Source organism: Xyrauchen texanus, chromosome 2, assembly GCF_025860055.1.
Source record: "Xyrauchen texanus isolate HMW12.3.18 chromosome 2, RBS_HiC_50CHRs, whole genome shotgun sequence".
Lineage (NCBI taxonomy): Eukaryota > Metazoa > Chordata > Actinopteri > Cypriniformes > Catostomidae > Xyrauchen > Xyrauchen texanus.
This window is the reverse complement of record NC_068277.1, coordinates 43,070,619-43,142,707: the sequence shown is the minus strand read 5'-3', so window position 1 is coordinate 43,142,707 and position 72,089 is coordinate 43,070,619. Positions and strand designations below refer to the sequence as shown.

Genomic DNA, 72,089 nt, shown 5'->3' with positions numbered 1-72,089 from the left:
GAACTGCCAGACAACTCATCGAAGGTGACCTTCCCTCCCTCCAGGACATATATAACAGGCGGTGTGTGAAAAAAGCTCGGAGGATCATCAGAGACTCCAGCCACCCGAGCCATAGGCTGCTCTCACTGCTACCATCAGGCAGGTGTTATCACAGCATCAGGACCGCACCAGACGACTTCATGACAGCTTCTTTCCCCAATAAGACTTTTGAACTTTTGATCGCTCATGATACATATATCAGCAAAGCACTTTATTAGCCTCAGACTGGACTCACATTTTATACTTCTCTTAACACACTGGAAACTGACTATCAACTGACAGCTGAATGTCAACACAACACTTTGTTTATTTCCACTGATTACAGTGTATTTTATTGTATACAGTCTTCTTATTTTGTGTATACTGTATATTGTATATTATTAGGTGTTGTGTAACAAAAAGTGTAAACTGTGTTATGTGTAAATCAGATGTTTATTGTAATTGTCATAGTGATATGTTGCTTGGATCTCCTCCCAAGACTTTCACCCACAGTTGCACTTGTGTATATGCTTGAGTGACAATAAAGGGATTTGATTTTACATGAACTTTGGCTGCATCGAAAACATAGACAGCTGCCTTGCTGCCTAATCAGTTAATGGTTAACAGCAACATTTAAAAAAAATCATGGAACTCTTAAGGAAACTGGTCTGTGAACAGTTTAAAAAGCACCTTATTTCATCCTACCTCCTTATACTGTATAGCCTCAAGTCAAAATTTTCCCATTTTTTTCCCATGTTGTGCTCGGTGCTGCAGCCAGAGTGAGAGATGAGACGAGGTGGTCTTAACCCACGCAGCACACGCTGAACTCAGCGGACAACATGTTGGAAATGCACTATAAACTATATATATTTGTCAACATAATTGTTTACAATAAAGGCTTTTATGACTATAAACTGTAAAAACTTTAAATAACTGTACTGAAAAACCTATTCACTTAAATACATCTTGATGCAAGTTAACCATGCAGTAACAGGCATGCAATATTTTCCTCATGTAATCTAGACGGTTTAGTGTTTAATAGAGTTAAGTCACCCACTCACGATAAACATATTATTTATATCTTTCAGGAAAAAAATTATGTAGTAATCCAGAAATCACTTTATTTTCTATATAGTCACACAGCACTGATGCAATGAAAAATCAATACGCGTCTCCCAATGAAGTCACACACACACACACACACACACACAAGTGGAATTGTCAACTGTCTGTTCATTCCAAAATTCGACACAATTCGTCTTAGGCTATGTTCAGAAAAATATACTGACATAATACTCTGCAGTATATAGTGTGTATATATACTCTCTACTCTGTTTACATAGAATACTTGGATGATCTACTGCAGGGGTGCCCAATACGTCGATTGCGATCTACCAGTCGATCGCAAAGGCAATGCTGGTAGATCGCACGAAATTTAAATGTGCTTTCGTTAAATTTTAATAAAAAAAAATAAAAAATATATATATATATATATAATGTCTTTCCTACTTTTAGTTTATGTCTGACTTGCACTTGACGAGTAAATTTTGACCAGGCGAGATTTTTGTTTATTCAGTTGCCATGACAACTAGGTTCAGGCCTTCCAAGGGCTTCTGAGAACAGAGCACGAAATTACGAAGCTAGCAGTGTTTGAGACTAGCTACCAGCAGCTACTGCCCGGATAATGCAAAACTGTCTGATTTCATTCAGCGCAAATCATCAGAATAAGGTAAATGCCCTGGCTATTGTAATCTATTATGTTGTAGGTGTTTTGGGTTTAGTGTTAAAACTGAATGATATTAACATTGAACATTATTACATATATATATATATTTTTTTAATTAATTACAAGATTAATTCCATGTAGGGATACATGCAGTAGTCCCAACAAGCATTTAAAAAAAATTAAACTGTGTTTTTTTTAGTTGGTAGATCTTATTGAGTTGGCCATTTAAAAGTAGATCATCATGCAACAAAGTGTGGGCACCCCTGATCTACTGCATATGCCAAAATAAGCAGTATGTAGCATTGCACCTTAGATAAAATACTGTATACCACAATAAAAAAATTGTACAATTTGACCTTCCATTTCTAGTGTGGAAAAAAGTATTTATTATATTAATACTTAGTCGTTTTATTTATTTATTTTTCAGTTCATTATTTTGTCTGACTGCCAAATGTTATGACATTTGAACACAAAACTGGATAAAAACTAAAATCCACAATAACCATTTACAAGATAATCACTGGATTCCACTAATTAAATTAAACATGCAACATGATGTCACGTGAACATCGTTGTGATGTCATGTGGCAATATGTGTGTAGCGCCCCCTACCCTTAACCATTTAATAGGCGGAGCACCCGAGTTCCTATGGTGTGTCTCTAGACTTTAAAAATAAAAATCCACTCCAGTATCCTATTAACTACTGTGAAAAAATTTAATGAATAACTCTTAAATTCCCTTTTGGATGCACTATGATTACCCCTAAAGAAAGAAGACTTCAATCAATACAAAAGGTAAGTATCAAGAAATAACAATTATACTTATTAATCACAAATAAAACTAAACAAAATAAATTAATTGTCTGTCTTTTTTTTTTTCAGGTACAAAAAATAATAAATGTGTCCCTTTAACAATACAAATGACTCTAGTTTATTATAAATTTGGGATATTACTAGATCCTTTCAGAAAAGAATACAATAAAGTAAAAATAAAATGCAAAAATGAAATGAACGTACACATTATTTCAAATGAACTATTAAAAATGTATTACTATTACATTTTGCTAAATGAATAGATGAAATAAATTTTTCACAATATATCAGTGCACTTGGACTTTCAAATAAAGAATACATTTCAAATAAACACTCGTTTCAGTAGGATTTTTCAAACTTATTATAGCTTAACTCTTCCAAAATGAAAATATAAATCTCCACTGAATTATATTAATAATCAACAGTTATTTGTGGGCCCACACACACTCACACTTTCACCCGTTGAAGGCCTGTTAGTGGCATGTGAGCGTTGTGGCCTTAAAAACACACAAATGGCCTCTTCACTCAAAAGAACACACCAAATAAAATAAATGTTACCTGAGCTCCTCTTTGGAATACAAATGAACCCAAACGATCCTCCACGAACTCCACGTAGATCAGCAATTTGTCCGTAACCACACTCAGCACTCCGCTGAATTAACGGCAAATGTTCTTCCTCTCAACGTCTGTAGTCTACTCAACTCCAATGACATTTTAATGTCACTAATGACGTTATGAGTCACTTACTCACACAAATTAACATAAAACTCCGGACTAAATCTCACATTACGTCCGATACTCTTCAATGCACACTGCTCTCTCTCATGTGGATCTCTGACGAACTCACACAGCTTTGTGTTACCTTATGAGATGAACGTCTAGGTTACGTATGTAACCTCCATTCCCCGACGTAGGGAACGAGACGTTGTGTCTGAGAAGCGACACTAGGGGTCTCTCTTGAGCGCCGATATATGCCATGTCGTCTCCTCCTTTGGAGACTCAAGTCGCTGCGTGCCACTCACATCCCCGGCAAGCTCAATGTGATAAAAAGAACGTAAAAAAGACGTTCAATGCCGCTGTGTTTTGCTCTTTTTTAGAGGAAATTACTCTTTTAGAATAACTCTTTCGAGTTGTCTGCGTTGTAGAAGCGCCCAGGAGCAACAATGCACAGTCGTGCAAGGAAGGAGAAAGCCGCTGTTATGCGCCGTCGGATCCAACAGCATGCAGAGTGTCAGAGGATTAAACAGGAACTGGTGTGTAACTCGCAGTAGCCTGCATGCACGACCATCATCTCCGAATACATTTTCTGAATGAACTCCCGTATTTGACCGCTTAAATGCCCGTATGTCCGGGGGCGGGGTATGCAAATACCGTCTGCCAACTTCTCTTTTCATAGATCAGAGGCATATTTCGGCGCTCAAGAGAGACCCCTAGTGTCGCTTCTCCGACACAACGTGGAGAGAGCGACAGAAGGGGAACTTAAACACACTGGGTTAGTGGTTACAAAATTTTAAACTTTCTTTCTAAAACAAGAAACAAAACCCAAAATAAACCTTATTCATTAAATTCACATTATTTATGTTAATATTATCCCCATCTTAGATTAATCTGTATAACATGCTATTTTCTTCCTTCTAAAAACAAATAATAGGCAGTATACAGTAGGTACTGTGCAATATTTAAGAGGTAGTAAGCTAGTATCCATATTGAACTTAAGTTTTGTTGAGACCCTTAAAAGTAAGCAAGATATCTTTGAGCACACCTCTATGGCCCCTTTCCTGGTATTAAGATGCGTTTCGGGTGATCCGATCACATATGGTCAGGTGAGACACATCGCTGTTAACACCTGGTTGTTTAAATACATCTCCTGTGACTTGAGATTGGATTTAGAGGGGACGGTCTCTGTTTCAAGACGACATCAATCACAATGTTATTGTGTTACTGCATGATATTAAAGTGCAACAAAGTGCAAAGTTATCCTTGATTATAGTGGATTACCTGTATTAAAGGATCTTCGAGTGCTCCTGCTTCCCATCTGTGTTTATAGCAGACACATGCATATCTCTGAAGCTCCCATTATTGTGTATGTATCCGCTTTTTAAAATGTTCTGAACAAACTTATTTACTTTTAAAGCTGCTTGTAAGTGGCAAAGTTTAAACTCCTGTTTTAGCGCAATGGTTTATTGACAGGTGAGGGGTGGCACTTCTCTGGTGATGGGACGCATACAGGATTGATTAGCATTTGCACCTCAAATGCGATGTGGTCACATGCTTTTTTGAACACATTTGTATGTGGTTTTTGTGATCCAATCGCAAAACCTTTAGACCTTGTTTAGACCTGTATTTAGGGCTGACCATATTTGATTGGATCACCCAAAATGCATCTTAATACCAGGTGGGCAATTCTGGCCAGAATAAGATGTAAAGTGAACCAGATTTTATGCCGATGGTCAACAGACGATGGATGCAAAAGTAAGCTAATCTAATATAAGAAACTTTTCCATCTTTCTCACATCTTGGACAATTAACTGGCCAAGCTATAATTGATGGGAAGAGAACAGAAAATATGTGTATTTATAGCCAATCCGAAAGCACTGATTATTGAATCAGATAGATGAAAGCAGCCTGTAGATCATTAAACAACTTGATAGCACGTAGAGGAAGTGCCTTGTTTGTCTCTGTTAATTTACAGTCAGTTCACTGAGGAGAGGGGGCAGAGAAAAATATCTTGGGTGATGTACAGTAATAGCCTAACAGATTGTTTCATTCTAGGGAGTGGGGGTTTGCTGATAGCAGGTTAGGATTCTGGTGTGAGAGTGTGTGAGTGGACCATAGAGAGCGATAGAGAGGGAGCCCAGGCTCTTTGCCTACAATGCAGGTCATTAGAGGCAGGTTGGTTTGGCCAACTCCTGCGTCATAGCTCACTAGCCTCAGATGGCAGAGAGCTGGCCAAGCTGTTCAGCTGGCAAAGAATCAGCCAGGACCAGGTGAGTTGGCTCCCTCCTCTCTATCACTATCCTACTCATCACAACACTTCAGAATTGTATTTATTTCTTGCCAGTGTTTTATTTTTAAATTAACATGAGTGATTCGAGAGAACTACATAGCTCCCATTAATATCAGCAAAGATCAGTGAAAGTGAACTTTTTTTATTATATATTCCATTTACAAACAATTTGAATCACATTTAAGCTTTTTAAAAATGTGGGGTGACAAATTAATAATAAAAAAGTACACTTATAATTTCATTTAATGTTATGAACTTGTATGTGAAATCACATTACCATACCTACATTTATTATTATTTTTTTTTTAATAAAGCTTATTCAACTGTGATCAAGTTGTACTATAGCTCAACAGATGGAGTATTGAGCTTGCAACAAGAAGTTGACACTTGAGCTGAAATTTTCATAGAAGCACCACAAAATGGCGTGGTTGCTTCAGCAATTGCATTTTTCATCTCACATTTGCTTTCTATGACACTATTGGTTTGGCTTAAGTTGAAGGTTTAGAGTAGGGAGGTCGGTTTTGCTGATTTAATACTTGATAGAGCATTAACCTTCAGAACTTCATCTGTTTTTCATCTCACCTTTGCTTTTTATGACAGGTTTAGATTTAAGGCTTAAGGTAGGGAGGTAGGTTTTGTTAATTCAAACTCCAATGAAAACAAAACATATTTACTTTACTGATTTCAAAAACTATCAATTTTAACGGTTGTATTACAGACTCAAATACAGTTGCACACTTAATCCAGTGTGATCAATTGGCATGATAGCTAACCTGATAGATTGTTGGACTTTGGACTCTGAAGACCGTGGTTCGAGAACAGTCAAGCACGCAAGATGACACGTGTGATGAGAGTTTCATAGAAGCGTCACAAGGTGACTTGGTTCAGAAAATGCAAAAACTATCAGTTTGGTTTAGGTGTAATGGTAATAGTAAGGATGCCAGTTTTGTGTCTACCTCTCATTTCATTACAGATCACTATTAGTTAGGTTAATGTAAAAGTTTAGGATAGGAAGGTAAATCTAATATTAACCTTGTCTGATTATGACACCATTTCACATGCTTTTGGTGGCACATTTCACTTGGAAACAACAGCCAAACTTGTAATAAGGCACAATTTTGTATTTTTTTGCACAAATTTTGCCATGGTCATAGAATTTTCGTCCACAAGGGTCCAAGCTGTGAAACTCGATAGAGCATTAACCTTCATTTGTGTCTCACAGTGGACATTTTGGGTCCTATTTTAAGTGTACAAGCGCTAAACGCAGTGCAATGCCTTAACTCATAAGCACAGTCAATGGGCATGGCCATGAAGTATTGGTATTTTTGTGCAGGCATTCTTGAAGTCTAGGCGCAAGTGGGTTTGACAAATAGATTACGCGAGGCGCTAATAAAGTCAATGGAGTTTTTTTCTCCGGCACCATCTCTGTCCTATTATACAGTTCATTCCCTGTCCAGCACCAGCAATATAAACAAAGAAGTTGGTAGTGTAAATGGACTGTATGTAATGAATTGGAAGAATAAAAATAAGGATTTACATTATTTTGTGCATCTTTGTTAAATGAGACTCATGTTCAATTACATACATTACACACAAAATTTGCGTGCCTACACATACATTAGCGCAAACGCTCCCAACCATGCCCATTTGCTTTTTGCGCTGACACAAAAATTGCGCTTAGAATTAGCACTGTCACGAAAATTAGATAGGATGTTAGCACGTAGTGATGCGCTTTGCACACTCATGAAAACAGAGCCCTTCACATCTGATTGACATGATAGGGAACAATATAATTTAGCAAAAATATCGTCATAGTCACGTAATATTCATGAGATCAGGTTGACTATATTAAATTTTTTCGCTAATCATATTCACAGGTCATAGCGTACATTTCTCTAAGAGTTGAATGATGTGGGCGTTTCACACTGTTCCTGTACAAATTAAGCTTTGCTTCTAGCTTTCTTAAAGGTGAAGTGTACAATTTCCCCACCAATAGTGCCACCTAATTGAGCCAGAAAAAACAACATTGACTCAATCAGTTGTGTGAGTTTGGGACAGGATCACCAGTTTGTCCAAACAATAGAATATATGTGTGTTAACTTTTTTGAAAAAGTAATAATTGTATTTAATTTGTTTGAATCCAATAGTGGCACAGAAATGTCACACTGCATCTTTAACTTTAATTTTATAGAAGTATCATCAGAGCTCTCACACATCAATTCATCATTCCTCCCTTTTATTATCTTTTCAGCTTCACAGAGTGAGCTAGAGGAATATCAATATGCTCTGTAGCCTATGTGTTATACTTTTAGATTGTGTGACTGAACGGGCCCCTAAGGCTTCAGGGGCATTTCATCCACCTACATCCTCTTTTTATTTTTTTTTGTCTTGTCAGTTGTCAGAGTCTATGATACTGAGAGAGCAAACATGTTTGGGTAATGCAGGAAATGTGTAAAGTCGGGGATTTGAGATAGGTGTCTCGCAGCAGAGCTCTGTTTCATGTGCTTTACTGTGAGAATATGTGCAGAGTTAAGGGAAGTTAAAACACAGAACATCAAATTACCTGTCATACCTGCTTGTTTGTGCTGTTGTGCACTCTGCAGACTGCCAGTACACATTCTCATCAATTAGCCTCTATCTTTTCACACTGCCAGTTTTTCCCAGAGCAGTTTATAAACAAGGCATGAGGCTTTGCAAGCAGTCCTGCTGAGGTCCTCGAGGCACTACTGGTACACTGAGAACATGTACTCAAAGCTGGGAAACAGAAGCATATCAAAAGCATAATCTACTCTTTGCTTTGGATGTGTTGTTCCTCCATGAGTGACCCCCCAGCTTTCTCTTAAGAGTCAATAATGGATTATCCTTTGAAAACAGTACAAGGACATCACATATCTGAGCAAAAGGACCATGTAATGTGCAGACAAAATTCAAAGGGGTGTCACAGAAAAAGGACTGATAGTTTGCTTGGAGGATTAAGCTCTCCTGGCTCTCGTTGCATTCTGCCGCCACTTTCATCTGCTATCCATTGGCATTGCTTGCATGTCACAGTTGGTGAGCCCAATGAGTGCCATATAATATCTGCAAGAGACATTAATGATGTTCAGAGCATACGCCAGCTGAGCACCTTGATTTGACACAGCTGGGCGCATGTGTAATCTGAAGGAAAAATTGAACGCGACATGAAAGAACATGTAACGTGTCTAAATAGTGCATAGACATGAAGGGACAAGATAGGGGCTCTCTTTAGAGTGCTACTACACAGGTGAAAAACAAATAAACCCTCTTTTCACACTGTGTTCTGATGGCAGGGAAACAATTGGGAAAGTGTTGTGTTTAGGAGCATATTGTGAACAGATAACAAAACCTGACTGCTTTATTATTAAAGGTCTGGAAATATTGAAAACATTAGGTTTAGCTGATCTTTGAAGTAAAAGACAGACAAATGGATAATTTACATCGCAGTGACATTTGGATAACCACTCTGTTGTAAAGAAATTGGTGAAATTGATTAAGCAAGTAAACAGATAAACAAACCCTTAGTGATCATATCTATTTTCCTTGTTAGGTCTTAGTGAAGCTCTCTTGGCACCTGGTATTGACAAATGGCCAAATGACCAATGTCTTTAATGTGTTTCCAGTGACCACTTGGGTTCTCCGAGTTTCTCTGATTTCAAGCCTTCATACATTTATACAAGATATATAATTTTGTTACTACATGTTGCATGTAGTATATTTCAGAATATTCAGTATTATATGCATGTTACAATATGTATGAATACGTCAGAAAAAAGTAAAACATTAAAAATAAATAAAATAAATAAGAAACATCACACAGAGTGGCCCCCGGAAATGGTTAAACCAGACAGGATATTGGGATGCTGCTTCTAATTGTCTTAATTTGCCAAGTAAAGTGAGTAACATGAGAAAAAAGCTTTCAGGCATATTTTTTAGATATATAAACAAAGCAAAAATGTATATTTCTGACTTCGGATCCATGATTGCAGTGGCTTTGTTCATCTTTCTCTGCTTCTTCAGAATGCGGCAACTGACGCACTTCCCAGTTATTTGTCATTCCGGTGTTTTTCTATTTATTTAGGATTGAACTATGAAAAATTAATTGCATGACACACAGCACTACAAAGTGACTGATTGTAAGCAACTCTTTTTAACAATTTATCTGAATGAGAAGTTGTAACCAAAAGTTAGGAATATTAACAGTTTGAGTATGTACGAGGTCAGGATGTACTGACGTTAATCAAAGATGTACATTCATGATTGTTTACATCTGTCATGTGTCTCCTAGAATGGTGGGAGTTTGGCTTGACTGCCAATATGATCCTCAGTTGTTTCTTCAATGTATGAAGACCTTTGTTTACTGATAAAATATCTAACTACATCTTAGAGTTTAATAGCATTTTGGTGCTGATGTGGGAATGGTAGCAAAAGGTTTAATCAATTTAATTACTTGTGACTGAATACCTTTTTAATCTATTTTACATGCTTATTACAGTGAGTAGCACATTGGCATTCAAGACTGCATGCTGGCTAGACCCAGACCGAATAGTTGGTGTGCATAATGAATACAGTGGCAATTATCATTATGTGCTGCAGATAAAAGTGATGTGCCTGGAATCCAGAGCAAACTCGTATACCCTTGGTTTTATGTAATCTACCATTAGTTGAGATGATTTTTGAACCATATTCCATGATTGAGAGTCCATTGAGAATAATATTTGAGCATGTGAAAAGTTCCACAGAGGTTTTTGATTTTAATTGGACCTGTCATGATCTAGTTTATGCTGAGCCGTGATGACATAAGTACATGAGATCAGTTAGATTGGTGTTTTTGATGCAGAGCAATGTTCTCACATACCCTTTCATTTCTTTTTTCTCTTGCATGCAAATAAGCCTCTGTAGCAGCAGTTCTTGTGAGACATTTTAACAATTAATATCAAATACAAGAGAGGGTTTATGTAAATCAATATGGACTGCATGATTTAAGTCTTCTCTCTTCTCTAAAGGTCACATGTTGATTTTTGATAAAAGGGAGAACAAAGCCCTCTTTACAACAGTACATGTTAACGCCTTTAACCTAAATGCTTGGAGAGAGCAAACTCACTGTGTTGTGCATTCTTTGTAGAGGTGTGCTATCAAATTTGTTTGACTGCCAAGACAGCAGAGCTGATCTCCTGTCAGAGGATTCTGTGTTTTTTTTGTTTTTTTTTGCTCATCATATTCTCTTTTAGAGTTCTGCAGTTCACTACACTGGATTTCAAACTTTATAAATCTTGGATGATTCATCCTTGTCTTGGACCATTTGACAGATTTTTTTGAGGGCTAAGTTTTTTCTTATAGTGACTACAAGTGACTGGTAACTTTAAAAGGCACTGCAACATAATACATAAGTCAAATTGTTATGAAAAACAGTTCATTTTATTTTTGTGAGTAATTCAAATTCAATAAATACAAACTGTCTACTAAAGAAAACAGCTTATCTTAGTGGAAAATGTAACATCAGAAGTATATCTATGTAAGTTTATCTGCTTAAAGTCTGTTTTCCCCCCTCTAGAACCTCAATGTGGTGCCATACTGAATGGTGCAGCACATCTGCAGCAAAATCTTTATTTTGGCTAGCTGAACTTAAATATTGCTAGTAGAGCTTTGATCTAGCCTTCAAAGATTACTTTCCTAAAGCTATTTGCACAGGCATGGAGCTGTGACATTGGAAATGGATGCTCAAGCACTTTTGAGGTAAGAAAATCTCTGACAATCTAATACTCATGTTTAACACATTTGGGATGTTTAAGTTAGTATTAACCCTTTCCAGCCGGAGTGTTCAAATTTGGGAACAATTTTTCCCATGGTTCCAGTTGCAATATCTTCACCGTTCAATCACCGATTTTATTTCTGAAAACTGCCAGATACTCATAACAATATAATCGTCATCCTCCATTTGCCTCGGCAGAGCAGGAGAAGATGCCCCGGGAGATTACCTCCAGTGTTGGATTTACTGCTTCAAATTGAAAACTGAGGTGATCTTTTGAGGTAAGACAAGTTATTTAACATGTGTTGTCAATATTGTCTATTGAAAGTCAAAACATTTTAGTTATGAAGCATTTATTTGTAGGAGTAACACTAGTTATTTCTTGAAAAAATGACATGTATGTCACCGTTCATCAGACAGGCAGCTAGCCTCAATTTTTAAGTAATTTCTGTGAAAGTTGCTAAATAAATATTAGCTAGCAATACTATGTGCATTTTAGCTAAATATCAATAACTTTTTTGGCCAATTTTGTCGCTTGTGGACGATAGCCAAATCTTTTAGTTACGAAGCATTTATTTGTAGTAGTGCTAGCTAGTTTTTTTCTGGATAAAAACGTGGTGTAATATCTGAGCAGAGGGAGCCCTCATCTGAATACTAAACTCTCTCAAAACTCTCAAGTTTCCTGCCACATCAGTTCCTACCATGTCACTTCCTGATTTTTTTATATAAGCCATGCACACTCACTTCACAGTATTGCCAGTTTACCTGCCTTACCAAGCATCTACCTGTTATTATCTTGTTCTGCTTCTTGTTATGATCTTCTGCCTGTTCATTAGATTTACGTTCTTGGAGTACACCTTTTTTTGGATTGATTACCTGTTGTCAACATCTGCCTGTATTACCGACTACGTTTGTGATTGCTGAGTTGGATGTGTTCATTAAACTCTTCTGCAAAATGGATTCTAACCCAACATCCGGTCTGAGTTCAGTACATGCGGCACGTTACACCTCTTCTTTTTATATAAAAGTTATTTTTTTGGGCAGTTTCTGTGAAACTTGCTAAATAAATATTCACTAGCAATACTATATCCATTTTAAACTAAATATCAATAACTTTTTTACCAATTTTGTCACTTGTTAAAAATCTGCCTGAAGTAATGTGAGGTTGAGAGCAGACATTTCAGTGTACAGATTTGTGAAGAACACACCAATTGTTGTACTTTGTTTTGTTGTAGAGATGAATAGAGACTATGGCTCCCTCCTCTGCACACTCAAGAGGAGGAGGAAGCTGACTGCTGATGAGCTTAGGTTCATAGCAAAGGAGGACATGGCTCATGAGTGCATGAGCAGACAGGAGGAAGATCTGCTGGACCAGGAACTACTGCATGAAGACTCGGAACACGAGGAGATGGAGGATGAGATGGAACCTGATCCCTAGCCAAGACCATCAACTGGGTATGTATGAATGTGTATGTATTGTTTGTTTCTATTTCTAATATGACTGATACTCACAGTAACACTAAAACTGTTACTCTTATTATTTTGGGCATGGCTAGCCATTCTCACAAAGGCCCCAAGTCAGCCAGAAAGCATAACAGCTTCCCTGACTCTGTTTCTTATACCTCGTACTCTGACTTTTGTTGCCATCGATTCACAGGCAACAAAACCTCTCCAATTTAAGCCACGCCATCCATTCGGTATTGACTTAAGTAGCGTGCATCAGGCTGTGTGGTCAACCTCCAATATTATGTTGTGAGAAATTTACTTTTTCATGCTGTTTTTTACTCAGGCTGTAGTTGCTGAGATATGCAGCTTTACAACCCATCAGGGGTGGGAGCTCATACTTAACTGTCCATCATATTCCAGCTACCAAGGTGCTTGGATGGAGATGACCCCTGATGAATTTGACAAATTTCTTGTGTTGCTCATTTACATGGGGTTTTCAATTCTCACTGATTCCCATCGTCACTGGGGAACCAAGTCACTTCAGGGCTTGTGGGCGAGGGTATTTATGTTGCGTGACTGCTACAAGGCTCTTTTAGCAACTCTACATGTTGTAGACCCTTCCACAGAGGATGATCAGGATCGCCTTAGGAAGTTGCGTTATCTTATGGGCCACCTCAAACAATAATGCCAGCAGCTCTTTCAGCCTGACCAAAATATCGCAATAGATGAACGTATGGTCAAGTCTAAAGCTCAGTCAGAATTTAAACAATACATGAAGGGCAAGCATACTCGTGGGGTTTTAAATTATGGGTAATTGCAACATCAGACTCGGGGTATACTCTCAAATTTTATGTTTACACAGGTTGTCGTGATAAGCATGTCACTGACTTGTCCCAAAATATAGTTGAATCGTTACTGCAGCCATTCAAAGACCAGGGCCACAATGTTTGGTTTGACAACTTTTACACTCCCCCAGCTCTTATGGTTAAGTTGTTAGAAATGGGAACTAATGCCTGTGGGACATGCAGGGTGAATCTTAAATTGTTTCCTGCAGAATTTAAAGACATCAAAAGATGAGAATGAAGACAGCTTTTGGGGATATGAGGTGGTGTAGGATTTAGGGTAATATACTTGCTATTCAGTGGAAGGACACGCATGCAGTTACATGCCTCTCCAATTTCCACAATGTGAATAGCTCAACTGAAATTACTAAAATCTGTCTGCTATATTTTACATTGCCCACAAAATTATGTATATTTCATACACTCTAATTTTCCCTCTAGCTCGTAAATAAAATGGTTGAAAATGCAGTTGTCTGATTAAGTATGGTGGCCGGAGAAGATTTTTGAAAATTCATAAATTTATTCTCGAATTTAAAGTCCATTAATGACATCACAGGTGGGTGCCTCATGTAATAAGCATGCAATGTGTTAATGTACTCTTTGGAAAGAGACAATTAATAGGCATTTTTAAAGCAGTTGTTGTGTCACATCACTGAAAATTATTGCTTATACCTTGCTTTACACATCCAAAATTATGTGTGGAATTGCGCATGAAAATAATCAGCTGTATTGCATTAGTTTGATGAATGTGAAATTTTGAAGCCATGTTTTAAATTGGCGTGACTGCCAGTCTAAATGAGTTAAAAATCGCAAGGACTGTGACTGAAGTGACACTAGCGATAGGAGTAATCTGTCTTCAAAGAATACCCAATGGAAGGACATTCTGTCAAGCACTTTTGTCTGTGTAACAGCATCTGTATGCACAGCAGTCTGGTCTGTTTACCTGAGAGTCTTGTTTTTATTCTCAAAGGCATAACTCTATTTTCCCCTGTTTCCCCATAACATTGATTATGTTAAAGAAGTTAACACATCTTTAGGTTCAAAAATATATATTATGATTAAATTATACATTAAAATACCATGTCAGTGATTTATTTTAGAGTCCATAGAATGAATGTTATATTTGGTTTGGGGGCCTGCCTCTAGCATTGAGAATCCTTAAGTCATTTTCCACCAAATGATGTTTGAAAGTTTATTATGTCCACACTGATTTCATAGAAAAATCTGCATCAGGAGGTTGAATGTTTTGTATATGCTTTCTGTAGGATTATCCATGAACGAAGCCATCAAATGAATGCAACACCACATTCCACAGATCAGAGAGATCCCCCACCAAGCCATTAGAGAGTCATAAAAACAAATCCATGGCACCTAAATTGCTGAAGGAGTCTCTCACATCCCTGCTTAATCTCAAACTAGGGTTTGTAATGACAGAGCTGACCAATAAGAAAACCTTTCTTTGTTCCACAAACTTAAACCCTCTGTATGATCAAATGGCCAATTAATACTTTGGGACCTTAATGCATAAATCCGCGGCCATATCAGGAAACGGACACTCATGAAGACAGTCACAACATAGACCTAACACGGTGACATTTGTTCCTCCCCCGGGACACCTCCTCTCCCCATCTGCACATTCCAAAGACATTCTCTCTTAGCTCAGCAGAGACTGCATGGACCCACACTATATACAAAATCTAGCCTTGCTAGATTATCCTGAAAATGACTTTATGACCTATGATCACTTTTATAACTGACAAATGAATGATTATAGCCTGATGTACCTTTTATAATATGTGTAGTGATTTGTAATTACTTATAACTGACAAATCGATGATTATAATATTTAATCGTGTATGATTTAATCTCATTCTAATAAGAATGGTAGCTATTCAAGGCTTAACTTGATAATATACCCCGACAATCAGGTTTCTCATAACTTGAAATGTATTATCCATGTTGTAAAACCAATTAATTAACCAGTTTGATTTGTAACCAGGGATTTTCATGTTTTGTTACTTACACGTGTAATATTCATAAAAGCATGTCACATTTAGTATGTAAATGCTTGCTTGTTTACGTAGAGAATGTTGATGACAATGAATGTCATGTCTTTTGCACTGTTTTCAAGATATACAAGTTGTTTAAACATTCACTATTTTGATTGGGAAGAATGTAAGGATTCTCCACACAAAGGACTGTAAAATTGCTTTATTTCAAATAGAGACAACCCACGGGCCCTCTGAGAGGCGAGGTGAAAGATGTGCCTAACGGATGGATCATATTGAAATACCAGGAATGAACATGGATGACAAGAGTAGCCTGCGGATATGTGGATGCGGGTGAGAGATGGTGACCAGATTCAGGGGACTACGTATCCAACAAGATAAGAGCGAGATGTGGAGGTAAAGGCCAACAGCAACCTTGCACTGCAACATCAGATCAGACAAGAGAGACCAAAATCCAGGTCAAAGACCACAGCACAGACAGACACATCGTTTCTGAGGGAAGGCAATTAGGTGAGGAGGAAGACCCTATAGAGGAGAGTGAACTGCTTTGTGTGCACCAAGGAGAAGCTTCCACCTGTCCAGAAAGACCAGAGCCAAGAAGAGCCGGAAATCCATCACCAGCTAGGAGGGATAAGATCAAGTTGCCAAAGGCCAGAGAGAAAATAGTATGGCAAAAACTGAATGCAGACCTTAGTGAAATATTAGAACGATCACTGTGAGGGGGTGTGGAGGCTAGGCTCAACCTCTTTGGAGAAATTCTCTATCAGGAGTGGATCATCAGGTTCTGCATGATTACCACCAATAAAATCTCTGCGCCAAGACAAAAAGGGAGGCTAGAAAAGAGATTGAGCAAATGGTACAACAGCGACAAGAACTCTGAATGAACTGGAGGAAGGCAACATCAGGTGAGAAAGAAGGTCTCAAAGTGCTGTGGGAGGATATCAAGCAGAGGCTAACCAGCCTGCAGAGGGTTGAGAGCATTCAAAAGCTCAGGAAGAGAAGGAGCGAGCCAACTTCTACAAGAACCCCTTCAAGCATACCAGGCAGCTGTTGGAGGAAGCAAAGACTGGGAAGCTGGAAATTACCAGGGGGGGTTGGAAGAAAACATCAGAAGCAAACCAGCAAGAATGAACCATTAGGTTCGCTAGGGTACATGACTCATCCAGCCCTACCTGTATCCCAGTTTAACAACCCCCCTCCCCCTTTCCAAGCTTAATTAAGTCAGAGGGGTTGTAAGAAAGGTCAGATCATCAGCAGTCCCAGGCCCCAATGGGATACTCTACAGGCTCTATAATAACTGCCCAGCAGTATTGAAGCTGCTCTGAACACTTATGCTAGCTGCCTGGAAAAAACAATGCATCACAATGGAGAGGTGAAGAGCAGTGGCGGTATTCATCCCAAAGGAAAAGGACTGCAGATAGAGATCAGCCAATTCAGGGAGCTGGAGCAGCACAGACAGGACATGAGTAGAGGTCACCCTCCACCAGTGTCATAACATCTAAGTTGTCAGAGAATGTGGGGGCAATGCGAGCGCCACACCAATGGTTCCATTGAGAGGAAAAGGCTGAAGTACTCAGATCTCACCGCTGAGTTCAAGGAGACTGGCTGGAGAACCATCATCTACCTGGAAGAAGTAGGATGCCACAACTTTGTTGGAACATCAACGGTTCGCCTCTTGAGGGATATGGGACTAACTGGAGAGAAACAGTGGAAGGCCTTGAAAGACCTGGTTAAAGAGGCTGAGAAGAGCAGTTTTTGGCTCTGGGATAGGAGAAAGGTTTACACCTAAATGGAGGTCAAGCTACAGGGGGTGGCAGGGAGATGCGGTGTGTGATGGGAGAGGGGTGGCACTCATCTGGCTGCTCCCCAAACACGTCTCGAACGGCTCTCCTCGCTGGCTATCCCAGGCCAATCGGAGTCCCTTGGCGCTGTGGTATCATTATGTTTATGGGGATTCTGACGTAGAGGCATTCGTTCATAATCCCACAGATGGTAGCTTTGCACCAGTGGCTCCTCAGCCAAGCACATGCACCAAATGTCTGAACCTGCGGTTCCTCTCATGCTGAGAAGGATTACTAATGCAACAACACCTCATCAGAAGGGGAAATCTAACCTGTCTCATGATGGTCTAAACACAGCTCATGTTCCCTATTAGAGGGTGAACAATTCAACACTTGGTGAATTCTGCTTCACAATGAAAGGAGCAGATATTGAAGGATCAAAAAGTGACGTTGCTATTAACTCTTAAAACCCAAAAAGCCAGAAGGATCGTGAGGCCCCCACTTTCACGGTCTGTATTCATACTGAAAATCAAGATCAAGCGAGCTTTTGGCCTTCTGCTGCACGGTAGGTTTCTGTTCTCCCTGAGCTTGCCTTAGGACAACTGTTTTACATTTACATTTACATTTATGCATTTGGCAGACGCTTTTATCCAAAGCGACTTACAGTGCACTTATTACAGGGACAATCCCCCCGGAGCAACCTGGAGTTAAGTGTCTTGCTCAAGGACACAATGGTGGTGGCTGTGGGGATCAAACCAACGACCTTCTGATTAACAGTTATGTGCTTTAGTCCACTATGCCACCACCACTCCACCATTTGACAGGTGTACCGCCCCAGTTAAACTCCCCACCTGCCATTGTCCCTGGGGCAGTTCGTGCCCTTGCTGCGAGGGCCGCCCAGTGCTTGATGCCAGAAGCGAGAGCCCGCTGGGGGCTCTCCTCCCTGCCTCACTGGGTAATTGAGGAAACGATACGATTTTTTGGAAACACTTGAGTGTTAATATAATGTCAATATACTCCTAACCATAATGGTACAAACTAGTGTTATTTCTCTTACTTTTGTGCAATGTAGTGTATACCTTGCGGCCGATCAAAAGGGATGTAAATTTAACCCTCTGGGGTCTGAGGATGTTTTGGGCCCTGGAGAAGTTTTGACATGCCTTGACATTTGTGCTTTTTAGTTGCTTAAAAACACATTAATGGCTAAAGTCTGATAACACTGTATTCAGCACACACTGGGCTACAATAATATGTGAGCAACATGTGTGTACATGTTTGTATTTTTGAGAAAATAACGTTTATGCATGGTTTTTAAAAAAAAAAAAAATTTAAGTCATTGAAATAAGGCTATATAACACATAGTAAACATTAGTTTGTCCACAAGCCTTTTGAAAACTGGATCTTGTAGCCTAGAGTTTTTGCTACAAAATGATGTGAAAACCATCCTGATCACTCATTCATACAAAACAATATAGTAATTGAACTTTTGTACGACACTTTTATTGTTAGAATAGTGCTATAATGAATATTTATTGTAATTCACACCTGAGGAGACAAAAGACCCCTCCCCTGGGCCTATCAATGAGGAATGTGACAGAAAGAGAATGAATGTGAGGAGACTTAATGATCAAAATCAAGTTTTAAGTTAAAAGAAGTCATCTGACTATACATTTTCTTTACTTAATTTTATACCTACACTACCGTTTAAAAGTTTTAGAAGAAGTCTCTTCTGCTCACCAAGACTGCATTTATTTGATCCAAAATACAGTAAAAACATTGTTTGAACTCTTTTTACAATTTAAAAGAACTGTTTTCTATTTGAATATATTGTAAAATGCAATTTGTGATCAAAGCTGAATTTTCAGCATCATTACTGCAGTCTTCAGTGTCACATGATCCTTCAGAAATCATTATAAGATGGTGATTTTCGAATATGGGCATATTTAACGTGCATTTTACTCATTTAACCTTAACACATATTTGCAATAACAAGCTTTGTTGATGATAATGAAGCAGCATAAATACTAGTTAAAATATAATCTAAACATTATTTTTATATCATATTACATATCATATGTATATCATACAGCATACAATTTAAATACCTGCCTTAGCCGAAATAGCATTTAAATGTCACTAAAACTTGCTTATAAGGACATATTTCAAATTTCAATACCCTGAATCCTGGCTGGCAAGTCTGGAAACAGTCCCACAAGTAAAATATGAACATGTTTATATAAAATAGCTTGTCAACTAATGAAAACTAAATGACTTACTCGAAAATTATATCCTCGGCTGGATCAAGTCTCTCTTCAAAATACAAACGTTCATCAGAGTCCCGCTCTTCTTGTGAGGAAAATTGTAACTCTTCGTCACTATCCAGGAGTTTCCTGGAAACGTTTTCAAGTTTTAAAAACATTGTTGTTAAGGCACAGTCGGGGACTTTTACCATTTAATTTGATCGTCTCAGCACATTAGCATATGAATAACACCCACTTTGCTTTTGGGTGTGATCACATTAGAGATAATTAGCTGAGCCAGTAGAAACTGTACATCGCTTTATTTTATACAGATTACATTGCAGAAGAATATTTGGTTTAAATTTTAATTGTTTTATTTAAAAGTAGACATTTTAAGCTTTCTTTAGACATATGTTTCATGTTTGTTTGATATGTTTCATGTTTGTTTGATAAGTATTCGCAGAGTTTCAGTTCATTTTTGTGACGTGTTTCTTTATTTTACAAAACCACAAGTTCCCCTTCTGTCGCTCTCTCCACGTTGTGTCGGAGAAGCGACACTAGGGGTCTCTCTTGAGCGCCGATATTCACCTCTGATCTTATTGAAAAGGGCCAATGGGAGTTGGCAGTCGGTATTTGCATACCCGCTCCGGACATACGGGTATTTAAGCGGGGCAAATACGGGAGTTCATTCAGAAAATTTCTTCGAGCCGATGGTCTGTCTGCAGTTTGCTGCGAGTTACACGCCACTTAAACGTTCCTGTTTTCCTCTGACGATCTGCATGCTGTTGGATCTTTACGGCGCACAACAGCGGCTTTCTCCTTCTCAGTGCACGGCGTGCATTGTTGCCCCTGAGCTTCGACAGCGCAGACACGTACACACACACACTGTGTATTAAAAGAGTTTTTACTAAAAGAGTAATTTTCTCTAAAAGAGCAAACACAGCGGCGTTGAACGTCCTTTTAAGGACGCGTCTTTTTCAAGATGCCTTTCTGCCCCTGTGTCGTTCCTGGATGCGGTAGAGTGCTCTCTGCTTCAGACGGCCACAGGCGCTGTCTCGTGTGTTTGGGCCGCGATCACACCGAGGCGGCGTTTGTGGATGGTTCATGTTCTCACTGCGAGAACATGACCATGACCACGTTGCGGTCGCGGCTCGCTTTCAACAGAAAGCAAGCCACCCCAGCTGCACCCCGCATTGCTCCTTCTTCCCACAGGATTAAGGACGGTGCGGTTGGCGCTGGGGGCGATTTGGGGGCGGCAGCGGGTGCAGTTTCGCCGGGTAGCCCCTCGCGAACCTCCCATTCCCCGACATGCTTGCTGGTCTCCGTCCACGCTCGCGGCGATAGCACGGCCCGGCTGTCTATCCTCCCGAGTCCGAAGCAGATGAGCTCGCCGCTGCATCGGAGAGTGCGGTGTCTGATGCCGAGGACTCCCCTGGACTGCTGCCTTCGGGCCAGCAGGCCCAGGCTGAGGCCGACGCTCAGATGTCCGACATGCTTGCCCGGGCCGCCTTGAGCGTGGGGTTGGACTGGAACCCTCCATCCTCCCCACAGCCTTCTCGGTTAGATGATTGGTTCCTGGGGGGCAGCGCGCGTTCAGCGACCTCGCATCCCCCGGTCCCTTTCTTCCCGGAGGTGCATGATGAGCTGACGTCTACGTGGAGAGCCCCGCTCTCCACTCGTCTAGGTGCCACCCGCTCCACTCTCTCCACCCTCGACGGCGGAGAGCGCTACGGGTACGACGTGATTCCCCAGGTTGATAGGGCAGTTGCGCACCATCTATGCCCCAGTAGCCCTACCTCCTGGCGGGGTCGCCCCGTACTCCCATCCAAGCCCTGTAGGACAACATCCTCGCTTAACGCGAAGGCCTACACTATGGCTGGACGCGCTGCCTCCGCCCTGCATGCGATGGCCCTCCTGCAAGTCCACCAGGCCAAAGCTCTCAGAAACATGCACGGGGGTGGACCTGATCCTGATGTGCTGCAGGAACTGCGCTGAGCAACCGACCTCGCCCTGAGAGCGACGAAGGCCACAGCGCAGGCACTCGGACAGACGATTGCCACCCTAGTGGTCCAGGAACGCCATCTTTGGCTCAACCTGGTCAAGATGCGTGAGGCTGACAAAAAACGCTTCCTGGACGCACCTGTCTCCCAGATTGGCCTTTTCGGTGACACCGTCGAGGACTTCGCCCAACAGTTCTCCGCGGTGAAGAAGCAGACGGAGGCCATTTCGCACATCATGCCCTGCCGCAGACCTGCCGCTACGGGCCCTGCCCCGTCTGCCTGCCGAGGGCGTCCCCCTGCGAGGAAACCAGCTCCTGCTCCGCCTCAACCCGGGCCCAGCTCTCAGCCCCAGCGTCGAGCACTCCGCAGGCGGCGCGCGCCCCTGTCTCACGAACCCCCTCCAGGACCCGGAAGGCTCCCAAGCGTTCCTGAGACAGCCGACCCAGAGCCGAAGACGTTAGCTCCGGAGGTGGTAAGACCGCTCCGTCCCCGGTGGAGGGCCGGGAGGAGAATCCTTTGTTTTTTCATTTGCCACACCCCCTGACGGGGGCTGTGGTACCCACATTCTCAATAAAAGAGCTATTTCCTTTGCCTCTGGGTCACCTGACCCGCAAATGCCGTTTTCACGGCAATGTACTTTCAGATCACAACAGTCCCGGTACACCGGACGCCGCGTTCCCGCCTTCCGCCTGCCCACGACTGTCCCCCGGCCAGCCGGTTCAGACGAGCCCAGAGGACGCCAACATCAGACCTCCACCTCAGTCAAGAACCCGCCCCCTGCCGGGCGCGCGGAGCAAGGTAAGTGTTTTGAGTCTATTCTCAGCACCTCAGCCTCAGGCCGCAACGAAGCCGCCCGACGCTGCATTACCTGTTCCGCCCCGCTGCGAGGCCCTGCCGGGTACGTCCAAAATACTCGTCCCTTTGGTGCCCCTAGCGCAGAGCTGGGAAGCGTGGCTTTCGCTTCCCAACGCATCACGCTGGCTGCACCGGACCATTCGACTCGGTTACGCAATTCAGGAGTTTCAGTACAGCCAGGAGTTTCATTACAAAGTCCTCCCCTTCGGCCTGTCTCTGTCCCCTCGCGTCTTCACGAAAGTCGCAGAGGTGGCCCTTGCCCCGCTACGAGTAGCCGGCATCCGCATTCTCAACTACCTCAACGACTGGCTCATCCTATGCACACACAGAGACCAGGTGCTCCGGCACCTCAGCCGCTTGGGGCTTCAGGTCAACTGGGAAAAGAGCAAGCTCACTCCGGTTCAGAGCATCTCTTTTCTCGGGTTGGAGTTAGACTCAGTCTCAATGACAGCACGTCTCACGAGCGAGCGTGCTCAGTCGGTGCTGGACTGCCTCGCTTCCTTCAAGCCAGGCACAGTGGTCCCTCTAAAACTTTTCCAGAGGCTCCTGGGGCATATGGCGTCCTCCGCGGCGGTCGCGCCGCTGGGGTTGATGCATATGAGACCACTCCAGCAGTGGCTCCACACTCGAGTCCCGAGACAAGCATGGCACCACAGCACGCATCGGGTAAAGATCACCCCCGCCTGCCTCAAAACACTCCGACCCTGGACAGACCTCTGCTTTTTACGTGCAGGAGTGCCCCTGCAGCAGGTGTCCTGACGCGTTCTGGTCACAACCGACGCCTCCCGGTCCGGGTGGGGTGCCGTGTTGGCACATCAATTGCCTGGAGTTGCTGACCGTCCTTCTTGCTCTCAGGAAGTTCCTCCTGTTAGTTCGGGACAAACATGTCCTCGTGAGATCGGACAGCACCACGGTGGTGGCGTACATAAATCACCAAGGCGGTGTACGCTCCCGCCACATGTCACAACTCGCCCGCCGTCTCCTCCTATGGAGCCAGCAAGTCGTTGCGTGCCACTCACATCCCCGGCAAGCTCAACGTCGTAGCGGATCGCTTGCGCCCAGCGCCCTTTTCCTGACGTCAAGGTAAAGTAGTGCGCCTTCTTCCCAGGGCACCCCACTCCGAGTCGGGCCCCTGGTCGATTCCTCCCCAGCCCTCCGGGTCCGCGGTTCAGCGGAGGAACTCGCCGACCCAAGCCACTGCGGGTACCCTGATGGCCACCCCGTACTGGTATAGGGGCTCCACAGGTAAAATAAGAAGGCCTCCTGTTCGGACTCCCCCTGTGTGTAATTCCTCGATTTCCGGCTCCTCAGAAAAATCCTGAATGAACTCCCGTATTTGCCCCGCTTAAATACCCGTATGTCCGGGGGCGGGGTATGCAAATACCGACTGCCAACTCCCATTGGCCCTTTTCAATAAGATCAGAGGTGAATATCGGCGCTCAAGAGAGACCCCTAGTGTCGCTTCTCCGACACAACGTGTCGTTCCCTCCCTCGGGGAACGGAGGTTACATACGTAACCAAACGGTTTTGTTGTTATTGTGAATGTACACAAATAAAAGTAGACCCTTTATAGTCTCTAATGATGACTTAAACTTACCCGTATGCCCCAAAATGACAGATCATTTTATGTTGTTTCCGCTGTAATGACGAAAATATCCAGCAGGATGGGCCGGTGCGTCTGTCGATCCCAGAGGGTTAAAAGTGTAATGTGGGTGATTTTTGGGGCTTGTTAGGAATTAATCACATTTTGGTTAGACTTTAGGTGAATAAACATTTGGTAGAAACACACAGAGTTGTCATCTGACCAGGTTTGTATTCCAGCAATAAGTCTGAATATCAGAAAAGCTATAGTAACGAACTAGAACCATCCTTTAGAAAAGTCAGCCTGTTGAAAGGCACATGCTGGTTGCAATGGACACAGACATTTCCACCATAACCCTGGCTTTATCCTAGCTGGCTGAAGCAGGTTGGGATGAATTGACAGCCCTCCCTCTCTCCCTCCCTTTACTCTTCTCAAGCTCCATTTTCACTGACACCTGCCAGATAGGTGAGTTCTTCCCCATCTCTCCTCTTCAGCTCTCTCCACAATCAGCTAAGGAAGAAGCACTTTTCAAATCTCCTTGAGAAAATATTATTCTATCTTTCTGTCAGAGAGGTATCGCTCTTGAAATGCCTCAGCTGAATGCATTTGCCGCTCATATGTCAGCAAGTATTAAAAAACAGTGTTGAAATAATTGATCCTGTCCCATAGGGAGGGCCATTATATTCCCTGTGCCCACATGTAGCATTGACAGCCACTCCAGGAAGTGTATACATGCACACATAGTGTGACACAAATACACACAAACAAACACTTATATTAAGGCATAAACACACACCCACTTGCTCTTAAAACACAATCGTATGCCCCAAAACCCACACACTCATAGACCCTGGCATTGTTCTGCATGTGTTCCAGTTGTTGTGCAGCGTTTCTGTATGCAATGCAACTGCAGAATGGGTGTATTCACTGTTTTTCCTTGGCATTGCAACCATCTCTGGTAATGCTGAAAAAAATCTACCCAGGAGTAACATGTAGTATAAATGGAAATCAGGCCCGGATCGGGAAGCCTCTCCCGGAAGGGGGGCAGACAATGTAGAAGGATGGTTATTTACCTTGCATTAGGCCTAGCATAATGTAAAACACTGTGACTGGAGGCTAGTGCATGTTCAGTTGATAGAGGAGTGAGTTATTGAAGAGAGAATAATAAACATTTTGGATCAGTGGGTTACAGGAATAACTTAGCATAAGCAAATGGGCCTGCAAAATAATGAAGACATATGCTGCAGCAGAATAGTTTAAAACAAACAATGTAAATGTATATCTATTATGCATGGCTAAATGTGTTAAACACATTTCAGTCTCTGACATTTTCTCAAAAACAAATAGTAATTTTTCTACAAGAAACCAAGCAATCTGGCCTACTATACTAAACAAATATCTTATGGATTGTTGTTATGCATGTTTTTTTTATTTTTTTATTATTCTCTCACCAGATGGAGGATCATTGTGGGACTAGCCCATATGCATAATTATCTTTTCTTCTCCTCTGCCTAAAATAGAATACTGGAAAACAAGATGTTTCCTGCTAATGATGATTTTTTTTTTTAATCTGTCAATGAGCAGTGTATAATGTGATCTCAGTCTGCTTTATAAGAAAAGGGAGAGGGAACACTCTTTACTAATGTGGATGGCAACACATAGAAGAATTGATTTGAGGGCTGGTGCACACTCGCAGGTAGTTACAAATCTAAGATCATGTTGTAGCTTCATTCCCTGTTAGCTCACTCAGCACTTTGAACACTGAGGAGAAGATAGGCCCGCTTTGATCTCAAGGCACTCAACTGATACTTCATCAATATCTGCCATTTTGTAAACTTGGAATGGAGAGATTGGAAAGGTTGAACTTTGACTAAAATCCAATTTGATTTTCTTTTTTAAGAAGCCCATTAAAATGGAGATCATGCTCTCTTTTAGGAGTGAAAAGAACAGCAATTTTGCTACGCAGCATTGCTTATATCTTAGATACCTGCAAATGCTACCACTGAAATTCTTTTTACACAAAGTTAAATTGATTTCCTTTTGGGAGAGGCTGGATAAAGACTGACCTTTGTAGGATTTTAGGCCTGTCAGACAAAATCTAGATGCAAGCCTGTGGTACAGCAGAGCTCAGAAAGTCAAATTGTGCTATCTCTGCCTTGGAGTTGTGAATTCTAGTGTGAATTGTTTGTGCTCATTCTTCCTGTCATAAATACATTTGAAAAGACATGAATATGGTATAACACCACATAGACATTACATATTTCAATTCTGGAAGGGCAGAGTAAATGGGGAAGGCAGCCAGTGACGGTTGTAATCTGTTAAATCCTCTGGTCAGCAACTCCCTGACTCATTTGCTGTGAAAGGGTTTCACTGATCCCTTACAGTGACAGAAGGCTGTATTATCATGGTGGACACATGTCTACAAAGGCTACTGCATAAGCCCACACACACACATTTCAAACACAATATTATATACTGTATGTACATGTTGAAATTATCATTCAAATAGATAAAAAAATGCTCTAAATGTATTTGTAATTGTTATTTCATGTTAACTAATGTTATTTACTAATGTTAACAAATGGAACCTTACTGTAGTGTTAACAAATCAATTGAAAATGAAGTTAAAGCCTAAACTCATTGTGACTTCAGTTGATTTCAATTGTTTTTTTAGGATTAGTCAGGGAAAGGCCCAATTATTCTTCATATGAAATCGAAGAACGAACAGGTGTGACATCATTAAGAACAAAATCTGGCCAAAAAGACGTGTTTTTGTGTTCGTTTCGTTGGTTCGTAACCGCTCACCTGGGCGAACCTTTAGGAAAACTTCTGACTGTTTAACACCTTCTGTTGTTCAGTCAGTCAAAATCAGTCAACAAGAACACACAGTTGTGCAGAGATATTAGTACAATCTGTACGATTGTTCATGTAAAGTAATTTTCCAAGACCACGTCATGCGATTTTTTTTTAGTTTTTTAGTTTTTGTTTTGTTTAATTAGATTAACAAAAGGAATCAAAACTACTCAAATTCTCTCAAGTGCCCATTCACTCATGTGCAGTGAAAGCCATTTATACATCTGCCCAAAGTAAGCTTATCATCATTATTTTGTCTTTATTCTGCACATTTATACACTGATCTTTGCAGCAGAATCAGTGCCATCATAAATTACAATAACAGAGTGTAATAGGCACATATTATGGTCACGTGTTAGTGCATTAACACCATAAATTCAATATTTAAACAAGACACATTAAAAATGTTCTACTGCATCTAGACTTCTTTAAATCATCATTGAGTGGTTAAAACTTCTTTTTTACTGTTCTCATGTGAATTTTTCTCATAGAATGAGGCATAAAGTCAATGATAACACATTTTAATTTTTACATGAAGCATCCTCATATTTAAATGCTCCTCTAAGCATTTCCCGCAGTGGTGAGGCGAGTGTCTGAATGTTCGCAAACAGTATACTGTTTCTCGGCTGATTAGAACTTATTTTTACCCTAAACAAAGAATGAAAAGGAACTTATACAGAATTATATTGAGGCCTTAACTTTACACACACTGCTGTTTGTGTGAGGGAGTTCCCCCTGCACCCACTCATCTGGTGAGCTGTCTCACTGCTTATGTGCCTATGACACATAAGGGTGCTATCACACTTGGTTTGATTGCTTGGACCAAAACCCGAGTTTGTTTCCTCCCCCTCCCCCGCCCGTCTCTGTTCACATAATATTTTTTGGGTCCAAACCATGGACCGATTATGTCATCAACGTGAGTACAAGTTTACCACTGTATCTAGGTAACTACTCCAGAATATGTCACTGTGTTAAGTGAAGTATTCAAGTTTGTCTCTTTGGATTTACCACAAAAACTTGCCATGCACAGAACAACAATCGTGTCTCTCGCAGATGCATTGAATATGCAATGATGTGAAGAATATTAGCGTTTGTCTGCCGTAAGCCCAAGGATGCGTTGCAAGAGATGTGAAGAATGTGAGCTGCTCTATGAAGGCTGTGTATTTCGACACAAGCAGGTAGGAGAAATACATTTTACCATAATAATTACGATCGAGAGCCTGCAAAGATGCAAATTAAAAAAACAAGTGGTTCACTTCTGTGATTTGATATGATTGTGTTCATATCAGCAGCGAACTGTTCTGGAGTTCACATGAATCGTACCCCAGACCACCTTTTCAAGTGGACCGGGTGTGGTTTGCTGTGCACACTGAGTTCATTATCCAAACAAACTGAACTTTGACGTCATTCGACCCTGGGTGCGCACCAAAAGTGCTAGTGTGAAAGCAACGTAAAAGTCAGTGAACTCTCATAACTGGTTTGCCTTTATTTTTTCTCTTTTAGAAATTCACACAAATTACCTGTCACACAACTGGATTCCATTGATACAGATCCCATTATTTTACCTTGACACCTTGAAGTCACAGTGTCTTTACAAATGACCAAACACTTTTACACTTGAAGCAACTAGTAGTTAAATATATCTCTCTGGAACAATTGTGAAATAACAAAAAGTCTGGGCTGACCCCGCATACTGCAGGATTGATCCTATAGTAATCAGCAATGTACAGTAGATACTTTTCTATTAGTAGCACAACACATATATGGTCACTCACATTTTAATATTTATTGCAAAGGAAGACGTTTGTAACAACTGGCGAGTAAATTATCATCTAACAGACCACTATGACAAAAGCACAACAACTGGGTCAACCATGCCCCTTAATTTCCTTAGTTTGTTGAAATAAATAAGGGTCCATTAGGACAACCAGAGGCTAAATGGTTCTCTTAAATGACATCTCAGTAAAACAACTCACAATTCTTGTATTAGCAAGTAAGTCATTAACCACACTCTTTTAGAACTATTCTTTGGAACAAGCAGTCGTAAAATTATTCTCTCATTTAATTTTGCATCAACTGTTGTTCTTTCAAATTCTTGTAATACTATAAACCTTAACTGACATGGCCTATAATGTATATGACCATCTGCCTACACAAATAAAGCCTGTAAAACCATTCTGTTAATTAAAACTGCTGCTTCTAGTTTCTTATTGCCAGTAAGTGGTCTATGATTTAAGAGACAATGTCTTTCCTGCACTCAAACACACATATGTGAATGTAGGTCTAGTCGATAAAACAATATCAATATACAATTTTAGACATCAATGAAAATAAATTTGAGTAAATTCCGATATTTAGCCTATGTTCTACATTTAGACAATCGGATCAGGTATGTCTTGCTAATAATGCTAGCAGTTCGGTAAAAATATACACACAGCTAGATAACTTAATATCAATCATGGAATCAGCCTGTCATGAAGTATTAGACTGGTAATCTGGCATACCAGGCATTTTCCCGGTGGGCCGATGCACTTTGGGGCCGATCAGGGGCGGACTGGCCATCTGGATAACTGAGCATGCCGGTGGGTCAGCCGCAAACGTGCTGAATGTGCCATGATAAGCTCAAATGAGCTGCCGCGTTATGCAGAATGGACCACCAAAGGGTGCCGTGATATGCAGAAAAGGACAGCGAACACCAACTTTTGGATCACCATCAGAAACACCATCCCTGCAGTTTCCAGGTGTAATGAACATTAGAGGCGCTACAACAACTGTGTGTTTTGTTCAATTATATCATGGCTTCAATAGCTGGTTATAACTTTATAAACACTTATTTTTCTCTCTATTATTCAGATGATATATTTGATCATATTACTTTTACTCTAACATTTTAATGCTTGTATTACAGACCCACTTACATATAAACACTTATTCCAATATGATTAGATTGAGCGGTAGCACACATCATAGAGCGTTGGACTTTGGACTCAGAGGACTGCAGAGTTGCAGAGAAGAACTTGAGTTGACATGTGACATGACGGAGACATAGAAGCAACATAAATTGACCTGGCTGCTTCAGAAAATGTGCTTTTCATTTAGCTTCTGCATTTTCTAACACTATCGGTTAAGGTTAGGTATTGGTTAAGGTTAATGATGTCTGTTTTGTTAAAGTCTCATTTCTCTATTCGGACACTTTTGGTTAAGTTTAGGGTAAAGTTTTAGTTTAGGGAGGTATGTTTGTTTTTTATTCCTCTATATAAAATTCAACTTAAAAACCTTGTCTTATTTCAACCTCATTTCACTCCCCGCTGGACATTTCACTTGAAAAGTGCAGCCAAATGCGCTTTTGAAGCGCACAATTTCAGTTCACGAAAAGTTTATGAGACCAGGCTGTTTTTTCATGATCAAGAAAGTGTTTCTACTTGTTATGTGCATTGGTGGTTGTCAACCCAGCTTATGCTGCATTACCGCCACCCACTGCGCTGTTTAGTGTGGAGCTTTACAACGTTTTTCAGTGGAGTCAAATTTTATCGAAAAGAGTTAACACACTTATGTGGGATCGTAAACTGAGTATATTTTAAAGTGGATTACCCTCAGGCATTTACTTGTAAACCAACAAGATAAGTTTATATTCATTCTTGAGGTCTAACAATGACATTAATAGTATTAAATATATTTAGTGATAAATATTGAACATTATGAAAAAAATATTATTTTACTATAATATACTGCACCATACAAGTAGTTCACTATACACTATACACCAAGTGAGTCATTAGTCCTACATTTAAAAATAATAACAATAATATATATAAAAACAGATTTTTACTGTTTTGTTTTTTTTCAGACATGCAGTACTTTTCTCAAACTCTTTTTTTTTTTTTTTTACCTGTAAGGTCCTCCAATGAGCAAGACCACTAGGCTGGAAAATGAATTATACAGGTGTATGTGCGAGTTTGGCCAGAATTCAAAAGAGGCAGATTGACACTCATTTGATTGCCTTTCAATAGCTGATGTGTTTCTGCACAGCTGACCGACTCACCTGCCCATGCTCCAATGAGCAGGTCAGAATCAAAATGCATGCGATCTATATTCCTTCACTGCAAACAACTCTTTAAAAGCACTTTTCACATCAACAGGTTCTAGAGAGGCATAATACCCACTCACAATCTCTTATAGCTAGAAAGATTGTAGATTATTTTCTCTATGATTTAAAGTGCTAAATGCACCTAAATGAACTTACACTTCAATTTGAATTAGGGGTGTCCCCGACTAAGGATTTACACATTCGAATCAGAATTTTCGAATCTTTCTATAGTCGACTGATAGTCGAATCATCTATGTGTGTGTGAATGTGTTGGGAGGGGCACGACACTAGGTAGTCAGCAGGAGGGTAAAACTATTTTTATTTTATTTTACACACTGCACACAGCAACAACTTTTAATAAAGCGACCAAAACTGCCTGCCAACTGACAATGGCTTTCTTATTTACGTTTAATAAAAGGTAATGTGGTGGATAAACATTCGTAAAACGTTCTCTCATAACATTTTAAAGCCACGATCGAAATACAGAACATCACACAAATATCTAAAAGAACATTTTGATAAATAAACCTAAAAAAAATACCTGCCTAGAGCGGAAAAGAACACACTGACTGCAGACAGGATTTGCATTTCACATTTTGCGAAATTAAATTAAATCGGCAAAATTGCCTGTGCTAGCATGCTTTCAGTGCAGCGCAACATCGACACAACGAAAAGCAAAAAAAAGCATTAATTTACAGAATTAAATTAGAACAGAATATACATTTCTTATAATAAAAAATAAATAAAAACGAAATAGTCAGAATCAAGTCACAGGGAGCATAATAAATGTGTGCAAAATGCCAAAGTGCAGGGGTACATATATTTAAAAAAAAATACAAGTTAAATTAAGTAACGCTGAGTGATCAGTAAATAAAATTAATATAAATAAATTATTAAAACAACGAAAGTTTAGCCAGAATTGTGAACTTTCTCCTTTTAACTGCCAAAACAACAATAAACGCTAAACTGGCAGTTTTTTTAGCTAAACATGTTCACAGCAAATTAAAATTAGAAACGGCTGAAATGTTTGAAAACACTTGTACCCTACCCGATCGAAAAAAATCCAGTCTTTCACTCTGCTTGTGTGCGTTTGAGTCTTTTTAAGTTGTGTGCGAGGAAAACCAACTTGTTGACGTTGGCCGGCAGCAGTGCGCTCCTGGTTTTACTGATAATAAATCCAGCCTTGGAGAAAATTCTTTCTGATGGTGTGGAAGTAGATGGGATGCTGTGGAATCTCTTTGCGGCCCTGGACAGCTTTGGGTATCTCTCCTCATTCTTTTGCCACCATTCCAGTGGTCCTGTACTGCTTCTTGTAGTGTCCTTTAAATAAGCCCTCATTTCACTGTCCCCTGGCTGTTGCTCCTCTTCATCGCTGGACAACAGCATCGACATCACTTGGTCTTTCTCTTTTTCTTGTCTTGAAGGGCCTGCAGTATCATGCTCCTCCACCAATTCACTGTCATCACCTACCTCCTGTACAGGCCTGGCAGCTAAACTCTCAGCCAGATTTTCCACCACAGCATACGCCTCATTCCTTTGCTCATCATCAGTGAAAAAGGAAAGCTTCTTAAAACATGGGTCAAGAATTGCAGCCTTGATATAAATACTGCTCTCCAAAAGACGGCCTTTAAGCTCCCATCGTCTGTCAATCTCCTCGGTCAGGGTAATCTTGAGGGTCTTAGTAACAGCGCTGTCGTCTTCATGTACCACCAAGTGTCGTTTCTTAATGTTCATAAGCATCGGAACAGTGGCAGACAGAGATGCGTTCATATCTTGTGACAAAAGCTCTGTCAGTTTGATCATTGGCTTGAGAACATTGACTATGTCCTCTGCCATTCTCCACTGGGATGTTGTCAGCTCTAGATCACAGTCGGACCGTTTGCTGACACTTGAATCCGTCAGCACAGCTGAAACTGCACCCCTTTGTTCTAACAGGCGATCGAGCATAAGATAGACAGAATTCCATCGAGTGGCAACATCTTGTACAACTTTATGCTCTGCAACATTCAGTTCTCTTTGTTTTTCTGCAAGTGCTGTGGTGGCCTTGGCGCTTTTTTTGAAGTGTGAAACAAGGCGCCTTGCAGCAGCAACAGTGCGACACACGGGATCTTTCTTTAATGCGCTGTTAATGCACAATTGCAGTGTATGCCCCGCACAACGGACTCCCTGTACAGTTCCCCACGATGGGTCTTGGGCCAGTTGATTGGTGCATGCAACCATATTCGTTGCATTGTCATGGACAACAGAAACGATCTTAGTGCCTGGAATGTCCCAATCAGAAATGACTTCTTTCAGTGTTTGTGAAATATGTTCTGCTGTATGACTTTCCTCCATTTTTTTTGTTGCTAACACAAAATTTTCCAGTCGCCAGGCTTCAGTAATAAAGTGGGCTGTAACTGTAAGATATGCCTCCATTTGCAGCGAGGTCCAAATATCTGTGGTGAGGCTGACTGCTTTGCAATTGTTTATTAACATGTAAACCTCCGCGCGTATGGACGCGTATTTCGCATCCACCACATGCATAACCATCTCTCTTTTGGGAACTGTGTATCCTGGCTCAAGTGTGCGCGTTAATTCTTTAAAACCTTCACCGTCCACAACATTCACTGGCCTCATGTCGAGCGCAATAAACTCTGCAATTTTGCCCGTGATTTCTCTTTTCCTTTTCTCGGACAATGGCGGTCTCAAATCTAGCTTTCTTTGAGTTAGTTTTGGTGCAGCTCCGGTATTACTACTAGATGAACTGCCGTCGTTAGTCTGATACTGTGGGTGGATCTAGAAAAAAGACGAACATATTTTAAGTCCCAACATATGATATTGCTATTCGTAAATTAAAAGCGCCAGTTAAATGAAAGAGTGAACCATCCTTATTGGAAGCTAAGAAACTTACCCGTTTTAAGTGGAAAGCCATATTTGTTGTTGATGAGTGGTAGGACATGAGCTGTTGGCACAACTTGCATTTTACTTTTTTTGGATCATCTTTTACCATTTCAAAGTGCATCCACACTTTAGATTTTTTTGTTCCAGACATTAAGTAATCCCTGCCGTCAAGATGCTCCTCGTCTGTCACGGATCAGGGAAAGTGAAACTTAAATCTGTCACAGCGGTGGTTGGATTAATTCACACACACACACGTTTTTTATTGAACGCTTCTTTCTTTTCACGTTTTTTTTTTACAGCATTATCATAATTAAAGGCTGTATATAACTTACTATAACCGTACAAAATCAGTAGTTCTGTGTGAAATTAGACATTGAGCACCCCCATATTGCCAAAATGTTATGAGCCACGTTTCATAAAACCCGCGAACGAAGATTCGACTGTGAGATCGGTGGTCGAATCAGGCTCCGCATATCGATGCATCGAATCTTCGACTATTCGGGGTCACCCCTAATTTGAATCATCATATTTGATTTTTACTTTCATTATTGCTACTTGTTACTGGTGTTATTCATTGCTTTTGTAAGAATAGAAAAGGAACTGGACTTTGGTTGTTCATATACTCAAGTAAGCTGTTATATGAACATGATGACAATTGGAAAGTCACACCTAGACAGTATGGAGTGATTCTGCTAGAAGGACACATATGAAGACTCGAAGGGACATTCATATATGATTTTCATACAACTTTAGTAGATTATTTTGATTATTTTTAGTATATTAATGTTCATGTCACTTAATAGAGCCAGCCTTTCACATAGACACGTTTTCCAGATTAATTACCTCTGCGTTAGAATACAATTTGCTTATTTTATAGCCTGCAAGCTCATTTCATTGTGAAATGCATCTTCTATTCTGGCTTGTTGACAATAACAGCTGATGAGGGAGCTAATGTAATTAACTGTCATAGCTAACCTTGTGTTAAAGTGTGCCCATCAATCTCCACTTGATGGTTGTCAGTGTGTTGTATACAATCCTTCCCAGTCTTTATGAGACCACTTTGACAATTAATCACAGTAAGGAATGTATTTGCAATACCTTCATCTTTTCATTTCAGAAGGCTTAGACAATAATGAGTTGTGAACCACAGTGTTAAGAATTTGATCACTCTTCAAATGACCTTTGCCCAATGGGAATTTGCCTACAGTGCTGCAGGACAGTGTCAAATCCACAGAACTGGAGCAGAATGTTTTGATGGTCAATACATTGATTCTTAGGTCAGACAAGGCCAGCCACTTTCAATCAGTGTGGGACTCCATTATATTTCACTTTTTATTATACCACTATGGAAATCAGAGCAATAATCATGCATTTTCACTATATGACTAAGTCTACTATTAACTATAAAACTATAACTATATAACTATTCAAAGAAATTCCACATTGTGCATACAGTGTGTATAATATAAAGCACTTACAAATGGACAGGCTTAGCTTTCTTTGGGGAATTCATTTAAAAGCACTTCACTTCAAATTTACAGCACTGTATGAGTGTAAAATTATGTAACATAACACCAGTTGTTCTTCTACAAGTAGCTCTATTGATTGAATACACATGTGAAATTACAACCAAAAACATGAGTCTGAACTGACAAAAAAAAAAAAAAAATGTTTGCCCTTCTTATTTATTAATTAATATATTTTGTCTTTTTTTCACTATAAGCTATTACAAGCTCATATAAAAGAGAACAAAGGGATGTTTATATTGCACATTGGCCAGGCAAGCACATGAAACCTCTAATTAGCAATTCTCTCAGCAGCTGGTAAATTTTTAATATTCCAATTTATGAGAAAATATTGAAATGCATGCCTGGGAGATCATGGCTGAGAGTGTGACGGATTTTGATTCATGGCTGCGAGGTGAAAGCCAAAGGGCTGTGACCTGAAAGCAAAGTTGAGCCTAATGATTAAAACTCAAACTGCAGAGGGTTGCAAATAGTTGCAAACTTTGATAAGGGGCAAATGGGTTAAGGTATTTTATTTGCTTTGTGTTCCACACTAGCTATGTGGTCTGTGAACACTGTACATTTTAGTACCTTTTAATCATGTGGTAGCAGGGCAATGCATACAATCTGCATTGTCAGGAGCACCAGTTAATGTTCACATCAACCTCAGAATGGGCAAAAAAAATTATCTCAGTGATTTTGACAGTGGCATGATTGTTGGTGCCGGATGAGCTGGTTGAGTATTTCTGTAACTGCTGATCTCCTCGGATTTTCATGCATAACAGTCTCTAAAGTGTACTCAGAATGGTGCCATAACCAAAAAATATCCAGTGAGTGGCAGGTCTGTGGACGGAAGTGCCTTGTTGATGAGAGATGTCAACAGAGAATGGCCAGACTGGTTTGAGCTGACAAAGGCTACGGTAACTCTCATAGCCACACTGTACAACTGTAGTGAGCAGAATAGCATCTCAGAATGCACAAAGCAAACTTTGAGGTGGAGGACCACAACAGCAGAAGACCATGTCTGGCATAGTGTTCCTTATAAATGCTCAGTGAGTGAATATAACAACTGGAAATGACCTAAATGGAATCCTGGCTCATATTGTTATAAATGTTTTAATTTATATTACTGTTGTGTATTTGAGCTACACACTGAACTGAAACAATTATTAGTTCATCCAGAATTTGTCGTCCTTTGGAAGGTGGTCCCCAGTATGGGATGCTGGTTTGTCCCCACCAGACTGTTTAAACACAGACAATTGGCCTACTCAAACTTCTTCACAATTAAGATCACATTAGTTGATCAACTTAAACAACAAGAACTTGCTGCTTGATTAGCTGAATTTGGGCTGGTCTAACATACTGCAGTATTAATAAGCAGGAGTGAGTTATATTAGAACAGACTGCTTTCACAACTGTCATCATAACTGTGGGATGAAGCTTGTTGTGCACTTGTTTGATTAGACCTGTAAATATCATGTTAATAATCATGCAAATAGATACATTTATATATATGTGTGTATATATATATATATATATATATATATATATATATATATATATATATATTAGGGCTGTCGATTTAATGCGTTAATTCAGTGCGATTCATTTTATAAAAAATAACGTGTTAAAAAATTTACGCAATTAATCGGAATGCCCCCGGACCGTAATAAGGAAGAATCTTGAGAAATGCAAGCTTGTAGTACCACTTGATTACTCCAGAGGGCGGTAATTGAAATTTCAGCTGTATGAGCAATGCACAGTTTATATGGTGAAAAAACAACCATCCAGTAGACAGCACAACACAAACATGCGTTACGTTCTTGCGTTCAAAACATTTGATGGAGCGCAAATTCGAACTGAGGGATCTCAAGGTGTGTTCTAAGTATTAAACTATATTTAACTTGACACAGTGACCTAAACTTTTTATGTTTATGATGCAACGCACCCGAGACGCTACACAAGCATGTCTGACGCAGTTGTACATTGACGGGTCCTTAAACAAGCCCTCATAATAAATGTCGAACTGATTGACAAATTCACTTGTGAAATGGATTGCTGTGAACTGTATGCCAATGATTGACTTATGTTCAAAAATATGGTAGTTAACAATACATTGTATTCTAAAGCCGTTTTTGTATTGTCTTATCAAAGATTAACTCTTCTGCCACAAGAATTTAATACATTTTAATTACATTAATATTTTTTATTTATATATATATATACGTATATTAGATAGATAGAATCTCAGAATGCACAATATGTTGAACATGGAGGTGGATGGGCTACAACGTTGTGTTCCACTGCTATAATATACATATTTAAAGATAACTATGTATAATTATTTCATAATTATATATTGAGTTATTGTTCTATGAGGGGCTTTCTCAGCAAATATTTGTAAATGCGATTAATCACGATTAATAAATCGGGACACCATGTAATTAATTTGATTACCATTTTTAATTGTATAATTAATTATTGTATAATTTATTTTACAATAAATATATATATATATATATATATATATATATATATATATATATATATATATATATATATATATGATAGGGCTTTGTTAAAGCTAAAAATACATTTCTCTTAACCTCTTTGCCCATATGATCAAACTGGTATTATTACACTAGGATGTGCTCAGGGGCATGCGATCAAACCGGTGTGATCTGCTTTCGTGCTGCTCTTTACCAGCAGAGCGGTACTGAAACTGCTGTCATAATGAAACACCTGCACAAATTAAATTTTCAGCATCACAATCCCTTTTTTATTTTACGTAGTCCTTGATACAGAGTAATTACTTAGTTAATTACTTAGTAATAAACGTTGTAATTACATGTACCAAAATGTAATTAACATGTAACTAAGTTATGGTACAGCCTGTACTTACAGATTGTAATTACACACATGTAATAGGCAGCTACTGTTACACATATGTAACAAGCCGAGTCTGTTACATACGTGTTACAAACTTGGTACACTGTAATTAGGTAAGAAAGTAATTAGTACCACACAATGTAACAAGAAGTACTTAAATATATTAGGCTACTAAGGTCTGCAGTTACATATGGCAAATGTGTACGTTTTGTAGCATTACATGTATGTAACATAAAATAAAGTGTATCAAGATTGTACTTGAGTGCAATTCATGTGTATCTACATACCTTATCCATCTTAAATAACCCACTAGTTCACCGCTAAAATACATGCATTAGCTTCTTTATTACATTAAAATTACAGAAAATTACACAGGTATAAGCCACGTAAAATAAAGTGTATCAAGACTGTACTTAAGTGGACTTCATGTGTATCTACATACCTTGTCCATATGTACCTTAGTTTGAATTAACTCTCTAGTTCACAGCTTAAATACATGCATTAGCTTCCTAATTACATTGCTAATTATATGTTGTATTTGAAGGGGGAAAATAAATTTACAATTTGACTTGTCATTTTGATGATGTCACCTTTTGTTTGCAGGCAGGTGGATGGAAAGGGTAACCACATCAATTCAACTCTACACTATTGAGTTAAAATACAGTATTCTGTAATTGTAATGTAGTTGGGAAGCTACTGCTTGTATTTAAGCTGTGAACTAGTGAGTTTACCCAAACTAAGGTACATATGGACAAGGTATGTAGATACACATGAAGTCCACTTAAGTACAGTCTTGATACACTTTATTTTATGTAGCTTATACCTGTGTAAAATTCTGTAGTTGCAATGTAATTAGGAAGCTAATGCATGTATTTAAGCTGTGAACTAGTGAGTTAATTCAAACTAAGGTACATATGGACAAGGTATGTAGATACAAATGAAGTCCACTTAAGTACAGTCTTGATACACTTTATTTTACGTAGCTTATACCTGTGTAATTTTCTGTAATTTTAATGTAATAAAGAAGCTAATGCATGTATTTTAGCAGTGAACTAGTGGGTTATTTAAGATGGATAAGGTATGTAGATACACATGAATTGCACTCAAGTACAATCTTGATACACTTTATTTTATGTTACATACATGTAATGCTACAAAACGTACACATTTGCCATGTGTAACTGCAGACCTTAGTAGCCTAATATATTTAAGTACTTCTTGTTACATTGTGTGGTACTAAGTACTTTCTTACCTAATTACAGTGTACCAAGTTTGTAACACGTATGTAACAGACTCTGCTTGTTACATATGTGTAACAGTAGCTGCCTATTACATGTGTGTAATTACAATCTGTAAGTACAGGCTGTACCATAACTTAGTTACATGTTAATTACATTTTGGTACATGTAATTACAACATTTATTACTAAGTAATTAACTAAGTAATTACTCTGTATCAAGGACTACGTAAAATAAAGTGTTACCTAAGTTTGTTTTTTTAATTTATGTTACAAACATTAAAATAATCACAAAATAAATGTGTAAACCCATTACCGTCTGAGCTGGCTGTTTTGATGCAGCAATGTTTTCTGATGTCAAACACAATGTAGAAACTAATTAGTCCACTTGCTTCTTCTCCCATTCTGTCCATTTCTCTTTCTTTCCACTTCCGGGGTAACAAAGTGGAAGGGCTACTTTTTTAGGACATCTATGCTTGACGAACTCAGAATCACATGCTGCATTGCACTGTAAAAAATATGGCAGTGCATATACCGGTAATCACATTTTATCCATTATAATCAATCATTATAAAAAAATGTAAGGTGAGAAGAGGTGGGAAGGCTAATTTGTTTGTCAAGCAGCTCAGAAATTAAGGAAAGGTGAAAGGGAATGCATTATGTATTTTCAATAATAGAGTTGTTACAGTAGTCATAGTTTTATTTATTTATTTTGCAGTGTGATAGCTGGAATGGTTAGCTACTGTATATGTAATAGACATGTCTATCTGTATTTGAAAACAAGGCCTTGTGAAGGGCTCTTAATTTCAGAAGCTTCTCGCTCATTGCTTTGAAATTGAATTAAAATTGAGAAAATGTATTGGGGCTGGTTTGGAATTAATTGAAATCCCAATCTTCTGACACAGCAAGGTTCTGTCATAAATGCATCCCTAGATTGTTCAGTTTAATAGTTATGTAATGCTAAGCCTCTCTGCAAATGTAAGCTGATGGAACCTAGCCAACTTGTCTGTGTTTGACTATTTGATATTTGTTTTGCACTTTCTCACTGTATGATCTTCTATTAAATCAAGTCTTTTTGAAGTCTTTCTGAAGAAGTCATATGGACAGTGGTTCTATTTGGGTTGCTTTACAGGGCCCGTTACTACTGTACACCTGTAACTAATTTGTTGTTGTATAAACATGGAGCATTTTATTCAGACAAATTTGTGGCAAACAAAAATGCTCCTCTAAAGTCAAAACACGCTTTCCAGATTATGCACATTGTTTACCACACACTTCACATCCTCTCATGTCTTTCCATCTTTCTCTTACTCTATTTATATCTCTCTCTTTCACTGATTTGCCTTTCTCTGGTCCCATCTTCACCTATCCCTTCGGGTTTCACACAGCTCATTATATGGAGGTCCTGCAGAGGTAGAAAGAGACTGAAAATTTCATTAAGAATTTATTGATGAGACCACACTCATGTGAAGCACTGTTTACCCAATGCCTCTAGTGTGCAGTGGGGCGCCAGGCTTTGATGCTGTGGTAAGTTGGATAAATGACATTACAATGGCCTCCCCATTACAGGCAGGGAAACACAGACCTGTGCTAAGAGACCCAACTGAGTTTGGGGCTACAGATGTAAATTTCGAACCAGGGACACATAGACCTCATATGTATAGCTGAACTGAAGAATGAGGTTACAGAAAGGTTTTAGCATCATCTTGAGGATATTTGTTCCTGAAAATCATATTTATCATGTTTCAGATGGGCATGAGTACACTCTTAACTACTCCCATTCGAATGCCAATGCCGATTTGTCCAACAATAGTGGCTTAATGTGCAAAACCTAATGCAAAAGAATAGTATAGAAAAATTAGGAATTTCTTAAACCTGTGAAATTTCAAACAAGACTGTTTTAATGAACACAGAAATAAGTACTCTGATTGAGGAAACAATTGATAGGCCAAACAAATACACATAGAGGCTATAGCCATTATGATAAGGTCAAAGTTCATTTTTATTCTGATCAATTTATTTGCACTTTGGTGACTTCTTTGTATATAAGATATACCAATCTTAATTAATATTGCATGCTGGATTATTGTACTCTCATTAGATAGGACACAGGCCATTATCCTCCAAAGCCAAATTGTACTGTTCAATAAAGGCTCCTATCAGAGAGAAAAAAAGGAAAAAAAAAAAGATATAATTAAAATTTTCAAAGTCTAATATAAGAGCACTCCATTTCTTAAAAGTTTTGTACTTGTGACATAGTGACAGCTTTGGAGCTATTTTAATTACATAAGTTTACATAGACATAGTTAAGTGTAGTGCATGTAGTCATGGTTAGGGTTAAGTAATTAAAGTAATAATGATAATTCTCTCATCATGTGCTCTCCCTTGTATCATCTCAAACTCCGTGGAACACAAACAAAGATATTTCCATGAATATATGATGTGTATATATCCATACAATACAAGTCAATGGAGTCTAAAACTTTCAAGCTTCTAAAAGGATATAAAGGCAGCTCTTTGCATTCTTCAAGCAGGAGGAAGTGTAATTGAGCTTCAAATCATCACGCCAAGAAGACTGCAGATGTCAAGATGTATGGTGAAAAGGGGGGTACATTTTGTTTCTCACCCAAAACTGATTATATCTCTTTAGAAGACATGGAATTTACCACACAAGTTTTATGCTGCCGTCCGTTTTGGATCTTGAAAGTTGTGAACCCCATTGACATCAATTGGCATCAATTCTATGGACTAACAGACATTTGGCTGTATATACTTCAAAATGTCTTTGTTTGTTTTTCGCAGAAGACAGAAACTCATATAAGTTTGAGACAGCATAAGAGTGAGTAAATGCTGAGATCTTTTTGTGTGAACCATTCCTTTAAATAAATCAGACTTAAAGTAATATGGAGAGTTTCAAGATGGACTGTAATTGCTAGTGTAACGTGGCGTTAGGAGGAAGCAGGGCAAAACTAGTATAGCTGACTACGCCACCCTGTCAAACAGGGAAATATCAATCTTTAAATAGATAACCCACAAAGGGCACACAGGTTCACTTGTTTCACATCAAGACCCAAGACGTGGATACCAAAAATACAAAAGCTTTATTGGCTACAATTATCCAGCAGAAACTTTAAAACATGTTATAATTAAAACTGTATGACCCATGCAGAAATTGCACACATAAACACAAACACTACACAACAAGAAACCGAGGCTTACCAGTGGCAGGAATAAGCTAGCGAACGAGCACAAGGCTCCTATCATTAAATCTTACCACCCAGTGCACGAATCTCACCACACACACATCAGCACACCAATGAAGGAAAGCGTGAACACGCGTCACTCAGTGACAGAAGTCTCCACCACACGAGGATAGCTAGCAGCCTGCCCTGGGTCTCGGTTCCTGTAAACTGAAACAAAATTAACCACAAATAATAATAATCATAATAATAATAAATGAAATGAAACACTTCAACAGCACAAGAATAGTAGCAGTTGTTAGACAGGGAAAATGGTGACAAAACCTCAGTTTATGGATTAACCACTCTCTATGAGCAGAACACAATAGATTAACCTCACAGGCCAATAAATATAGCACTTAAATGGCGGTGATTCACATAGTACTCGATCACCCAAAGGAGAGGTTAAATAAAGCACCAATCAAAACAACCAAGCAAACACAAAGCAAACAAATCAAAACAAAGAAAACAAATCAAAACAACCAAATCAAAGCAAAGAAAACAAATCAAAACTAACAAATCAAAGCAAAGAAAACCAATCTAGAGACAAAACAGCAGCATTGAAGTATGTTGCCCCGCAGGCTTAATCAGCTGAGAGGTTTCCTAAAACCCAATGGTTCTTCCTACAATGCAACCAAAAGAATTATTTACAACATAATCATTTAAAAATACGCCTAAATAGCGACAGTTCCACATACCTTTATGTCGTAACTCCAGCTGTAGATACAGAAATCGCACACCCACGCAAGTATCAAAAAGGCATCAACACACCTGTAACTCAGCAGCGCCGGATAAACGTCCAAGGGATAATGTTGAGGGGAATCATTGAGAAAATAACAGCCGCCAGCTGACCGCAGATATAAACAGTCCGTACCGAAGCTAATCGACAAAAAGAATCAAACCGATTACCTCAGAGCACATGAGAGTTAGCTAGTAGCCAAACAACATACCTTGAAAGTAGGATGAATGAAACCAGAAAATGGGCGGTCCTCAGGCAGTGACGTACAAGCGGTGCTCTGACCCACAAGCAGTGCCATACGGTTTCATTTTATAGGATCCCTAAAGAGCTCTAATTGGACAAGCAATGCACCCAGGGGTGTGGTACAATGATTACAAAGAGATGACTATGTAATACTCACTGTTTGTCCCACTACACTAGCAATTGCAAAATATTGGCTGGGCAATTTTGAATGTAAATCACAAAAGCAACGTATGTGCTAGAATTTCTTTGTAGCTAAGATTTGCAAATCTTGTGGTGAAGAAGTCGAATTGTTCTCCCAGCAAGAAGTAAATTAAGAATTTATCTGTGTATTCCCCACTGTCACTGTGAAAAGACTGTTCTGTGCTAATCCATAGGGCCTTGTAGTTAATTATTTTGATAGAGTCCAAAATGTGAGTCATCCCTTTGAAGATGGCTGTAAAACAAAAATAAGATTTTAATGAACAGTCTGTTCATCTAATGCTGCAATCTCCAGAATTAGCTCTAATTAATCACACTGTGAGAGACACGTATCATATTCTGGGACATGGTAATCCCTGCACTGTTCCATTTCAGAATGTTGCATCTTGATCCATATATGTCTACAAATATAGTGAACTAATGTATATTGTTTCTAATCAGTTTTTGGGTAATCTTCATTTCAGTTTAAGGTAACTGTACAACAAGGTTCTAGTTGTTAACATTAGTAAATGCATTGCATAGCATGAACTAATAATTCCCAGTATTTTTTTAACTGCATTTAAATTAGTTTAATTGATTGTAAGTTTACAGTATGTTCATAACACATTAAGTAATCTAACATATACTACTTGGATTGGGATATGTGAAATTAATATTAACCAAGATTAATAAGTGTTGCGCAAGTATTGTTCATTTTCAGTTAATGTTAACTAATGTAGTTAACTAATATATAACATATTTTAAACATAATTTTTAGAAATATTATTCTATTTTGTATGTGTAACTTTTCAATGAGTAAAAATGATTGTGCCTTTTATTAATTTAAAACAAATCAAAATTATTACTTGGATGAAACCAAAATTATCTATGTAGTAAGTCCGTATTTAGACTTTTCCATTGCAAAAAAACAATACCTTGTACTAATCCATGGCAATGCTAACAATACTCCAGTATTACATATTAGATGCATTGTTAGTCTATTCTGTTGCCTTGAGTTGAATCCATTTTATCTTGGGTTAAATTCAATGTATTGTCAGTTAATTCTATTGTGGGCTATTTCTGTTGTGTTGTAAACTTTATTTTTTTTGCTTCTCAAATATCATTGTATTGCACTCCCAGAGCTTTTTGCTTCATATATTTTGCTCATACATACTGTATACAAACTCCATGTCAGATGCTTCTTTTGATTCTTTGATGGATGAGTTTATTCAATCCATCTCCCACACACAGGCAACTAAATTGCTGTCACTTCAGCTCGAATTTGTCTCTACAGGTTCGGTATCGTCTGAATGGAGAGCATGAATCTGCAGATGGCTGGCCTTGTACTGACAGCCATATGGATTTAAAGCTGACTATTACTTTGACTGACACATGCAAATGGTTGGTCATATTGCAGATGTTTGGTGGTTAGATGACGGTGTGTCATGTGACACACAGGCATACGTTTTTCAAGGTTTGTTGCCATATTGAGATCATCATAATCATCTTGCCATTTGACAGCAAAACATCCACCCACCTACAACGGCGGGTCATTTTCTGGTAATATATATATATATGTGTAGGCCTACACACACACACACACACACACACACACACACACGCCGCCACTTTATTAGGTACACCTACTTATTAATGCAATTATCTAATCAGCCAATCATGTGGCAGCAGTGTAATGTAAGAAAACTGTGTAGATATAGATCAGGGGCTTCAGTTAATGTTCATATCAATCATGAGAATGGGGGAAAAAAATGTATCTCAGTGATTTAGACTGTGGCATGATTGTTGGTGCCAGATGGGCTGGTTTGAGTATATCTGTAACTGCTGATCTCCTGGGATTTTCATGTGCAACAGTCTCTAGAATGTAAAGAAAAAAACATCCAACTAGCGGCAGTTCTGTGGGGCCAAAATGGCTCTGTCTCTGACAGAGTTCAGAGGAGAATGGCCAGACTGGTCCAAGCTGACAGGAAGATGACAGCAACCCAAATAACCACATGTTACAACAGTTATACGCAGAAAAGAATTTCTGAACATACAACACGTCAAATATTGAGGCGGATGGGTTACAGCAGCAGAGGAGCCCTCCTGGTACCACTACTGTCAGCTTAGATAAGTTCCCCGACGTTGTGTGAAGTGGTGCTTGTTCACAAATTGGTGTTCTTCTGGGCTGAACACCCACAGAGCTGCGCAGTTAGGTCAGTGCTTTCATTCCTGCAGGAGAGGTTGGAGGGGAGGCTGTCCCCATCCACCTTGAAGGTGTATGTAGCTGCTATCGCAGCCCACCACGACACAGTAGACAGCAAGTCTTTGGATAAGCGTGACTTAGTTATCAGGTTCCTAAGAGGTGCCCGGAGGTTAAATCCCTCCCTGCCAAGCCTGTTCCCCTCCTGGGATCTCTCAGTGGCCCTCTCGGGCCTTCAGAGACCCCCCTTCAAGACGCTAGAATCAGTCTGACTCAGGGCCCTCTCCTTGAAGATGGCCCTCCTGATTGCGCTCGCCTCCATCAAAAGGGTCGGGGAACTGCAAGAGTCTTGTTGCTGTGTCTGGTACTTGCTTTGCGTATTTACTTGGGCCGCATGCAGAGCTTTAGATGTTCTGGTCAGCTCTTTGTCTGGTTTGGTGGACAGCGGAAAGGGAATGCTGTCTCCAAACAGAGGCTTTCCCACTGGGTAGTGGACGCCATTACGTTGGCCTATCACACCCAAGCCATGCCCCCCCCTTGCGTGTCCGAGCACACTCAACAAGAAGTGTTGCGTCCTCATGAGAACTGGTCAGGGGCACCTCCCTAGCAGACATATGCAGAGCAGCGGGATGGGCAGCACCCAATACCTTTTACAATCTCAGGGTTGAGTTGGTTTCGTCCCGTGTTTTCTCAGGTCCGAGCCAGTAGAACTCGGTACATGCTGACAAACTGACCAGGTTGACTGCTTGCACATAGCACCCTTTTCCTCCGCTGAGGTAATACAGTGCACCTTTATCCCAGGAGATCCCACAAACTCGGCTCCCTGGATGAATCCTCCCTAGACCTCTGGTCTGCTAATTCAGCGGAGGAATTCACCGACCAAGACCAATGCGGGTACTCAATTTACCCTGTACTGGAATAGGTGCTCCACAGGACAGGCTCCCACGTGGACTTTTCCACCTGTGCGTATTTTCCACGGTACGGTCCCCTTGCGAGCGGACCGGCGTCTCCCTTGGGCAGTCCTAACGGACCCCCGGTCACCGTGTTTGTTGCAACTCCTCCCTACCAATGAGGTAAGATCTACCACCGCGCCATTCTCCACATGTGACCTAAAAGCCCATGTGATGTATTTCACAACTCTTTACCTCCCCCAGTCTGGGCAGGTGTGGCCTCCGCAGGGTCTTTTCCACATGAAAGAATAGGAAAACTGGGAAAGATCACCTTCCCCGTGTGCGTATGATAGCGTTAAGATGGCCCCAGCCGCTTTAACTCTATGCGAGAAACATAAAGGCTGGCGTGTCGAGGGTAAAGAACCAGAAGGCTTTGATGATTTTACGGGGCATTGGTGAAGGGTACGTGCAGCCTGGCACAGCTGGTCGCTTTGGCACGTAAAATACCTGCCCATTCCTGTGTCAGCAGTTCACGGCTCAGCGCATGGCATGATTTAAATTGGACCCCTAGTGTCGCTTCTTCGACACAACGTCGAAGTGAGCGACAGATGGGGAACGTCTAGGTTACGGATGTAACCTCCATTCCCTGATGGAGGGAATTAGACGTTGTGTCCTCCCGGCCACTGTTGCGGCCGAACCTCATTGTTGGCTCCTCAGAAAAATCCTGAATGAAACGGACGCATTTCCCTCCCTTTATACTCGTATGTCCGGGGGCGGGACATGCAAATTCTGTCTGCCAATTTCTCATTGGCCTTTTCTCATAGATCAGAGATGCAAAATCTCTCAAGAGAGACCCCTAGTGTCGCTTCTTCGACACAACGTCTTGTTCCCTCCATCAGGGAACGGAGGTTACATCCGTAACCTAGACATTTTCTGTTCTTGGCTGATAGAAGTGGAACACAACGTGGTTTTCTCCTGTTGTAGCACATCCACCTCCATGTTCAACATAATGTGCATTCTGAGATGCTATTCTGCTCAATACAATTGTACAGAGGGTTTATCTGAGTTACCATAGCCTTTCTGTCAGCTCAAACCTGTCTGGCCATTCTTGATTGACCTCCCATCAACAAGGCATTTTCGTCCACAGAACAGCCGCTCATTGGATGTTTTTTGTTTTTCGCACTATACTCTAAACACTCTAGAAACTGTTTTGCATGAAAATCCCAGGAGATCAGCAGATACACAAATACTCAAAACCACCTGTCTGGCACCAACAAACATACCACAGTCCAAATAACTGAGATCACATATTTGTCCCCATTCTGATGGTTGATGTGAACATTAACTGAAGCCCCTGACCTGTATCTGCATGATTTTATGCACTGCACTGCTGCCACACGATTGGTTGATTAGATAATCGGACGGCTGGTTTGAGTATTTCTGTAACTGCTGATCTCTTGGGATTTTCACACAGAACAGTCTCTAGAATTTGCTCCGAAAAACAAAACATCCAGTGAGCAGGAGTTTTGTGGATGGAAATGCCTTGTGGATGAGAGAGGTAAACGGAGAATGGCCAGACTGACAAAGCCTAGGCTAACTCAGCTAACCAGTCTGTACAATTGTGGTGAGAATAAAATCATCTCAGAATGCTATTCTGAGATGCAGGTTGGTGTGATTTTGGTGGCATGACAGGGACCAACACAATATTAGCCAGGTGGTTTTAATGTTTTGGCTGATTGTGTGTGTGTGTGTGTGTGTGTGTGTGTGTGTGTGTGTGTGTGTGTGTGTGTGTGTGTGTGTGTGTATATATTTTACATATAAAATGTACAGTAATATATAAACTCATCAAAAAAAGAAATGTCCTTTTTTTCAGTACACTGTATTTTAAAGATAATTTTGTAAAAATCCAAAGGACTTTACAGATCTTTATTGTAAAAGTTTTAAACAAAGTTTTCCATGCTTGTCAATGAACCATAAACAATGAATAAACATGCACCTGTGGAACAGTCATTAAGACACTAGATGGTAGTCAATTAAGGTCACAGTTATAACAACTTAAGACACTAAAGAGACCTTTATACAGACTCTGAAAATCACAAAAAGAAAGATGCCCAGGGTCCCTGCTCATCTGCATGAATGTGCCTTAGGCATGCTGCAAGGAGGTATGAGGACAGCAGATGTGGCCAGGGCAATAAATTGCATTGTCCGTACTGTGAGACACCTAAGAGAGTGCTACAGGGAGACAGGAAGAACAGCTGATCGTCCTTGCAGTGGCAGACTACATGTAACAACACCTGCACAGGATTGGTACATCACAATATCACACCTGCGGGACAGGTACAGGATGGCAACAACAACTGCCCAAGTTACACCAGGAACACACAATCCCTCCATAAGTGCTCATACTGTTCGCAATAGGCTGAGAGAGGCTGGACTGAGGGCATCACCAGCAACAAGATCGCTTAGGGGCACAAACCCACCTTCGCTGGACCAGAGAGGCAAAAATTGCTCTTCACTGACGAGTCACGGTTTTGTCTCACATGAGGTGATGGTCGGCGTTTATCGTCGAAGGATTGAGCATTACACTGAGGCCTGTACTCTGGAGTGGTATCGATTTGGAGGTGGAGGGTCTATCATCAGGGTATCTGCGGGTCCTTAAAATGTACTTTTTAAAATGTAAGGCCATAAAAAGTATTTCTCTTAAATAAATTTCAAGAAGTCTTAAATTTTATTTGCTGAGGTCTTAAATTTTGGGGCATGAATAGAGGGTCAAAATCATCTCTCTTTCTCTCTCTCTCTCTCTCTCTCTCTCTCTCTCTCTCTCTCTGAAATTACGATGATACACATGCATAAGCCTTCATAAACCCGCTAATCCGAAATGCAAATGTCATTATTTGGCATCTCTAACACTTTCGCTCCTGCTTATAATCGACAAAGCAGCACAATTTGCAAGCACGCAAGGTTGGAACGGTCTTTTGACGCTTTTCAAATCGTTACGCTTCCTTATTTTACACTAACTTTGACAATAATTATAAAGCTAACAGAACTGCTCAGCTGCAGAGTTACACCTGTTATATCTCTCATCTCCATATCTCTAGATCTAGGGCTGCCAATGCAATTGATACTATTCTCATGCTCACACACCACACGTCCCTTTTCTCACGCAGTGATAACGTCACGGAGCAAAGAGGACACTGACAGCGTACCAACAGACAAGACAGAGCAGCCTGCAAGATGCTACGAGTTATTCAGACCAATAGGGGGAAAGCAGCAGCACAGAATCTCTCCCTTTCCTTTTCTTTCATAATTTAATCTGTTAACATTTTCAATACGTCTTGTCAACTTTAAATAGCCATTTTTAAGGTGAGCATTTTTAAAGAGTTAAACTCTCTCTTCGATGAGATATACTGCAGTTTAAAGTGTTCTTGGATCAATCCATGTACAAAACATTGAAAAAATACATTTTCAAGGATGCTCAGTAGACAAAAAACTCCAGACAACATGAGTTATGGAAAATCAGATGGGATATCTCCTCAGTCCAGTCAACACTGTTGATGATCTTGAAGCCACAGCAGTCAACTAGAGCCTTTTTACGTACAGTTTTTGCCACCACTTCCGTGTTTGACATAAGCGGTGACATTGCCAAAGCACTGGTCTAATGCGTCATGTCTTGCTAGAAAGCAATTGACTAAATAGAAGGGTCACAATATAAGCAACATACTTTAGGCTACATGAATTCTTAATGATTTCATTTAGACTTTTAATGTTGTATTAAATTATTAACACATAAATGCACAATAAAATATATAAAAAAATTATGTACAGAGACATTCAAAGTAGCCTCAGTATTTTTGTATTTACCAGCTAATTAATTAATGTGTATTGTTTTTATTGCGAATGTGGTCTTACATTTTTCTTTTATTTGGCCTTAAAAGTCTTATTCAAAGGAATAAAGGATTTTTCATTCCTTTGAACCTGCAGATACCCTGTTCATATTTGGGGCGGTGTGTCCCAGCATCATCAGACTGATCTTGTTGTCATTGCAGGCAATCTCAACGCTGTGCATAACGCTGTACTGTTGTACTGTAACTCAATCCCATTGAGCACGTCTTGGACCTGTTGGTTTGGAGGGTGAGGGCTAGGGCCATTCCCACTAGAAATGTCCAGGAACTTTCAAGTGCCTTGGTGGATGAGTGGGGTAACATCTCACAGCAAGAACTGGCAAATCTGTTGCAGTCCATGAGGAGATGCATTGAAGTACTTAATGCAGCTGTTGGCCAGATACTGACTGTTACTTTTGATTTTGACCCTTTTTTCAGGGACACATTATTCCATTTCTATTAGTCACATGTCTCTGAAACGTGTTCAGTTTTTGTCTTAGTTGTTGAATCTTTTTATGTTCATACAAATATTTACCTATGTTAAGTTTGCTGAAAATAAAAGCAGTTGAAAGAGACAGGACATTTTTTTGCTGAGTTTATATACACTGGTGGCCAAAAGTTTGGAATAATGTACAGATTTCGGAAGGAAATTGGTTCTTTAATTCACCAAAGTGGCATTCAAGTGATCACAAAGTACAGTCAGGACATTACTGATGTAAAAAACAGCACCATCACTATTTGAAAAAAGTTATTTTTGATCAAATCTAGGCAGGCCCCATTTCCAACAGCCATCACTCCAACACCTTATCCTTGAGTAATCATGCTTATCTGCTAAATTGATACTAGAAAAATCACTTGCCATTATATCAAACACAGTTGAAAGTAATTTGGTTTGTTTAATGAAGCTTAATATTGTCTTTGTGTTTGTTTTTGAGCTGCCACAGTATGCAATAGACTGGTTTAAGGTAAATAAAATGTTTTAAGGTAAATATTAGGTCAAAAATGGCAAAAACTCATCAATCAATCATTGTTTTGAGGAATGAAGTCTAAACGATGCTTGAAATTGCCCAAAAAAATTACGATTCATACAAAGGTGTACACTCAGGGGTGCAGGTCCTATGGAAATAAAAGGTTAGAGTGGGCAAAGAAACAGACATTGTACGACAGATAACTGGAAAAGAGTGTTATGGATCTTAAACCCATTGAGCTTTTGTGGGATCAGCTAGACAATAAGGTGCTTGGGAAGTACCCGACAAGACAGACACATCTATGGCAAGTGCTACAAGAAGTCTGGGGTGAAATGTCACCTGAGTATCTGGACAAACTGACAGCTAGAATGCCAAGGATCTGCAAAGCTGTCATTGCAGCAAGTGGAGGCTTTTTTGACGAGAACTCTTTGAAGTAGTTTAAGAAGTTCTGAACATTTTATTTCAAATTGTAATAGTAATTTTTTATGTTATTAGTGTCCTGACTGTACAGTGTGATCAGCTGTGTGTGTGTGTGTGTTTGTGTGTGTGTATATATATATATTATATATAATATTATGCAAAAGTTTTTGGTACTTTCATAAAATGCTGCATAGACGATTTCTTCAAAAATATTGCCATAAATACTTTTCATATACAACATCATACTAAGTCCATTAAACATAAAAAAAAAATCAAATAAAAAAGCTTAATCAATATTTGGATTAAAAAAAGCACCATTTCTCATTGGCACACGTGGACACTGTTTTTTCTTGGTTGTTGGCAGATAGGTTGTTCCAAGCTTCTTTAAGAATTCACAAACTTTTTTTTATCTACTGTATCTATTAGGCTGTCTCAATTGCTTTTGTCTGTTCATGTAATCCTAGACTGACTTAATGTTCAGTGGGGGGCTCAATGGGTGTCATGTCATCTGTTGAAGGGCTCCCTGTTCTTTTATTCTATGCACATTTGAAGTTGGAGGCGATCAACCAGTGGTGTCTGTAACAACTCAAAACAAGCGTGCACTGAGATGACTTAGGTGAAAAATATTATTTTATTATCAGACACATTCCTTGAACATGTTAGGCTGGCATTTCCCACTGAATTTTATCCTGACTTTTGAAAAACATCTTAAGTTGACTCTGACATTGTCGATGGGCACAGCACATGATTACAGATATGATGCAGGTTCAAGTGTTGGACTTTGCTGCTTTATTTAAGACAGTGGTTATTCTTAATTATTCATATTGGCTGCCATGTTGATGGAAAAACAAATCATGTATATTCATGTTATTGATTCTTTATTATACATATGACATTAAGCACTTTTTTCTAAATATCTGTTTGTTTACTATGTTGTTTTGACATGAGTGTTGTACAGTAGCTAGCAAGACTTGTAATGTCTCTTGTATGCATGGCTTATTTGTATGGAATGCATAGCATAGCAGAAGAGAAAGTGGCTGAGAAAAAACTTAATGCAGATATAATGCAAAAGTAATGTAATGCTTTACTTTCCATTAAAAAAAAAATACTTTTTAATTAAGTTACTTTTTTAAGAAGTAACACAATATTCGAATGTGATTTCCATAGGCTGAAAATACTTGATTTCTATCAAAAGTCCCATATGGGCATTTTTTTTAAATATCAAATAGCACTAAGAGGTCCTTTTTAAATTAATCACAGTGTTAATTCTGACAGTTCTAACACACACACACACACACACACACACACACACATATACTACACATACATATATATATATATATATATATATATATATATATATATATATGTATGTCAAATGTCAAATTATATATTTATAACACTTTAAACATTATACTCCTGACAAAATACGGTTTACAACTGTAAACAAGACATACAAATGCATATACCCAAAATGTTTGTATTATTCATGTTTCATCTGTCATAAACAAATAAGTATGTGATCTTTTGATTAATGAGTACAGTGCTTAAAACTATAATGGTACAATTATTTTGAATCTGAATCGATTATGCTAAAGAGACAATGTGTACAAAAGCATATTTTTGAAGTTATGTCTCAGTTCTACTTTTTTGTACTCAATTTTTGTATAATTTTTTTTTTTCATTTTGTTTTCTTCACATTTCAGCTTAGAGTTGTTCTCAAGCAATTCATCTTGAAGGGCATGATAACAAACAAAGATTGATTGACTCAGTATGTTGTGAGGCCAGGTGCCAGTACAAATACTTCAAACACTGCATTTAAATGCTAATATCTCTGCTACAAAGCCAGCCACGTGTCTCTCCTAAAACCATCCAAAGCCTAAGAGAAAAGCATGATTCTACTTGGGGGGTTCTTCCAAAACTTTACATTGGCACACAAATATGCTCTTGAAAGGTAATGAAAAGTGATCCAGTTTAATTGAGCGACTTGGGTATAGATAAAAAAAGGTCAAGGAATGATCTATTCATTTTTTAACAGAGACAGGCATTCTTGGCAACATGCTACTCTATGGTGCCCCAGTGAGACATCACAACAAATGTTCTGTCCAGACTGATCAATACAGAGTCTTTGTTTTCTGACATTGCAAGAGAAAGAAACAACAATGGTGCTGTCAGCAGCACTTCTAGAAAAAGAGATAATGAGCTGAGGAAAATAGATGTTAGTTCAGTATCACGTGACAGCACCTATCCTCTGAATTTTCTATAAGAAAACTTACTGATATTATTTTATGGAATACAACGGAATCATAAAAATAATAAAGTCAAATTCATGTAACAAGCCAGATTGAGCACTATCTCATTAATGGAGAAACAGGGATTTTTTGAGAAATTATTATTAATATGTCCAACACTGATGCTGACTGTAAATCACTAAAACTGATCTCACTGCAAATTTTCCGTTAGCTAATTTTTCTAGTTTTGATGGATGGTTGATTTCTCTCTATCAGTCTAGGAATTTGATTTTCTTTCTTAGATTCGCCATACTCTTTACCAGCACAGCACAATGAGGCACAATCCAGGAGGATCTAATCAGTACGTGCACAGCCAGATATCTCCCAGAGCAAGGTGCAAAAAGGGCCATACATTGATTGTGTATAGTAGGTGAAACCTTTTACCTTACTTTGGGGCCAAATCAAAATCATTAGCAAACAGCCATGCACAGACTTCTCTGAAATGGAATGATTACCTGTCTCACTCATTATCTTGAGGATCACAATTATTTCCATTTGGTCTTTGAATTACTCCCAAAATATGCTTGTTAAGATTGCGAGCTAATTAATCTGATGTCCTGCACCCCCCCCTTTCCATATGGCTAAAGAGCTGAGTTCTCCATCAGTCAAGAACACTATGTAATTTTGCAGTTCATTGCATTACCCTTCAGGGCATCTAGCACCTAGCCCCTCTCTCTTTATTGCCCCCTCTTCTGATCACGGTTCAAATACTGCTGTTTTCTTTTGTAGAATTGAGCCTTTTCCTTGACAATGTCACAAAGTGCTGTCTTTAATACATGGTCATGAGCCATAATATATTCTCTGCCATTGTGACTCCTTCACACTCACTTCCATGAGCTTGAATGGATCCATTATGGAATGATATTATGGTGAAATTGTGTTCATTGTGCCATAGTGCACTACATGTCTATGTCAACAGAAAATAAATTACACTATAAAAATACCTAATAGCTTCTTATGAGCCACTTTGCATTAATGCATAGTACATGTAGGTAGCAGAATCATACTGAAATATGCCATTCAGAACATTACACACAGATGCATGTTTGCACATTCTCTGTCCAAGTGCTTTTTAGGAGCAGCTGCACATACTCTGATTTGATACATAGGCATGGAAATTATTTGATTATTTAGGAGAGAAATATGTGACAGCCTTTTACAGGGTTGACCAAACTACCAGACACATTAAAGAGCTCTTGGCTTGAAGGGGGTGATCTTTAGCAATCCATCAGAATAATGCTATTGATCACCAAAGCTAATTTCAGCACTTCATTTCAGGATACTTGAGATAGTGTGTAGGAAGCAGGCACTCTGATGCACACAACAAAATGGTGTTTATGTGTGTTGATCACTCACGGTAGAGAGGCAGTAATGTGATGAAGAGGTGTGTGTAAAGAACAGACAGGCAGCTTTCATCCAAAGGCTCTGTGACCTCCACAGCTGTCATATAAGTGCCAGACTCATTTCCAGGACTAGTGCAGCAAGAGAAGTGCCATCACCCTGCAATTACAGCTGATTTCTGCCCTCATGTCTTATCGCCTGGCCATTTTGTAAATGTATATAAACACAATTGATGTGTACATAACTCATTCATGCTAACAGATACTCACAACCTTTGTTTTACTGTCTTTGTGGGGATTTTCCATTGACTTCTATTGGTGTATATATTGAGCTAAGGATATTTTCTATACCCTAACCTTAACCTAACCCACAGATATTTTTTGTGTGCATTTTAACAGTTTCATTAAGACATTATTCAGTAAGCTAATGAAATAATTTCCTCATGCGGACTGTTGGCTATCTGCTGAAAAGACAGGCTTAACATGTGTGCAGTTCCCATGCTGGTCTAGTCTGGTTTTCTGCTGGTTTGGTGCTGTTCTAGGTACATGTTGTTTACCAGCAAGACCAGTATGGTTCATCGGGTAGTACTGGTTAAGCAAGGAATACTTGCTGTTTAAGCAAGTCAAAATGATCTGTTGGTACAACTGCATTCTGTTTACAACTTTTGTATTATTATTATTATTGTTATTTTAGCAGGGTGCATTCCCACAATTTCCCCACAGTTTTTACTATCCTTGTTTAAATATTTTCCAAACAGCTTTCAACATATCCACTGTAATTCTGATGGGAAGTCTTGTTTGTGCAACACAAAAAAAAGCCTAATATTATTGTATCATCAGCTCAGCAACATGTGATAAATGAAAAGAAAAAAAAAAGTTAATTTATCATCTTTTACTCATGCTGACATCCACCTTTCTGTTCCTTCTCAGCATTTCTAGACATTTGCTGCACTAATAGTACATCTCTTTTACCTGGCTGAACCTTATGAAAAGTGTGCATATAGTAAATAAACAGATTGTGTTCTTCCATTGGAGCTGTAGGAGATATGGAGCGCAGTAATCTCATTCAGCAGTTTGCACACACATGGACTATATATAATGTATGTCAAGGCTTAAGAAGACAGCTTAAAGTCACTCTACAAGCCCTTTTAAACTCCATCAACACCAGCATCTCTGGAGAGTTTAATATTTTATTTTACCTACAATAAGGGCTAAGTCCTAACCCTGCTCTCCGGATGCCACAGAACAGCAGACTTACATGATAAAACCTGCAAGAGCAAATTAATAATGCCTTACAGAAGAAATGAAAACACAATCATGAGTACAACTGGAGCTGAGGACAAGGGAGGCTGTTATCCAGAGAGGGTAAAAGCCACAGGGATGTGATAAGAACCTCATAAAACAGAGTTGCCACCAGTATATAGTTTATTACCACACAGTGCCTTGTCACGAGCTTTGCTAACCAGCCCTGGTTCATATGGGAACTTTTTTTCCCTGGCTGGAGAATGACCTTTCTGGTCAGTATTGTGGGGGAAAACCACTTTACTTTTACACTCAAGTCAATAAATATTCTCAAGGCATTTTTAAATCTCTGAAGATTTATTATCTCCAAAGCCAGAGGAGGGATGATGTGATTTATACTGGGCCACTAGGTAATAAAGAATTAGTCCTTAATATTTAACTTGGTTAAGAGGTCAGGTCCTTTGTAATGGTGGTGCTAAACGAATGGATTTTAAACTTCTAACATGAGGAAACCAAGGTACTGAGGTTAAACTGAGTTGTTCAAGTTATAAAAGGATGATCGTTATCACTTGTGATGGTATGTGTATATACTGTGCTGATTGTATTGCTGACTTTAGACAGGGCTTTTCTGCTTTCCCAAGAAACATAGAACTGACATTACTCATGTAGCAACAGACATTATTTTAAATGCTGTACATGTTTTGCATGTGTTTATGACATATTATGCACCTTGAGGACTGAAATCAACAGGTAAGCATGAATCATGAGATTTGGAGTTAAATATGATCACCACTGCAAGTATCATAAAGGTTGTCCATATGACCTGAGCGCTATATTCTAAGTCTTAAATTCCGATTCTAAGTCAGTGATTGGAACTCGAGAACTGGGTGAGTCTGGATTCATTCGTTTTTTAAAAGATTAGAACCAAAAGAACTAATCATATATGAATCGGACATCGCTATTTCCCTCATGGAGATGCCAAGGAGAGCTAGGGCAGCAATTAACAACCTAAATTTCAGTCTGTTCCCCACCAACTGATCTTATGATTTCATAAGTCTACAGGATGAAAATGCACACAAGTCATGTAAAACACTTTTATGGTGCTTTTGCATCCTTATTTAAGCTTGAAAGCTCCAGTTCCCATTCACTGTAATTGCATGGAAAAGGGATACCAGAACATTCTCTAAAAATTCTCTGCAGAAAAACAATATCATAATTTATGATATCATAACTTGCTAATTATGATCAAAAAACTGAAACATCATGTTTTTGATCAAATCTAAATCTGAAACATGCTATTTTTAAGAAAAAAGCCAGGGTTCTCACTGTCATAACTGACAAGGCATGCATCAATACAGGATGCTGTTATTGTTCTGAATGCTGTCTGTTTCCAAGCTGAGCAGATGGACAGCTCTGGGTCATGTCACACTGCAGCCTGACTGACATGTGCCATGCCACTTGTCAGATGTGCTGTCTCAGATGGTTGCAGCATTGCTCTAGTCTGCAGATACCTCCACTGGGTGTTATGTGGCAGATGTATACCATGCCATTACAGCCAGGGATGCATGTGCCTGTCACAGTGGTGACAGAAACAGGCTTCTTCATTTTGCCGCAAGGCCGTTGGCACAATAAGAGAATTCTGTCCTCTTCGTCAGAGTTTGTGTAGGCAGCCATTCTCTTTCCCTCAACATCTCCGTGGCCTCATTGCCACTCATTGCTTGTGCTGGGTGGTCAAGTGGCAATAGGAATGAATAGATTCTGCTGGAGTACCAGCCGCACAGCGGTCGCATTTTTATTTCTGTATTATTCTAATGAGGCCGATAGATGATAGAATCAAATGCACTCCTTAGCTGATCATGGGTGGGAGCAGAGTTGGTGGGGGGGGGGGGGCTCATGCCCAGCCATAATAGAGGTCATATTTAGCCTTTGGGAGGAAAACAAAACAAACAGTGAGGAAAATGTATGCACTCTGTTTAAGCATGTAAATTATTCATGGAAATTAGATTGTGCTGTATTCTATTCGATACTGGGGATTGAGCAGAAAAAGGAAGCTGTTGCAAATGGTAATGAACTGACAGATGCTAAAACACTTTTATCCTTTGACCTGGATTGTACATCAGACAGTTGCCCCAAGTAATTTGGCATTACAATAATAGATCTCGGTGATTGATCATTTATAGTCATTGCTGTCACAGAGATCCCAGAATCCTTTTGTTTTAATGTGCATGTGTGTGCATTGTATGCATTGTATTCTCAAGGGTATCTTCTGCTGCGACTTAATGTTTTCTTGATTTGGTCGAGGTATGGAATATGAAACTATCAGACTCTTTTGCAATAGCAGGGCTTTTTGTGTGTATGGAATTTTAGACATGGCAGATCATGTAATGACCTTTTTCTCACTGAGATGGAAAACAGAGTGTGATTCAATATTTAAAAGGGGAGAGCTGTCCTAACGGCATAACATGTCAATACACAGAAATGATTGGCCAACACATTTCTATGCAGCACACAAAGTGACCCATAATGCCCATGTGCATTACATCTTGATTAGGTCTATTATCTGAGCCGACGCTGACATACACCTCACAGATCATTTTTGACCTTTCTCATCTTGGCCCTTTGTTCTCTCCCTCTACCACATGCTAAATGGAGAGTTTAAAGGATAGTTGACTCAAAACTTCCAGTCATCATTTACTTATCCGCATATTGTTCTAAACTTCTTTGACTTTCTTTCGTGGGACACAGTAGGTGATAGTATGCTAAATTTTAGCCTCTGTCACCTTTCACTTCCATTGCATGGAATAGAGATGCAATGAAATTCAATGGTGACTGAGCCTAACATTGTGCATTAAGTCTCCTTGTCTTCTACAGAAGAAAGAAAGTCATACAGGTTTGGAACAACATAAGGATGAATAAATGATGACAAAATGTGCATTTTGCTATCCTTTTAAGATGCCCGTGATGTCAGAGAAAACGGGTTCACTGTGAACTTTGTGTTTCTGATTGAACTGACCTTTGAATAGGAAAGAAACTGAACGCATATTTGACAGGATGTAGTCTTTTCTCTGCTCCTGGTGTTAACATGAAGGCATATTGCATGAATTACTTCAAAATTTCAGTTTCTGCGAGTCTGTCAGGTAAAATTTCAGTATATTGGAAAGGTGTGAGATTGTAGAATGAGCTAAATATAGAGCAACAGAAAGGTGTAAATTAAAGGGAAGGTTTGCTGTAAAAGCTGTGCTGTTTTGTGTGTGAGGTCATCATCAGGTCCATGACAGTTCCTTAATCAAGAGGTTTTGGAGAAATGTCAAAAAGTTTGCAAGTGAGCACTAAAGTTGATGTAAGGAGGTCAATTTTCCATTGAATTGCTGTGAAATGACAGTGTAATACATGGAAGGTGCTTAAGGACAATGGCACTCGTCAAACCACAGAGCAATTAAGTGTGCAGCCCACACAGGTTCAAATGAGCCAAGTTGGACAGAACTGCACTGCAAATGACAAAAGAGGACAATGAATCTATAAATTTCAATGTGTTTTGCATATAAGGCATTCGACCAAATGTCCATGTATTAGTCCTCTATTACTTCACATTATCATTGTTAAACCTTGTTTATCATGATTAGTATGATGATTTTGGCAGAAGTCTAGAGTTCTCTAAAAGCCCTGAGCTGCCATGCTGTTGAAGTGTGTCACAGGCTACTGCTCAGAATGGCCATTCCATCTAAAATCCATCTGCACCCACTTTGAACCAAATGAAAGAGCAAGCCAAGCTAAGCATGAGGATAGATTTGTCGATTACCCTGTCCACCTACCCCCCCACCCTGGATCTCTCTCGCATTCTCTCTTCACCAACCCCATCCCTGATCTGCCTCTTGCTAGTTCGATTATGGTGCAGAGAGATGTATAAAACAGGGCTCAACCCATTCCAGGAGGCCACTATTGGAAATGGGCCTGAAAATGGCAAGCTTTCTTTATCAGATTATCTGAGAAAGAGGTCCCTATCTGCCGCTGATTTACACAGATCAATTCTCCATTAAAAATGAACATTGCATCAGAACTTTAACGGGTGGAGAGGGACGATTCCATAATGTCTGCTGTACTGGCTGTTTGCTGCGCCAAACAAAGCCCCATCAATTGCCATATTGAGGGCAGCTTGCGGAACAGAGGAAGGCATAAATGAAGGTGAATTACTTAATTCCATGGTTAGACATATCAATTAGGAGGTTGTAGTTTACCAGATTTAAGCAGAAGAAAATAATAGCTCAAGTGACATTCTACTAAGCAAGCAAGCAAGCAAGCACTTGATTGAAGGTGGCTAAAGGGGGATGGATACATTTTAGGCTTCATTCACACCCAAAACTTCAGTGCCTAAACCCCTGTGGCCATTTATTTATTTCACAGCAACTCATTGTACGAGTGAATACTACTCAGCACTCAACATCAAGATGTCATTTATAAACACTTTTCAAATACTCATTAAATTCCATATTTATGCTTGATAAAATAATTTGCACAAAATGCTGAAATTTCTTGAGGACAAACAGCACTTTGTTGCACATAAAGATGTATGTTGAGCCTAAAACCCATGTCCTTGTGGAATTGTACTGTACATTTAATTGTACAAATTGAAGAAAAGTAACAGTTGTTTAAAAAGCATTCTGTTTATTGGTTAATTTATGCAGGATTACATTTTTTTTTCAGCACATATTCTTGAGGCTTGTCATTTTACTTATCTAGTAGTAGTCTTGATTTAAATGCATTCTTAATTATTCATATACATATTTTTTCAGCCCAATTTAATAAAAATTACTTGAGTGCCAACATTTCTGCAAAATAATTTTACATAGTTCTTTACATGTATCGTGACAGTTCCGAGGTGAATAGTTTTTAAGGCAAATGCGCTATTCAGTTATCAGTAAAAAAAAACTACTTCACTACCCTAAACCTAAACTGAAACTTTGCACATGTGAGTTTCTCCTGTAATGATGGATCGCTCATCGTTAGTTCTTTAATGTGCTGTACTAATAATAATAAAAAAAAAAACTTACTTTACAGCAGATGCACTGGAAAACAGATTATATGACCACAGGTGCACTGAAGGTAAAATTGTATATCATTAAACATATAATGTGTTTTTAGATGTTTATAATGATTGATTATGATAGTTACGATGCAATAGTGAATGCATCATCATATTGTTTACAGTGTTACTCCAAGCTACTCAAAAATGTAGCTTAGCTAAGCTACAAACTACTCAACAGAATTTTTTTTTTTTAAATAAGCTAAAAGCTACACTTCAGAGAAAGTAACAAGTTACACAACAAGCTACATGATAATCAGGTTGTGCTTCCCAAAGGACTTACTGTCCACTGTGTAGTGGTGTGCTGCTATAGTGGCTATGTACATCTTCAAGGTGGAGGAGGACAGCCGTCCCTCCAACCTCTCCAATCCGACTGCGCATCTCTGGGGGTCTTCACGTCGGAAAGAACACCGCTTAGCAAACAGATGCCACTTCAAGGCACCTGCCTCATAGAGGGAGCCTTAGCCTGAGTGATTGTGTCTACCACGGTGGGTGATAGGCCACTTAGGTCTTCCGCATCCGGTGCAGGGGACAGACATGGAGATTCCAGAGGCCTAGTTGCGGTTGCCATATGGTGCCCCGTACCTGAAAAATTGCGTAGTTCAGGGGGCCAGCTGTGTGCCAGCGCGTCTATAACGAGGGGTGCCTCAGTCAGGGCATACCAAAGCAGGAAGTAGGAGGATTCTGGGAAAGCGAACAGGTCTACCTGCGCCTGCCCAAATCGACTCTAAATCAGCTGGACCACCTGAGTGTGGAGTCTCCACTCTCCCCTGTGGGTAACCTATCGTGGCAGTGCATCCGCTGCCTTCAACGAGGTGAACCTGGGCGGAAGCCTTGCGAACTGAATCGTGTAGCCGAGTCAGATGGTCCGGGTCCGCCATCGTGATGAGAGCGACGTGCCACATGTCCATGTTTCAAATTAAATGAAAAGGGAACAAAAGATTCTCCTACCGGCCCTCCACCGGGGGATGGAGAGGTCTGTTCACCTGCTCCGAAACCGCGGGTCTTCTAGTCTCTGGATCGCCCATCTCCGGAGCTCTTCGAAGCCTTCTTCTTGGGAGCCGGCCATGAGACGGTTAGCATCTGCTTTCTGCGGTGGGCTCGATGCCGGGGCGGGGCCGCAGGGGCAGGCCGCAGTGGAGCCGGTGCAGTCGCCATAGGAGGATGTCCTTGGCGGCAAGCAGATGAGATGTGGGATCTTGGGCCGTGCTGGGGCAGGATGTGTTGGATGGCCTCCGTCTGCTGCTTCACTGTCGAGAACTGCTGGGCAAAGTCCTTGGTGATGTCGCAGAACAGGCCAGCCAGGGAAATGGGGGCATTAAGGAACCGTCTCTCATCTCGACCAGGATGAGCCAAAAGTGGCACTCCCGCATTTTTCAGTGCCCAGACATAGTGGAAGATTGGCAGCAAGTAGCCGATGGGTTCCAGGCTTAGTGGAACTTCCCAAACTGCCTGGGTGCTCTGAATGGGAAACATGTCAACATTCGCCCTCCACCAGGAATTGGATCAACATTCTACAACAACAAGACTACATTTTCCATTGTTCTAATGGCACTGCTGAACAGCAATTACTGATTCCTGTTTGTAGTTGTGAAAAAAAAGAATAAATAGTAGATACTTAAAATACAAAATATAATTGTGGAGGAAATATTATATAAAATAAAAGTATGCATGAAATATTTACAAAACAATTTACAATTTGCACATCTCTTTGCATTGCTTTGCCATAAAACATTACAGGTGTGTAAACTGTCTGTCTGAGGCTTCTAATGCATGGATCTAGCCCACTGAATACTTGAAAATGCCGTTGTCAATCTCGTGCTGAAAATGTGGCAGTAAATGTGGGGGCAACTTCCGCATTCTGTGCACAAGGTTTTGCATCATTGGTGCTTTCCTGTGATGCTAACTTTTCCAGGGTTTTACCAATGGTGCGCAACAAGTTTGTGGACTCCTCACTGGAGGATTTGTCCAGCATCTTCCTACTGCACTTCCCTTGAGGCCTTGGAATAGTTGACTGTCTGAAGGTGCTTGGCAAAGACTCCTTTCTCAGTGCTGTGGACTCTGCTCCACTGAAGATGGATTCAGCTAGGGGAGTACTGGGCCATGGCTCAGTCTCAAAGAAGCTGGGCTCTTCATGGGTTCTGATCCAGGTGTCAGATTTGTTGCCATCTGAGGGTGAATAGGAATCACTATCAGCCGAAGATTACTTAAACATAAATTCACCATGAGAAGGATGTAATACCATAGATTCTTACAACTGTTCACCAAACATTCATAACAATAACAGGGCATTGCTAAAACAATAACCTACAAATTGGAGAAATGGTGATTAATGGCTCTATTCAGATGCACGTTATGGCACATTGTGGAAGATAATGTGAGTGAAACCAAGTTAACATATGGAAAACTACTTGTGACTAGAGGGGTTGAAACCCCCACCTGAACAATCAGTGGCCACTTCATGCAAATTTGTATTTTAATTTTTATCATTTAGCAGATGCAATCAAAAGCAATTTAAAAATGAATAAAAAATACAACATATCTTTTACTAAAAACATAATATAATTGTTAATTTACCCTGATAGTTAGGTTAGAAGTGCCTTCCTTCCTATTTGTGTGAGGCTGTAAAAACTGCAGCCGGATCAGGATCCATTGTTGCCTGCCAGTCTTCTGAGCTCCAGAACTTTTTGTATTGTTAGTATGTCAATTTCATGTCTATATGTAATGCAAGCAAATGTTATTTTTGCACTACCGTTTTTAACAGGACGGATTATAGATGCTAGCACATAATAATAACTGCCTGGCTTATTTTGGTACACAAAACCCCCCAAACAAATGGTATTTACCATGCACTATCAAAAAATAACACAAACAAGTTTCTGCTAAAGACCTCAGTGGCCAAAAAGGAAATCTTACCTGATATGACAATTTAGATTTTGATCTCACACCAGAGTTCAGCTTTCACCACACATATCATTTTCTGTAATGTTATACAGAGCTGGCCTCTCCTGAATCATGCAGATTAATTCGTCTTCACTTGCCTCATTCCAGACAGCCATGTAGATTGAAAATATTCACGTATTGGAATGAGAAATGTGAAGAAATGAGAAGCATTCTGTGTGTTCCCACTTAACTTCATCGTTTGCTTGCTCAAACACTTCTGTTTTTCTTCTTGTGCACTGGTTCGCTAAGCTGCACAGACAATTAGAATGATCCGACTCACCGACGACCTCTGCCACTGATTCAACATGCTCAATCGGCCAAAAAAAAAAAGGAGCTGGGGACCGACTTCAGCCGACGGAACGACACACCAATAAATTTACAAAACAGCCCTTAACATTGGTACTAATTTGTTCAATGCATTTAAAATAATATACATTTACAAACAGTGGGTGTCAGTTACTCCCTTTGCTATTATAATTTCTACCACACTCAAGTACATTAAGAACAAGGAAAGGGGACAAAAAAATGTGTTCAGTAGTAACTTAAAATTGTGTCAACAGCTATGTAAAAAAATTAAAATAAAATAAAATAAGAAACAAAAAACACAGGTCATCTTGATGCTTGAATTTGGCCTCTAAACAAGATCTACTACCAGTATGAGGAAGAGCCAAGTGTCTGTCTTTGCCATTCTTGTTTTCAGTTACTGAAATCGAGCTGAACACTTTTCACTGTCAAGACCCTGAAAGACGTTTTGTACAGCCTCAAAAAAAATTACAATATAGGGTTTGTTTTAGGGTTAGGGATTGGATAAGGAAATGTTATGTATCCTCACTGAATTGGGCTGAGAGATAAAAGCAGTTTGACAGCCTCAAAATGGCAACCTTCACTGAATTATTTCCTACTCCAATCCATGACAAATTTCTTTCGACATTGAGTATATAAGTAGCAGAGTTTTGCATGAATACAACACATGCAAATCATAAAAATGCTGTTGTCTCACACCTCACACTTCAAGGACACAGAGATGGGAAATGTCTGGGCAATCAAGTTTTTATTTCAGTTTTTGCAGCTTCATATGACCTCTTCCCAAAACCTTCTCACATATTTTCACACTTACATTTGGCTGAAAATAGGTGCTATCATTTGGAATGGATAGTACATCTAGACATGTGAAATGGAGGCTGTGTTCTGTTGGATATATTTTATGCTGGGAAGATCTGGCCTCCTGTATATATTTCAGGCATATCACTCCCCCCTGTTCTCTGGATTCTGACACCATAATGTACTTCACCCTCTCTAGTGCATAATTTAGGAAGACCGAGCAAAATTATATATTTTTTATTTTATGCTACAAGTCAATTGCAGATAAATTTATACATGTTTGTATATATTTAGCTGCAATGAAACAGGTGACAGATCTAAATAAATAAATAAACCAAATGTTATCTGGTAAACATGTATTTTTAAAGGTTATCCACCAAAAAAGTCTATGAAAAGTAAGTTGACTTTTGATGATGATGTTACTTATTTTTTCAGTGGGACAGCATGTAAATCATTAAATCATATATTATCACATAGTGATTAGAGTGCTCTTGTTCATTATTTAACTCAACATGTATAAATGTGAGGAAGGCTTACCTTTCAACTTCGCATAATAAAACAGCTGTAAAGCAGTTGTACTGTATGTCTTATTGGCAAACATAGAACATTTAACAAGATAATCAACAATGTGTCATTAATAATCAATCATAAATACATATATTTTTAATTGTTTACTATTCTATATATATATTGGAGAACCCTACACTCCTTAACATAACCAATTTCAACAATATAAATAACATAACAGGCTGATTAATGCACACTGATAACAATATTTGTTACAATATACTAACTTATATGCATTACCCCTACCCATAAACCTAACCCTAACAATGTCTTAACCCTATACAATCTTTAAACCTGTAATAATGCTTCTTGATGTGGCAATTTTTGAATCTTTAAATGAGTGCAGGATTTGACTGGTACGGTCCCTATGGTGGATGAAGATGAAGATTGTTGAATAAAAGGCTTGGATTACAGTGCAAAAATAAAATGGATAACTTTTATGATTGTTTTATGTGGTTAATTATTTTCCATTTTGTTTATGAGCCACAGCATATAATGGGGAAAAATAAAATAAATAAATAAAATAAAAAATATATAAATAAATAAATCCTTTAACCCTTAAATGCATTGCAATTTTCCCAAACACTATTCTAGTCTTTAGAGACCCTGCACTTATATCTATCAAAATGGATGTTCAAAAATCCTAGATGGTGCAACATTTTTAAAACATTATGATTAAAAAATTATAAAATAAAATATTTTTTGATGTTTTATTTTTCATAAATCAAAGAGATAATGCAACAAATCAGGACAAAACTAGAACAGAATTCATTATTTTCACACTGAAAGTTCATGAGATGCAACTGGCTGTCAAACACATATTGTGCTATGCATAACGTCTCAGGTTATTTAACTGTAACCCCTGTTCCCTGATAAAAGCGGAACGAGATATTGCGCTAAATCAGCGCTTTGGGAACAAATTTAGGTTTGACCAGCTGTGAATATGTGTGCAACACGTCAATGAAATTGACAGCCTCTGCTGGTGACATCATTGGATGCGTCAGAGGTGCATCGTCAGGTATTTTGTCTGAAGAGAAGTCCTGGGGCATCCCAGTGCAGCAATGAAGCACAGCATCTCGTTCCGCTTTTATAAGGGAACAGGGTTTACAGTTAAGTAACCCGAGACGTTCCCTGTCAAAAAGCTGCACTTTGATGCTGCGCTGATTTAGCGCTTTGGGAACGAGAATACCCATGACGCCACACTGTGGATGCCCGGACCCCTTACTGTTGTTTAGTACTCTCAGACTTGAGCTTGTGATGTTGACTCAAGGACAAAAGAGCCCGGAGTGGGCATGAACATCCAAACTATAAAAGCTTATGAATGTGTATGGAGAGGACCAGCCTGCCGCATCACAAACATGCTGCAGAGGGACACATCTAGACTGGACAAAGTCTGTGGAGTCTTTCCTGCTCCGACATTGTAAATGAGAGTGACCGGATGTACAGTCGAGAATGGAACCTTAGGCAGGTAGTCAGGATGAGGGTGCAATATTGCTTTTAGCCATTTCTGGGGCAAAATATAAGCAGGCTGGCAAGACAGACAGAGCCTGTAGATCCCCAATTCATTTTAGAGAAGTAATTGCCATAAGAAAAACCATCTTCAGAGTCAGAAGTTTATCAGAAGCTGACTCTAGAGGTTCGAAGGAAGTCTCAACCAGACTCTCAAGGACTATTGCTAAGTCCCATTAAGGGATCCTGGTCCTAGCAGGAGGTCTCAGTCGCATGGCTCCACGTACGAAGCAAGCGAGTAGAGGATGTCTCCCAAGGGCACCCCGTCAATCAAGGCGAGGCAAGCCTATAGAGTGGCCACGTAAACCCTGAGAGTGGCGGGGCATGTTCCTGCTGACAATTTTTCCTGCAGAAAGTCCAGAACTGAAGCAATCTGGCAGTTAACTGGATCTGCATTATGTGCACTGCACCATCTTTTAAAGACACCCCATTTATTGGCGTAACTTCTAGTAGAGGGAGCATTAGAATGGTCTCGATAACTTCAGGTGAAAACCCAGTGTCCCTCAGTTGGTACCCTTCAGGGGCCAAACATGAAGGTTCAACAGCTCTGGCCGGGGATTAAATATTGTCTCCTGCACCTGGGAAAGAAGGTCCCTCCTGTCCGGAATCACCCAAGGCGAGCCGTTGAGGAGAGACATTATCTCAGAGAATCATAACATGTTCGGCCAACGCGGCGCTATCAGTAAGAGGCAACACCCTTGCTGGCGAACTCTGGCCAAGACTCCCGGCAGCAGAGAAACCAGAGGAAACGCATACAGGCGCATTCTGGGCCATGTACTGTATGTGCCATCACGTCCAGACCAAGGGGGGCTGGGTGACTCAGAGAGAAGTAGAGGGGACATTGCGCTGTCTGTTGGGAGGCGAAGAGGTCCACTTCCGCTCTGTAAAATCGGACCCAGATTTGTTCCACTACCTCGGGGTGGACTTTCAACTCCCACGTCGGTATTTTTTGTCTGGACCGTAAATCTGCTCCCACATTCAGGCATCCAGGGATATAAACTGCTCTGATTGACAGGAGTCAGACAATTGTGCCCACATCATGATCGGATAGGTAATTTCCTGAGTGGGAGAGAGAATGCTCTTTTTGACGTTGAGTCTCAGACCCAGAGAAACCAGATGAGCTAAGACTATATCCCTGTGCTGAACTGCCAGTTCTTGTGACTGTGCTAGTATCAGCCAGTCGTCTATGAAATTCAGAATGCGGATGCCCCGGAGTCGCAAAGGAGCCAGTGCTGCATTCATGCATTTCGTTATTGTGCGGGGTGATAGGGCTTGGCCGAATGGAAGAACCCGATATTGGAAAGCTTCACCCCGAAAGCAAACTCAGGAACTTCCTGTGTTGTGGCAGAATTTCTATATGTAAATATGCATCCATGAGATCAATCATGACCAACCAATTGTGATGTTGGATTTGAGACACGACTGTCCTGACAGTTAGCATCTTGAACTTGAACGGCCTGATTGAGCGATTCAAGCCTCGATGGTCTAAAATCGGACGCAAACCCCACCCTTCTTGGGAACCAGGAATTATCTGCTGTAGTAACCTGACTCTTTCTCTGGAAGGGGAACATGTTCTACGGCCCCTTTGACCAAGAGATTTTGCAGTTCTTTCCACAGTAGACATGCTTGTTCCAGTTTCACGGTAATGAGACCACACCATTGAAACGCGGAGGACGGCAATTCTGTAGCCTTTTTCTACCATTCTTAGAACCCACATAGAAACACTTGGCAGTAGCTTCTGCGCTGCCAGGTTCTCTGAGATGGGTATCAAATGTGACACTTCCTGTTGAAGGGATGTCGAGTATTCTGCGTCCTGGACTATGGCAGGAAGCAATGGAACACCCAACATTTAGCTGGAAACCTCTAACTCCCGAAACACCAGAGGCGGCGGGAATGGAGAGGTTTTGTGGGGGTATTGAGAAGGTACAGGTGACTGTCAGGGTTTTTTCTTCTTCATCGTCCCCCAGTCTCTACGAGGGGGAGCACGACTCGCCATGCTTTGTTTTTGAACCTCCCTTCTAGAAGGACCTTGGCGGGGCTGGGTGGCCGATGGCCCCTCCCCCTGAGTGCGGCGAGGAAGGAATTGCCCGAAGGCTTCCTCGTGACTCTTTGCCTCATGGAACCTGGTGATAACTACATTCATAGCGTCACCAAATAAGCCAGAAGGCGAAACCGGGGCATCGACAAGGAAAACGTTGTCTTTGTCTCTGATGCCCGACAGGTTGAGCCATAAGTGTCTCTCCATGCTGACTAAAGCAGACATAGACCGGCCAATGGCGCGAGCCGTCTGCTTGGTCGTGCGGAGAGACAGATCCGTGGCTCGACGAAGCTCAGAGTAAGCATCTTCGTCGACCGTGATGCCTGCACTCAGGTCCTTCAAAAGATCAGCCTGGTAGGCCTGTAACACTGCCATAGTGTACAGGGCAGCACCAGCCTGACCTGTTGTCTGATAAACCTTCCCCACAAGCATGGAGGTGGCCTGCACGGCTTTGGCCACCAGACAGAAATCTATCTTTTAGTTTGGAGCATTTGGGGGGGTCTCTTGTTCGTGTGGCCAGTCTAACTGTAGCCTGGCCACAGCGCGAGTAACCACCTTGAGTAATTCCTCAGCCACTTTATTATTGTGCGTGGAATGTTCGGAGGTTCAGCATCCCCCTCGTGAACTGAAGAGGCGCCGAAGCGCGCTTCAGGCTTACGAGAAATATCAGCTGGATCTGGGGAGAGAGCGAGCGATAGGGATGGATCCGTCTCTCGCTCCTCAGCCAGATCTATGCGAGAGCCCCACGATGAAAGAGTGGGCACTGGCTCTTGGAAGCGAGACGAGTGCAAAGCATTTTGACTGTAAACAGATCGCAATGCTCGCACCCACCCGCCCCAACGCAAGAGCAGCATGCTCTTCCCCCAAACACACAAAAAACACTGGTGTTTGTCCTTTTCAGCCATAGAGCATAAACATGGGAACACACATCTCTTGCTTTATCAGTCATTCTTTTTATTCTTTTTTTTTAAAGAAAAGATAAAGAGAAAGGTTTCTGTGCACTAACAAGTCTAACTCCTAACAGAGGAAAGTAGAAAGTTCTGACAGTCAAGAAGCACAACACACGCAGAATGATCTGAAGACAAAATATCTGATGATGCACCTGTGATGCATCTATTTATAGCCCTGCTACAGGTGCATGCTATGATGTCACCAGCAGAGGCTATAAATTCTGGTCAATTTCATTGACGTGTTGCACACATATTCACAGCTGGTTACACCTAAAGTTGTTCCCAAAGCGCTAAATCAGCACAGTATCAAAGTGTAGCTTTTTGACAGGGAACATATAATCTACAGATACACATCAGATAAACCTAAGTTACACATATGTATTTCTCAGTAACTTTTTGAGTCCACAACTTTATTATTAATTAACAGCATTATTTCAGTAGTAAACCCAAATGACAATAGTAATTTCAAACTGTTCATGGCTACATTATAGTACAGTACAATGTTGTTTCTACATCAGCTAGCAATGTAAATAAAATCAATCACTTTAACATCAGTGCCACCTTGACTAAGAAATAACAAATATAAGATGTGAACACGCATATGGGATACTGATAATTCACCATTGTTGATAATTGCACAGAAAATCAACGTGATATGGTGTTTATTTTAGTGCTGTCGAAGTTAAAGGGTTAACGCAAAATTTGTTTCACGCCACATATTTTTTTTTATGATATGAA

The 72,089-nt window shown here is 40.0% G+C and overlaps 1 protein-coding gene across 1 annotated transcript; it reads right to left on the bottom strand.

Moving 5' to 3' along the window:
* Positions 1 to 32,093: 32,093 nt before the first annotated feature.
* Positions 32,094 to 33,933, bottom strand: LOC127655380 (E3 SUMO-protein ligase ZBED1-like). The gene is made up of 2 exons (XM_052143202.1): positions 33,913 to 33,933; positions 32,094 to 33,797 (listed from the first exon to the last, which is right to left on the bottom strand). Exons 1-2 carry the CDS (start codon positions 33,931 to 33,933, stop codon positions 32,094 to 32,096), a joined length of 1,725 nt encoding a protein of 574 aa, XP_051999162.1.
* Positions 33,934 to 72,089: the final 38,156 nt, after the last annotated feature.

Coding starts and splice junctions, on each gene's coding strand:
- LOC127655380 (XM_052143202.1), bottom strand. CDS start 33,933: ATGGCTTTCCACTTAAAACGG. Junction 33,798..33,912: donor TGGCTTTCCACTTAAAACGG/GTAAGTTTCTTA, acceptor TCTTTTTTCTAG/ATCCACCCACAGTATCAGAC.